The sequence below is a fragment of the Rhinolophus sinicus genome, linkage group LG03 (assembly GCF_036562045.2).
Source record: "Rhinolophus sinicus isolate RSC01 linkage group LG03, ASM3656204v1, whole genome shotgun sequence".
NCBI classification, from domain to species: Eukaryota; Metazoa; Chordata; class Mammalia; order Chiroptera; family Rhinolophidae; genus Rhinolophus; species Rhinolophus sinicus.
The window spans coordinates 29,186,960-29,247,907 of NC_133753.1; the positions used below are offsets into that span (position 1 = coordinate 29,186,960).

Consider the following 60,948-nt stretch of genomic DNA (forward strand, 5'->3'; position numbering starts at 1 on the left):
GAAAAATAAAGTGGGGTCGGGGGAAGGGGTGGCTTGTGCACTTTTAAATAGGAGACCCAGGGAAGATGACATCGGAGTAAAGGCCTGAAGGAGGCAGTAGTGACCCCGGAAACTGGACAAAGCACAGGCCAGGCAGAGAGAGGAGCGAGTGCAAAAGTTCAGGGTGGCGAGAGCCAAGTGAGCTGGGGACAGGGAGTAGCAGATGAGGTCAGAGAGGTAACGGGCCAGATCATACAGGGACGGCCTGGTAAGCATTGTGAGGCCTTGGGCTTTGTGCTGAGTGAGGGGGAGAACCATGGGAGGATTCTGAGCAGAGGAGTAATGTGACGTTTTACAGAATTACTCGGTTGAATTGGTGACATTAGGAAAAAAGAGGCAGGAATGGAAAAACGGGAGACATGAGAGGAAGCTACTGCCAGTATCCAAGCAAATGGTGATGATGGCTTGGGCCAGGGTGGTACAGTGAAGGCGGTGAGAAGCGGTCAGACATACAGGTGCTGTATGTGTTTTGATAGCAGAGCCAGTAGAATTTGCTGATGAACGTGATGTTGGGGTGTGAAGGAGAAAGAGGTGACTGCGGTTTTTGACCTGAACAGCTAGAAGAATGAAATTGCCGTCTGAGAATGGGAAGACTGCAGAAAGAGCATATTTAGTAGGAACAATCATGAGCACAGTTTTAGATGTAGCAGGTTTACTAGGTACCCGAGAGGACATGTTGGATAGGCAGTTGGATATACAGTTCTGGAGTTGGAAGGAATGATCAGTCTAGAAATCGGGATTTAGGCATAGTCAACAAATAGATACTATTTAAAGCAATGAGTCTATAGGAAATCACCAAGAGAGTGATTATAGATAGAAGAGAGAACAGGTTCCTCCTAAGGCCTGGAGAGACTAGGAGAATCAGCAAAGGGGATTGCAAAGCAATAGCTAGAGAAGTACAAGAAAACCTGCAGAGGGTGGCGTCCTGGAGCCAAATAAAATATTTCAAGGAGGAGGAAGCCATTGGCTGTATCAAAAGCTATTGATAAATCAGGTGGAAAACAAGAACCAAGAATTAACTTTTAGATTTAATGCTGTAGAGATCATTGGTGACCTAAGGGACAGTTTCAATGGGGTTGTGGGTGTGAAAGCTAGATAAGAGTGGGTTCAAGAGAAAAATCAATAGGAAACAATGAGCGTAGATAACTGCCAACGATCTTTCTGTAAAGGGAAGGAGAGAGTGGAACAGTCACGAGAATGGGATTTTCAAAGGCACCTGTGACACACAAAAGGTTAAGAAGCACCTCTCTAGGAGGATGCTGAAGGAAATTCAGACTGGATCCCAGACAGTGTGAGACCCAGGCTCAAGACTTCTGACTTTCTGCTTTATCCTGCTCTAGGAGAGTCCTCCAGAAGTCTTCATAGAAGGCATTTTCCAGCCAAGCTATAAAAGTGGAAAGCTACACGTTTTGGAAAACTTGCTAGAATCCATCGATCCAAGCTTGGAGAGCTGGGGAGAGTACCTGCTTGCTGCCTGCCAACATTTACAGAAGAAGAACTACTACCACATTCTGTATGAGCTGCAGCAGTTTATGAAGGTAAGAGCAGCCCCAGCCTGCCTTCTGTCTCTGTCGCTGACGCCCTACCATGTATAAGATGAGGAGACAAAGACTTGTCATTCTTCCCCTGGCCTTGCTATGTGGCTAATGCTAGAGCAAATCCGTGATGCTATCTAGCATTGTTAAGGAATATTAGGATCTCCAGCCTCATCCTAAAGAGGCAGACAGTAATCTTGTCCATAATGGCATTCTTCAGAATTCAAGACATGTAAAGGTAAAGGGGTAGGTGGTAGTTTCAAGATAAACATGAGTCATGAATGCAAAATTCATAAGGAATGATGGAGAAATAGGCGTTTTTAGAAAAGATGCGTGAAGGGAGAGGGAACAAATTTCTTCCAGTCTGTCTGAGGGTTGCCAGTACTAAATCACAGAGAAATGGAATTAACGTATTCAGTGCCAAATAAGAGGGAAGGCAGGTGGAACAGAGAATAACAAGTATCCTTTCTAAGATCTCTTCTGTGGTAGAATAATGTCCTACCCAGGAGCTCAGCCTGTCAGTTCACTGTAGGATCTATTGGGCCTGGGGGTGTCTGATACAAAGTAGCACTAAAGCTGGTGATGTGAATGGGTGCTGGCAACCCTGCTCGTGGGTGGGAATCAGATCAGAATTCCCCTCACACACCCACCCTCCGATATCCCTGACCTCCTTTGACCTAAACTGGTTTTTCTCTTCTAGGACCAAGTCCGGGCTGCCATGACCTGTATTCGGTTCTTCAGTCACAAAGCAAAAACATATACGGAACTGGGAGAGAAGCTCTCATGGCTGCTTAAGGCCAAAGACCACCTGAAGACCTACCTCCAGGAAACGTCCCGCAGCTCTAAAAGGAAGAAAACTGCCTTCTTCCGAAAAAAGATGACTGCAGCTGATGTGTCAAGGTAGCTCGGGGTTCAGGGAAGAAGTAGGGTGGTGCAGAAAGGCTAGAACTAAGTGTCTGTTGGTGATGAAGCTGCCCTTGCCCATCCCTAAACCCTTAGGGGACAGGGAAGAGGGGGGCGGAGGGGGCAGGGAACCACACATCTGAAAGGAATTTTTCCTTATTACTCGGCCATAAAAAAGAATGAAACCTTATCATTTGTGACAACATGGATGGACCTAGAGGATATTATGCTGAGCGAAATAAGTCAGAAATAAGACGAAGAAAGACAAATGCTATATGATCTCATTTACATGTGGAATCTAAAGAACAGAATAAACGAACAAACAAAACAGAAACAGACTCATACAGAGAACAAACTGATGGCTGCCAGATGGGAAGGGGGTTGGGAGACTGGGTGAAAATAAAGGTGAAGGGATTAAGAAGTACAAATTGGCAGTTACAACTTAGTCACAGAGATGTAAAAGTACAGCATAGGGAATATAGTCAATATATTGTAAACACTGTATAGTGCCAGATGGGTAGTAGACTAGTCAGGTGGATCATTTCATGAATTATATAAATGTCTAACCACTAGGCTATACACCTAAAACTACTACAAAATAATGTTGATTGTCAAGTGTAATTGAAAAATGAAAAAGTTTTTTTGAACACTCAATAAATACATAAATAAGGGATTATTCCACAACAGTGTCTAGTGCAAGGTTGGAAAGCCTACAGAGGAGCTAGTAGGAGAAGAGCAGAGTGGGGGGAGATTGGAATCACATGTTACAATTACACTAAACTCCGAATCCCTTACAGAAGAGGTCCTGTGTGATGTGGCCCCTGCCGGTGTCTCCACCTTATCTCCCAGCTACTCTCCTCTTCCTTGCTGAGCGCCGGTCACAGTCTTTCACCAAGTCTTTCCCTTCTCCCGGCCTTTATGCTCACTGCTCCCTCTGCTTAGCGCACAACATCTAAAGTAAATGCCCCACCACTAACATTTTATTGCCGTCAGAGACCCCGTGGCTAGATATGTATGTGTTTGTTCATTACTCACCTCTCCTCCGCCTATGAACTCTGAGGGCAGGGTGCATGTCTCTCTTGACCTCTCCTGTTCGCAGCACATAGGTGCTCTGTAAAAAGTGATCCAAGGCCTGGATCTCAACCGGTTCCACAAAGCCCTGAACTAGTATGAGTCTATACAGGGCACTAAACCACCCGTTTTTGCCTTGTCATAACTGCTCAGTAGGTATTTTGATCTCTTTTCTTTCCACATCATTTCTTCTGCCTTTTCCATTGCCATCTTATTATGATTCCTCAGTCACCCGGCCCTAGTCCTGTCATTCCTGAAGCCCCTCATGAGGTTAGACCGTGCGTCTCCTGTCACCATAGGCACATGAATACACTTCAGCTGCAGATGGAAGTGACTAGATTCTTACATCGGTGTGAAAGTGCTGGGACCTCGCAGATCACCACCTTGCCTCTGCCAACCCTGTTTGGAAACAACCACATGAAAATGGATGTTGCCTGCAAGGTATGTATGATGTTTCAGACCTCCGGCAGGCTGCTCTTCTCTTTCAGAACCCTTACCACAGTTGTAATCATCTAGTTATTATTTCAGTTGTTTGTTTGATGGCTGCCCGCCCACTAGAATGTCAGCCACAGAAGGCTGGAGAGCAAGTCCATTTTGATAACCCTTCTATCCCTAGTGCCTGGCACTTAAAGTTTCAACAAATATTTGTTGAATAGATGGGGACCCTCATTTTTAGTTAAGGGGCTACTCCATTAATTATTGCTTCACTACGCACTTTTCCCTCTCCTTTTCAGGTCATGCTTGGAGGGAAAAATGTAGAAGATGGTTTTGGAATTGCGTTCCGTGTTCTGCAGGTACAACTTGAATTGCTCTAGATTGTGCTGAGGGCCTTAGCACCTGACCACAGTCCCGTGAGAGATTATTATTCAGAACATTATTTTTTAAAAAGATTTTATTGGGGAAGGGGAACAGGACTTTATTGGGGAACAGTGTGTACTTCCAGGACTTTTTTCCAAGTCAAGTTGTTGTCCTTTCAAGATTAGTTGTGGAGGGTGCCATTCAGCTTCAAGTTGTTGTCCTTTCAGTCTTAGTTGTGGAGGGTGCAGCTCAGCTCCAGGTCCAGTTGCCGTTGCTAGTTGCAGGGAGCACACCATCCCTTGGGGGAGTCGAACCGGCAACCTTGTGGTTGAGAGGACACGCTCCAACCAACTGAGCCATCTGGGAGCTCAGCGGCAGCTCAGCTCAAGGTGCCCTGTTCAATCTTAATTGCAGGGGGCGGAGCCCACCATCCCTTGCAGGATTCCAGGAATTGAACTGGCAACCTTGTAGTTGAGAGCCCACTAGCCCATGTGGGAATCAAAATGGCAGCCTTCAGGGTTAGGAGCATGGAGCTCTAACTGCCTGAGCCACTGGGCCTGCCCCTTCAGAACATTTTTATCCTAAGAAAAGCAGACTTACATGTACCTCAAGGATGAAATCAAAGAGGTGGCTGTTACACAACTGTGTGAAATTCAAGACTCCAGGCCACTTTGCCAAAAGCCAAGTAACCGATGACAATTCATCAAAAGCTATCACGTAAATACCTGAAACCAGGTTTAGGACAGTTGCTCACAACTGTTTCCCTGCAGAGCCTCTGCGTACCCTCACAGGAGAGCGTGACTAGGGGAGGCGGCCAACTGGGGGGAGGCGGTTTCTGTTGGGCAGGAGGGGCCCCTGGCAGCAAGGCCCACCCCTCCACCCTCCATCTGCCCTGAGCTGGCTCGAGGAGTACATTTTCTGTTGCTTTGATAAGAGGATGCAGGTGTGGCTATGGCACTGGAGCAGAGGCTGGAGAAGGGTGCTGAAACCACGAGGAGCAGTCTCTCCAGACCACCCCCCACCACACAGTTACACACACACCCTTTGAAGACCGTCACTCCGGGCAGGCAGGGTCTTACACTTAAGCATTATGGTGTCTCAAGGATCAGTGGCTTCACGAACAATCCATCAGATGTATGTCTTCCACCCATTTTCAGTGGTGGACAAAGCTCTCCACACACAGATACCTCTGATGGTCAAGCAGAGCAGCAGCTCCTTCCAGACCCTGTGGCAAAGGTTGTCCAAGACCAGACTTAAAGTGTTTACATGGTAGTTGCCAGCAAATCAGTATTTGGTGAATTGGTCTATTTCTAAAAACTAAGGTACCTCTTAGCAGAGCACCAAGTATCCAGGGCAGGAAATACCAGCCCCAACATCCACTTCTCAAGAAAAAGTTTGACTTGTTAGAGAATGAATTAGTCTTGGGAATTTGATTAGAAAATTTTCAGAAAGTGACACAGCAGCCAAGTGAGATGCACCAGTTTAGATATTCAGGTTACGATTCTTATGGTTGCTTCCTAAGTGTCTGCCTAACTCCACAAGAGGAACTTTTTGCTTGCTTTTTTGTTTATTTGTTACATGTGCGTTTTCTATTGTGACTACAATAAATGTGGCTTATCTACACCAAGCACAGTGGGAGCTTTTTGAATGTTGCCTCCCTCCCCGCCGTGAATGCCCCCGCCACCCTAAGCCCATCATTCCATGTTCTGTTCTAGGATTTCCAGCTGGATGCTGCCGCAACCTACTGTAGAGCTGCTCGGCAGTTGGTGGAAAGGGAGAAATACAGTGAGGTCCGGCAGCTGCTCAAATGTGTCAGTGAGTCAGGCATGGCAGCCAAAAGTGACGGGGACACCATCCTCCTCAACTGCTTGGAAGCATTTAAGAGAATTCCACCCCAGGTGCGCTCACTCGTTACCTCTTGGCTCTTCCCTCTGTTTCGGTGTCTTCACATCCCCATCTTTATTTTTCTGTTCACCGTAATGTACCTGAAACTCTGTCTGATCCCTTTATCTTTCTGACCCCTTTGTAATAATGGCCTCACTCTGATCAAATCTTCTCTGGAAAGAAGCTTCACGATGACCACCTCTACACCCAGAACGTGGCCCTCACTCTGTTTCTAATGTTCTTTGCACCTGGAAGGCCTATGACCAAGAGAGATGAGCTTCTCCCTGTGACTGGAGAGAAGGTCAAGGTGGGACTGCAGATGGCCTTTGAAGCACGTGGCCCATGAAATTGTCCCCCAGTGGCATCTTTGGGGGTGACAGAGCCACATCCATTTGTGAGGGCCAAGGACAGGCCTCATGGGAGCAGTTCTTTCTCCAGTCCCTAAGCTTAGTGTTACCATTGGGTTCCCTTTGGTGCTCTTATAGCAGGAGTTGAGTTTAAAAAGCAGGGTTGGGCAGGCATCCCTGCTGGAGTCAGAACAGACTGAAACTGGATCGGGCCCAGCTCCCAGGCAGGGACTCTTCTCCCTCTCACGACTGCTGTGTCTCTGTCTGCACAGGAGCTGGAGAGCCTGATCCAGGCGATACACAGTGATGACAACAAGGTAAGCAGAATTGTCTCCGGAGCCTGGTGACCTCCAGGTTGCCTTCTCATCTTTATCCCTTGCTCCCCACGACGGTACCCTTCCACGGTATCTGAGCCTCTTTGCTATCCACTGGTGGAGCTGGGACCGGATAGGGGTACAGAAGGGAGGGAATAGATGGGGCGCACGTAACTATTGCCCACAGGAGCCTTTACCTTCCCATTTCTTTATCCCCAAGTCAAACATGTCCTAGGCTGATCTTAACTCTCCATTCTCTAGGGAAGTCTTCTCGCAGAGTCCTAGGAAATCCCTCACTTCTGTCTGCAGGTGACTGAATGGGGTTCTCAGAGTGGGCAGGCATTTCTTTATTCTAGAGGGAGAAAAGTACCCTCTATAGTAAGAAAAAACCCCACCCAACCCTTGGGCAACAAATGCCTACGGTGCTCATTCTCTAGAACAGGCTTTTTTCCTGCAGCCTGTGAGCTCTTCCTGTTTAGTAAGAAATTGGTGAACCTTCGCTTCACGTTGCCTTTGCACAGACTGCCAGCCAGAATGAAAGTATTCCTGGTTGCTCCTCTTTCTGGCTAACCACAAGACTGGCCCACCTGCCATCCAGAAGAAGGCCCATAGGACAGGCCTGGAGAAACCCAGCCATGCTGCGCTGGCCATTCGCCGTGCCATGACCCAGAAGCTGAGTCGCTCCATAACAAAACGAGTGTCAGGCAAACGGATTCTTACACAACCACAGAGCTGCTCCCATGCCAATATTGCTAATCCATGAAGTAGATTTTCAGGGCATTTTTTTTATTTGAGGTTAGAGAGAACATGTTCTTAACGTTGCTTCATTTATTTCTGCAACATCCTGATGAGATCCTATGGAAAGGATGGAATTCTGACGTCCTGAAATGTGGAGAATTACTTTTCTAGAATCAAAGTGAGAACCTGACAGCCAGGCCAGACACCCAGGTTCCCTGATTCCTGGACTATGGTCCTTTTCCAAGCCTTCAGTGAGCCTCCCACTCAACGGGACAGAGGCTTTGTCCCTGGAAAAGACGTGCACTAAAATCTAAACAGTTGTTATTACTTTTATGGGTTTTCTTTTTTCTTGCAGCAGCTGTAGTTAAGTGATCTCAGGCCACAAAATCTTGCCAAAAACCAGCTTCATTCAGCATCCATTCCAGCCTTTCTGGCAAAATGCCCTCCTTCTCTTGGTAGGAATGCTACCTGCCAGCTTGTGTTATGTATTTAACACACATAGGTGCTAAGTGGAGCTGAAGCGCGGGGTGAGAGCTAATACCCAAACAGGAGGACTTGATCACTTTAATGAGCTCAGAAGATGCCAGGCATCTTCCAGCTGTCCGAGATTATCTGTAATTGAGCTAAGGAAACAAAGACCATAGGGACCAAAACAAAAAAGAATATGGAGCATTGAAACATAAAGAGAGGAGTCCCCTCCAACCACGAGGAGGGACTGTCACAGCAGAAAGGCAGCTGCTAGAGGAAGCTCTGAGGCAGCTTATAAGGGCCTTCCTGTTGGCTGGCCTGGAACCCTGGCCAATCAGGGTTCCCAACCAGGGAAGGATGGGGTTCTCGTCTCCATCAAGCTGGGGATTCTTGAGATGAAGGGTGTCCAGAGGGTAGGAGAGACACCCCCATACACAAAACTGAGCCACCTCAACTAAACAACAGAACTTAGACCTTTTCTAATTATGTGTATATGTTTTCTTCCCCAAAGTTCCTGTTAAAAGATTTTAAATTCAGCAGGTTGAAAACAGGAAAATCAAGAAGTGGCATCTGTGCGCCCATTGTAGGGGACAGGGGTAATGGCTCATTCATGCATGCATTCATTCATTCACTGGATGCATACTTACTGAACAGGCCCTGTGCGAGGCACCAGGAATACAAGGGTAATAGAAAAAGCAGACACTATTCCTGCCTTCGTGGAGCTTAAAGTCTAGTCAAGGAGACAGACATCAATCCAATCATCACCCAAATAACTAAAATCACAACTTGCGGACAGTGAAGCCAGGAGGAAGCTGGAGAAAGAGGAGGAGGGCCTCCAGGGGAATGGAGGGAGGCCAGACTGCTCTCCTGCTTGCCTTATTCTCTGTGAAATTCTTATCTTCTTTGTGGTAACTTCTTACCCTATAGAATAACCCAGTGTAATAGCCTAGCGTCCAGAATATTTAAAGAGTTGCTATAATGTAATAACAGGCAAGAACCCAGTGATTGATTTGGTGGTGAGAAGTGATAGCCCCCTGAGCTCTGACGCAGCGCTGCGAGTTTGCTGGTGGTTCATCGGTGATGTTTCCCCTCCGCTGTGTCTCATACCCATTCCAGGTTCAGGCCTACCTGACATGTTGCAAACTACGGTCTGCCTACCTGATTGCCGTGAAGCAAGAACACTCACGGGCCACGGCCCTCGTCCAGCAGGTGCAGCAGGCCGCCGAGAGCAGCGGGGACGCTGTAGTGCAAGACATCTGCACCCAGTGGCTTCTGACAAGCCACACCCGGGGTGCCCACAGCTCGGGCTCCAGGAAGTAACCAGGGACAGCCGGGCCTGCGAACTGTGAGCCAGGCGTGATGGAGATGCCCTCCACCTCTTTCCGCCTGTGCAGTGAGACTTCCCCGGCTCTGCCCAGGTCGGAAAGAGCTCGATTGGAGCCTACTTACCATCTTGGGCAAGGAATGGGACCTTTCACACAAGTGCCAGGTTTCTGTAAAGTTGTGGAATCTGTGTGTATCTGGAGCTGGCCGGTTCTTTCTACCTCAGAGTGAGTGAGTGTGAGTGCACGTGCCTGTGCGCTCATGTTTACACACAAGCATTTCTGAACAAATGAAACTCTTCTCCCACTGAAAAGAGGCACTGTATTTTAGACTTCTGCCAGTCTAAAAAACCTTCCCTGCGTTTTGGTTCTTAACCCGCGTCAAACCTGTTTGTACACAGTCCCCTCTGTGGGGAGACGTTCCAGTAGCTCATCGTGACTACACGGGTTTTACAGAGAATTACAGAGCAGCACCAAAAGGATTGCCTCTTTTCCCTTTCTTCCCTTCCAAAATTCAGAGATGGCTTTGGGGCAAGGGCTACCTGTCAAATAAAACTGCTCCCAGCGTCTCCTCTCACAAGCACAGGACTTACCGTGAGTCTTTGGATGGTAGTCTGAGCAGAAGGTCCTGTGGTGCTGGCCTCTGAAAGCTGCAGCTGCACATACAAGTGATTGGGTCTGGAACCCCAGCCACAGGCTGGAGGGGCACCATTGAATTCATCCAGTGGAGAGACAAAGGCAAGTGTCTCCAAACAGGAATGCAAGAGGGTTGCTTACAAGTGCAGAGGACAGCGCTGGCTTTTATGAATATCCCTGCTGCAAAGTGACAGAATGTGGCTCTCTCTTTGAGAGTCTAGGGAGAGAAATGGTAGCCAGGATCCTAGAATGAGTGGCTAGACAGTGCCTATTTGTATTACAGTCCTATTCATGCCCTTTAAGTTGGTTAGGAAACCACTTCCTCTTCTCTCCTGCTTCTCTTCAGGACCAATGGATGGATATAGAGACCCAGGGTCAGGGAGAAGGCAGTGCACTTCTTGTCTTAGCAGAGGTAGCCAAGGGTCCGCTTTGGAAGTAGACCTGCAGACAAGAGTGAGACAAGGGGACAATGACTAGGTCCCATCCAGTTGATGAAACTAGATGAAGTGCTCCTTTAATATGCACTGGCTTGTCTTCCCACCAGAGATGTGACAATGTTTAGAGAAGGTCTGTCATGCTCAGCCACTTGGATTTCCAAATGAGGGGCCTAAGCAAAGCTCTGCGGCTCTGAGCCTCCCAACAGCCAGAGCTCAGTCTGTTGATCTTACATTTGCTGCTGAAACAAACAGGAACTACAAGCCGAAGTCGGTATCTCTGGTGCTTAGAACCCTGTGGATTTCCTTCTGAGCCAGGTTTTTTGATAGTAAAATAAACAAGTCTTACAGGCATCTGTAAGATTCAAAGTGTTGGTCCTCTTAGAGAGTGGAAAGACTGCAAAGAAAATACTAGATCTCTTTTGGGGGAAGTTTGACAAGTGGCTTTTCCTTCTTTAAGTCATAAAATATATCTGTTTCCAAGGAAATGTCATTCTGCTGGCATCTGCTTGCCTTTCTGAATCTGCCCTTTTTGCACTGAACATAAGCACTTTATAAGAATGGTTTGCAAATCTTGCAGCCCTTAATTTGGGATGTCAAACTAGATTTTCCTGACTTTTTAACTAGTTGAGCTATAAAATAGGCAACCATTGACTAGACTGACATACGATGAGGCTAAAGGCTTTTGAGCATCATGCTGTGGTCTCCACCAAAAAAAAGAAGAAAAAGAAAAACTAATAAACATGTTGAAGGGTTGAATGTTTTACTATAAGTGGCCACAATAAAGTCTCTGCCCTACTAGTTTCTTGCCTTCTTGAGTCCTTTGTGCTGTCTTGCTCTTACCCTTCCCTTCCTTTTTGCCTCGTGTTCTGTATGGAGAGAAAAAGAAAGATCCGGTGGCCTTCTCTGAATGAGTCCCATCATAACTAATGACTTTATCTCAAGTTTCCTATATGTTACAAACTGTTAGTGTCTTTGCTACCACCAGAAGACTTCTTTTGCTTCAGTTGGGGTAGTAGGTGGAGACCAGTGATACAAGCATCAGATACAAAAGGTAAGAGAAAAGTCCCTCCCATCCCTCTCCCCTCTGCCCAGCCCCCTCCCAGAGACCACCAGTGTCACCAGTTTCTAATGTGTAGTTCCAGAGCTATGTTATGCATAAACAGCAGTAATGACTAAAGTATTTCCTGGTGAAGAGATGCCATATTTATTTAACCAGTCTCTGTTGATGGACATGTTAGGTTGTTGCCCATCATTTGCCACTACAAATTATGTTACAATGCATTATGTTGTCCAGAATACCCTGGGTCAGAGGAGATGTGCATTTGGTAAATATTGCCAGTTGCCTTCCAAGGTCACAGCAAGTAGATGTCCCACCAGCAGTGTAGGACAGTGCCTGCTTGCTCGTACCCTTATCTCAATGGTTATCAAACTTCGTAAGTCTTTGCCAATCCAAAGAATGAGAAATGGTACTCTGAAATTTTTTTTAAAGCTGTTTGTCATTTTTTAAATTCTGTATGTCTTTTTAATATCAACCAAATTGTGAATCTTTGAAACCAAGTGTAGGGTCTTTGGGGAAGGTAGGACTCAGACTTAGCTTAAGTTGTTTTCTTGCCAGCATGTGTTGTGACAGCATGTGTTTGCAGTATGATACTTGAGCTGTGGAGAATAACATTGCTGCAATCATCTCCTTTCCCCAGAAACATGATCTCATTCAATTTCTCATTTTAAAAACACACAACACACACACACACAAAAGCTAAAATGTAATGGCTCTGTGCGATGTCAGAGGGATAGTGGATGGGGGCCGGGGGGTTCACATAGTGTGAGGGATATAAATGATAGATGTCTAAGTATTGCTTTGTCTTGTGCACCTGAAACTAATAAAAAAAATAAAAGCTAGTGATGAAAGTATACCAGAAAACCACTTAGTGTAGACATGGCACAAAGATGTATCACAACAAAGAAAATGGGAACACCCAGTCTAAATCTAGGATAAAAGACCTGACTGTTCAGAAGCCTGAGACACTCCAAAGTTACCAGGTATCTTTGGCTGGAGCTTAAGCAAAGCATATCAAATGGTATTAAACTCTTCATACCCGAGCAACCAAATCTCAATAGTCACAGTAACCCCAAGGGAATTGACATTTTCTTGGTAATGATCCTCTGTTCCACAGTAATAATGTTGACTAACCCATCCTTGAAATGCCTAATTCTAGAACAAATTCAACATCTTGTTACTGAGTGACTTCTTTGGTGGCGTGCTTCCCTGCCTCCCTGTTTCTTCATGTTACTTCTGCTTGAACCCTTCCTTCAGCACCTCTACTACCCCACCCTCCTGTCTGCTGTTATCAAAACCTTTTCTTCAAGTGCGTTTCAAATGCCGTCTCTACAAATTACTTGCTTCTCTGGGTATGCTTTCTCTTCATCCCACTTAAAGGCTGGAATTCTTCAAGCTTCTATCCATTCTCTCTTGAAACTTTTATACTCCCTCAAACAGCCCCATCGTTTCAGCAATCATCTTGTTTGGCTGAGTTCTAAACCAGATTTCTTTGCCCAAACTTTTCTCCACATCAGACCTGTCTTTTGATGGCTTTTTGGAACTCACATACGTTACCCACCTGCGCCTAAAAATACTAGCCCGTCCAAAATGTAACATATCCACATCCATAAACTTGATCTTCGTCCTTCAGTGAATATTAGTATTAATTAATAGTATTATTACTATTGTGCATGCTGCTCAGGTTAGAAACTTCAGGGGTTGTCTGTACTGATTATTCCCCCTCCTCATTCAACAAACGTTCAAGTGCCTACCAAGCCTCAAGCACATATCCAGTGGAAAGCCAAGTGCTATCATTCTACCCTCCCAGCCAGAAGAACCTGGTCCTTCCACTTCCTCCCCTGACTTTTGCAGAAGCCTCTTCACCTCAAATGCCAATCCAAAAGTTGCACCTCCTAGCAACTCCATATTAACAAGTAACACTTTTAGAAAAATGAACAGACTTCTCTCTCATGTTGTGGTATGGAAAGTATTTCTAAGCAGACGCAAACCCCAGAATCCTCAGAACATTTCATTGTTTTCATTATGGTTAAAATATACATCACATAAAATTTACTCCTTTAACCCTTCTGTGTCACTGAAAGCTCTTCAATTCTGCCCACTTGACAGTCAATTTGTACTGGTCATTTGTTTATCTCATAGAGCATAAGCTCCTTCAGGGCAAGGACCATCTCTTGCTCACCTTTGCAACACCTACAAATTATCTGTGCATTATTTACCAGTAATTAAAGATTTTGTTGAATTAAATTATATAGAATGTAGCATATCCTGAACCAGAAATAGTGAGAAAGTGAAACATTTTGAAGTTACCTGTTCAAGAATCTTTTTACAGACTGTAAGCGTCTCAAGGTCAAATGACTGATTTCTCACCTTCTGCCCCACCCTCTTCCTCAGTTTCCCAGATGTGACATGTTCTTTGCCCCTTCTGAGCGTGCTATCTGGACCACTTTTTCCCTCCTCTTTATCTGGTGACTTATCCTTCAGGTCTTGCTTAAGCGCAGGCCATTTGGTTGAGGAAGTCTCTGATCTCTTCCCCCCATCCCAGACTAAGATGGGCATCTCGGTCAAGTGTCCCTATAATGAGAGCCTGAACAGGAAAGAGCCAAGGAAGGCAACAAACTGAAACATAAACTCTCTTTAATGACACTAAGAAACAACTGTAAGAGAAAGTCATAATATGAAGATTGAAAAATGGATAGAGTGACACGTCTTCTGCAATGGAAGTTGGAAAGAGAGAAAATATGAGTGGGATACAGGTAAGTTTGCTGGTTTGGCAGCAGAAAGTTGAGGGAGTTGATGACTGATGGCTTCTCTGTTTTCTGTGAAGTCAGAGGAGAAATCCCCTGTTAACAGTTCAAGGGAGCTGGTGGGTTGAGTGGCTTGAGCATGTGGAGAGGGCATGAACTAGCTGTTGTAAACTCAGAGGCAGTTTCACTGTGAAGCTTTTGAAGCTTTACCTGGGCCCCTGTGAGGACAGGGAATTGCTAGGAATTGTATTCTAGTTGGGAAGGGCAAGCCAGGTTGCTAGGAGAACGCATTTTTTTATGCAAGCATTGCTGGTCAATTGCCTAAAATATCTCAGCAGACCTTAAATTCCCAAGGCTTCAGGTACTCTTTTTTTTTTCTCGTTCTAGATCAACATTCACTTTTGTACCTAATTTTGTATTGTAATTTTGTATTGTCTTCTTAAAGATGGCCCTACAAGTCATATCAGCTTCCTTGGATCCATCCCTGGCTGAGAGGAAAGGCCGGGTGACGGTGATGACCAGTGACTGACACGTAGTGGCTCCAGCCCGCCAGGTTGAGTGAATGTCTCCAGCAGCACTCTTGGCACATAGAAATGAGAGCGTCGGAGGCTCGGCCTTTGCGAGACAGGGGTGGTCATGGGAGACCGCTGGAGAGTGGGAGGTTGTGGTTGGAGTGGGAGGTTGGAAATTCAGATCTCCGAGGAGCAGCAAGTTCATGTGAAAACAAGGTGTCTAGGTGTGGTCCTTGTTATGGGAATGGGAGACTGAAAAGGAGTGGAGAAGTTCAGTACTGAGGAGATCAGGGAATTGAGTCTGAGTGGACATGTGGCACCCTTTCAAATACTAGTGCTTTGGGCAACGCATATATACCCACAGGTATCACAATATTCACTTAGTCTTCCTATAGTACTATGTTGTTATTTGAGTTATTTGCTGTCTAATCATACTCTCTCAGATACTTTATGAGGCAAAATTCTCATATGTTCAGCAAAGACTCGATCTTTCTTTCATGTCAGATCAACGCTAAACCTCTGTGGTAGACATCGGCCTCATTTCTGGGAATTCCCGGGGCTGGGTCCTCAGTTCCCATGTCAGGACTATATGAACTGCAGTGCCCTCAGACCCAGGCAAGAGGGGCCCCTTCCCTTGGCTGTGAACCTTTGAAAAAGCCCTACGTTTCACAAAAATGCAAAAGAATATCGTATATTTATTTTAAGAATACGTGGACACCTCAGTTCTTACGTGACACAACCTGATAGTCTGAGCATCTCGCATGACTAATGCTATTTAAGACCCAGGAAAACACATCTTGACCGCATCCAAATGCTTTGAAGGTATGTAGCTTGTGCTGCTGCTTCTGAGTGCAGAGAGCATTTCAACAGAGGGACAATTGGGGAGGAGAAAAGACAAATTAACTTGTCAAATTCTTTCTCAGCCTGAGTATAATAGATACTTGCATTAAAGCAGGTATTGTTTTCAGTAGTATTGAATGTCTATTTTCTTGTCTCTTCATATACTAATGTGTGTGTGTTTGCAACACTTGTGTATGGAGGATAAATAATAATTCATATTACTTTTAAATTGATAGACATGTAGGTGTAGAGGAAACATGCATGAAGTATGATATCCATTATTTACATTGGCAACTAACGGGACATTGAACATTAGAAAATAGTTCTATTTTTATAAAGGTTCATAGAATTAATTAAATTTTCAAAAGCCAAAAAAATTTAGCTTTATTGAAATAACTTTGATTTAAAATGTTGATATTCATAGCAATAATGCATTTTGCCTTTTAATTTTTGATGGATAATTTAAATATTTTAGAAGAAAAATAACCTAAGACATTTAAAAATAATTTTTATTTTTGCCTTTCTTCAATTTACATTTTTATGAAAATATATTTAAATCACATATACTTTGAATACAATTGCATTTTGTATTTTTTAATCCTTTAGTTAACTAACTACTGCCATTAGAACACAAAATATTGGAGGATTGTAACAACTTAATGATTTTATTGAGATGAAAGCCTGGAGCTGAGCCACTCCCCTCCCTACATTCGACAAGAAATAAATGATGAGAAAGAAATAAATTTTGATTGTATTAAGCCATTAAAAGTTAGCATTATTTGTTACAGTAGTTACCCACTTTTGTCAGAACAAAATGCACTTCATGTCCACCTGATTGTCTTGGCCAAGAGATATCATATATCTATATGTAGAACATATAGATTGTACACATAGATTGAAATTTGGATGAACACCTGTGAAAGTATACCGTATCTATTTAGACTGTACTGGGATGTTAGGTTAGTTATCCCCGTGGATGCTGAAATGAACAGATAATGACAGATCTTTGCAGTGGAAAAAAATATAATGAAACAGATGTCAAAATTTCACTTTACAGATGAGGAATTTGAAGGTGAAATAGGTCTTAGATCAGCAGTAATGGTAGGGGGAAAGTAGGTAAAAAATGGTAGAATGTTAGCAGTCTTACACGGTTCAACATACTGCTATTGTATCAGGACACAGACTCAACAGTGAGGACAATTTATTGTGTCATGTAACAGAAGTCTCCAGGGAGGACAGCTCCAGTCTTGGTTAATTCAGTGATTCACTGCTTTGTTATCATCAGCAACCCAGGTTCTTTTCATCTTTCCCTCTACTGTTCTCAGCATGCCTGCTCAGTTCCACTCCTGACTCAAGATAATTGTGGTAGATTGAGCCATGACAACATCCAACAGAAGACAGAAAATTTCTCCCTCTGTCTCACTTTTTCAGGAAGTCAATGAGGAAACCTCTCCCAGAAGCTACCACAGAGACCCCTTCCACATCCTATGGGCCATGATTGAGGCACATGCCTTTTCCATAATCTATCACTTGCAAGGGAACCATGTTCACTATGACAGTCTTAGGCCAGCGGTTCACAGCTGGAGCTGCACATCAGAATTACCCAGGACTTTCAAAAACATTTGCCCAAGAATAGAACGAGGAAATATGAATCTCTGAGGTAAGACCTATGGAATAGACATTTTATATGTTTTAAAATACAGTGAGGGCTGAGAATACTGCAGTAGTTTAATCAGTCACAGACAGTAACAGGCAACAATGTCTGCTGAATTTATTAATTTTTAATTTCCAAGTAAAATGTGAAAATATTCTGCCTTTTAAAAAATTGAAATATTATTTCCCATCAATCCTTCCCAGGGGCAATCTCTCTTATGTGGTCATTATATGCAGTTTTAAATCTTTTTCTGTGCTTTTTTTTATTTATTTATTTTTTAAATTTATTGGGGTGACAATTGTTAGTAAAATTACATAGATTTCATGTGTACAATTCTGTATTACATCATCTGTAAATCCCATTGTGTGTTCACCACCCAGAGTCAGTTCTCCTTCCATCACCATTTATTTGATCCCCCTTACCCTCATCTCCCACCCCCCACCCCCCTTACCCTCTGGTAACCACTAAACTATTGTCTGTGTCTTTGAGTTTTTGTTTCTCATTTGTTTGTCTTGTTCTTCTGTTGTTTTTGGTTTATATACCACATATCAGTGAAATCACATGGTTCTCTGCTTTTTCTGTCTGACTTATTTTGCTCAGCATTACACTCTCAAGATCCATCCATGTTGTCACAAATGTTCCTATATCATCTTTTCTTACCGCCGAATAGTATTCCATTGTGTATCTATACCACAACTTCTTTATCCATTCATCTATCGAAGGACATTTTGGTTGTTTCCATGTCTTGGCCACCGTAAACAAAGCTGCAATGAACATTGGAGCACACGTGTCTTTATCTCTAAATGTTTTCAGATTTTTTGGGTAGATACCCAGGAGAGGGATTGCTGGGTCATATGGCAATTCTATTCTTAATTTTTTGAGGAACCTCCACACTGCCTTCCATAACGGCTGTACCAGTCTGCATTCCCACCAACAGTGTATGAGGGTTCCTTTTTCTCCACAGCCTCTCCAACACTTGTTACTATTTGTCTTGTTGATGATAGCCATTCTGACTGGGGTCAGGTGATATCTCATTGTGGTTTTTATTTGCATTTCTCTGATGATTAGTGATGTTGAGCATTTTTTCATATGTCTATTTGCCATTTGTATGTCCTCTTTGGAGAAATGTCTCTTCAAGTCCTCTGCCCATTTTTCAATTGGGTTGTTTGTTTTTTTGTTGTTGAGTTGCATGAGTTCTTTGTATATTCTGGATATTAGGCCCTTATCGGAGGCACTGTTTGCAAAACTCTTCTCCCATTCAGTTGGTGGCCTCTTTATTTTGTCGATGGTTTCTTTTACTGTGCAGAAACTTTTAAGTTTCATATAGTCCCATTTGTTTATTTCAGCTTTTACTTCCATTGCCTTTGGAGTCAAATTCATAAAATGCTCTTTGAACCCAAGGTCCATAAGTTTAGTACCTATGTTTTCTTCTGTGCAGTTTATTGTGTCAGGTCTTATGCTTAAGTCTTTGATCCATTTTGAATTAACTTTGGTACATGGTGACAAATAGCAGTCCAGTTTCATTCTTTTGCACGTGGCTATCCAATTCTCCCAGCACCATTTATTGAAGAGGCTGTCTTTGCTCCATTGGCTGTTTTTTGCTTCTTTGTCAAAAATTATCTGTCCATATTTATGTGGTTTTATTTCTGGGTTCTCAATTCTATTCCATTGGTCTATGTGTCTGTTTTTCTGCCAATACCATGCTGTTTTGATTATTGTAGCCCTGTAGTACAAGCCAAAGTCAGGAAGTGTGATACCTCCATTATTGTTCTTTTCTGCGCTTTTATATACTGTATTTTGCCGTGTATAATGTGCTCCCGAGTGTAATGCACAGCCACGTTTTTGGCACAAACTTTCAGGGAAAAAATCTTTTGTTTCAATTTTGTAGTTCAAATTTTTATTTGTTTACATTTAGTTACTTGTTTTTTGTATTATAAAGGAATTTTAGCATTTATTTTTTAATATATTATGGTACAAGAAATTTTATGTAACAAATAATTACAAAACACAAGAACAGATATGAGGTACAAGAAATTTTATGTACAGGTAACAAATTTATTATATGGGCAAGAAATCTTTGTCGTTGCAAGTTTGTCATAAATTCAACAAAACCAATTATCATATTCCAGGGTACTATTTTGCATACGGATATCGTTATTGATTTCTAGAGTTACACTTTTAACTCATAAGCATAAAAAAAAGAATTTAAAATATTTATATGGATACAGAATTAATACTACCCATGTATAATACTCATCCTTATTTTTCCCTCACAAATTTGGGCAAAAAAATTGCACATTATTCACGGCAAAATACAGTATGTACAGATACAGAGGGTGCCAAAAAAATGTATATACATTTTAAGAAAGGAAAAATACTGTATTAAAATTATGCTGGTGGTAACCACTTTGAGCACCTCCTGTAATTGCAAAACTCAAATGTGACTTGTATTCATCTTTTGTTATCAGTATATATATATATTGAGTATTGCAATTTTAATAGTTTTTTCCTTGCTTAAAATGTGTATACTTTTTTTTGGCACCCTCTGTATTTTACATATGTACCCATACGAAATATATGGTATCATTTGTATGTGTATAATTTTTAAACATAAATCTTATCACCTGCACACATTCATCATTTTGCAAGTCATCAATTTATCCAACAGTATATATGTATGTGTGTATATATATGTGTGTATAATTATTTATTAAAATATAATTATTTGGGGGCAATTACTCAAAAAGCAAGTGTACTTCTCCATTGTATGATTGTATCAAAATTATTTAGTTTTCGCTGATGGATGGAATTTTAGGTTGTTTCCAATTTATTGCTAGTACAAACAGTGCCTCCTTACACACATATACTAATGTTATTGCAGATAATAAAAAGCAGAATTACTGGGTAGAATTGACTTCACCATTTATTCTACTCATACCAGCAGTATATAAAAATAGCTATTTCCTAGACTTTTGCCAACATTTGCTAAGTGCTCTAATTTTTGACAATCTGATCATTGAAAAATGATATCATGGCATCTTGTTTTAATTTGCAGTTTCCTGATCACTGGTAAGGTGTATTGGCCATTTATATTTCTTCTCCTAATTTCCTCTTTATATCTTTTGCTAGGTACTCTGTTGGGTACTATGTCTTGTTCTTACTGAGAAGTAAAAGTTCTTTACATAGTATGGGTACCATTCCTTTGTCTGGTACATGTATCACCGCAGCAGATGCTGTGGGATGCCAACCAGATTCCCTGCTTCAGAGCTGAAGCACGCATTCCCCCAGATGCTGGGAGAATAGGTTTCTGACAGTTCCCAACTGAGTCTCTCTAGAGCTTGCCCCTACCCAAAAGAGCTGCTTCACCCAGATCACGCCCTCTCTCTGGAAGCTGCCCACATCCAGTGATTTGTCAGTGTGGGCGTATAAAAACCAGCCTCCTTTCCCCATTTCAGGACAACTCAGTTCCAGTGCTCTCCGTGAGAGCAGGGTCATCTAAGGCTTTGTTGTGAGCGCACCACAGTTCCACTCCCCCTTTGCCCAATCCTACTTCCATTACTCCCCCATAGGTATTTATCCCAGGAGCACTGCCAACAAACTTCCGGTGCAAACGTCCATCTCAAAGCCTATTTCCCAGGACACCTGACCTGAATTACAAGTATGTTCACCAACATTGCTTAAGTTTTAACTTTATTTTTTAATTATTATTTGTTTTATGTAGCCCTCTTTTCTCATATACCTTCCTCTTCTAAGAGCTTAAAGATATTCTCCTATATTTTCTTCTAATACTTTGACAATTTTTTTTTTTTTTTTGCTTTTTAATCCATCTACTATTTGTTTTTATGGATAGCAGGAGACAGGGACTCTAACCTATGTTTTCATTTGGATAGCTATTTTCCTAACACCATTTATTGAATACTTTATGTTATTTTCACTGATTTGAAATGCCACCTCTACAGCTGTTACGTTCTTACATGACTCTTCCTCCCTTACCATAGCTGAATCCTTCATAGTGAGCTTCTGACCCAAGCCAAACCTGAGATTCTTTAAATACTACAAATAAAAAATAGATGCAGTGCCTCTTCAATAGTAGAAAACATGAGGTGTGAAGCTTGAGAGTTTTCAACAGTCAAGTTTCTTACCACTTACTCGGAAGCGAAATCCACAACCAGAGAAAAACAAATATTATAGAGAGGCGAGCATGGTGGTGCTTGAGTTATAGTTGTTTCTGAGCTGCATCCCTCCCCTTTCCCACTTTAAATTACAGCCCTTCTTGAAATCATGAGCAAAATATTTCGTGGTTTTGGGCCTAAACTTACTCAAAGTGAGTGTCTGTCTATTAACTAAAAGGGGCCAAAGACACAAGGTAGATGCCTGGAGGCACTGAATACAGAGTTGAGTTGGACAAGGGCCAGGTGCCAGCCAAGGTTATTTGTGGCAGAAAGTCATCTCTTAGGTAATCTGTACTCTGGAACTGTTTGCTTCTTGACTTTCATATGCCTTTTTGGTTTCCTTTTATTTTGCTTACCCAGACAAGTTTTATTTTTTTTAAATGTAGGCCAACAGATCAAAATTACAACTAAACTACAGAACAACCATCATTGAGACTTGCTTCAAGTCTAGCTGAACAGATGTCCTATAACTAAGGACATACAGAAGAAGCCACATCCAGTCTGGTAGGAGGGAAAGAAACACAGAACAGGCTGGTCCCCATACACATGTGTGGCAGTTAAAAATTGGGAGAGATATCTCAGCTATGGAGGTCCCCCAAGGAGTGAGGGGTTCCAGTCCCACACCAGGCTACTAGGTCAGGGTTCCAGTACTAGGAAGAGAAGTCCCCACAACTTCTCGCTGTGAAAACCAAAAGAGATTGTGGCTGAGTGAGATGGAGGGTGACTGGAATCCCAGGCATTCCTCTTAAAGGACCTGCACATGGATTTACTTGCTGACAGATTCACTCATTCTGAGCTCCATCACTGAGGCAGCAGCTTGAAAGTCACCAGGGACATACAGAGAGGAACTGAATTGTCTGGCCTTAGGGTGAGGGCAGGAAGGACAGCTTTCTCCCAGAAAAGTGCTGGCAGAAGCTATTATTTCTCTGTTGAGCCTTACCCTACACAGTGTGCCATATCGGAGTCTCCATCACCCTGGCTAACACCATTTGCCCCATGCTGGTGATTCCCTGAGACTCTGCCACACCCAGCTTTCAAGCCCACCCAAGCCTTTTCCAGTGGCTTTTCCATACAAACAGCCTGTCTTGGCTCATGCTTCAGCCTTTCCTAAAATCTCTTAAAGGTTCCCAAGTCCCAAGCAAGCATCACCTGGCCTCAGCATGCCTCATACTTCTTGCTGAGCAGCCCCAAGGCTGGCACTAGCAGAAACTGACCTCGGTTTTCATCTCAGCCTCTCCTAGGCACCCCCAAGCCCATTGTGGTTGGAAGACATCTGCGGATTGCTTTGTGGCTCATGCCAGGTGGCCCCAGGCAGGGAACACACTGTGGCTAAACTTGGCCTGTGACAAGGTCCCTCCCAAGAGGCCCTGGTGCCAGCACACCTACTGACTGACTTTGGACTGCATCAGAGCACCACCTGACTGTCTCTGGAGATGACACACCCAAAGGGCAGGCTGGGCAGGCATCAGAGCACTGCTAAAGCAAATCCTGCTCCACAGGCTCAGCTCCTGCACAACAGCTTTTATCCTGTAGTTACAGCCAGTCCTCACTACCAATCAACCTAAGGGTAAGTCCCTCCCATTGATGTGCAAATAGCAACCAAGGCTCAACTACAACAGGAGGCCACACACAACCCTCACAAGGGACAGACCTGGAGCACCTGGCTCAGGTCAGTGAGACTGCACCACTGGGCTCCACAGGACACCTACTACAGAAGGCCACTCTACGAAGACCAGGAGACATAGCAGTTCTACCTAATACTCAGAAACAAACACAGGGAGGCAGCCAAAATGGGGAGACAAAGAAACATGTCCCAAATGAAAACAGAACAAAGCTCCAGAAAAAGAACTAAACAAAATGGAGACAAGAAATCTACCAGATGCAGAGTTCAAAACACTGGTTATAAGGATGTTCAATAGTCTCAGTGAGAATTTACACAAAGAGATAGGAAACATAAAAATGGTGATAGAAAACATAAAAAAGAACCAGTCAGAATACAATAACTGAAATAAAGAATACATTAGAGGGAATCAATAGTAGATTAGATGAAGCAGAATCAGCAATTTGGAAGATAAGATATCAGAAAACATCCAATCAGAATAGCCAAAAGAAAAAAGAATCCAAAAAATGAAGATAGTTTAGGGGCCTCTGGGATAACATCAAGTCTACCAACATTCACATCATAAGGGTACCAGAAGGAGAAGAGAGAGAGAAAGGAATTGAAAACCTATTTGAAAAAATAATGACAGAAAACTTCCCTAACCTGGCAAAGGAAATAGACATAAAAGTCCAGGAAGCACAGAGAGTCCCAAACAAGATGAATCAAAAGAGGCCCACATCAAGTCACATCATAATTAAAATGCCAAAGGTTAAAGACAAGAGAGAATCTTAAAGCAGCAAGAAAAAAGCAGTTAGTTACTTATGAGGGAGCTCCCCTAAGGCTGTCAGCTGATTTCTCAACAGAAACTTTGCAGGCCAGAAGGAATTGGCACGAAATATTTAAAGTGATGAAAAGCAAGGACCTATGACCAAAATTACTCTACCAGCAAAGTTATCATTCAGAATCAAAGAACAGATAAAGAACTTCCCAGACAAGAAAAAGGTAATGGAGTTCATCACCACCAAACCAGTATTACAAGAAGTTAAAGAAACTACTTTAAGAAGAAGAAGCAAATAAGATAAAAAATACGAATAATAAAATGGCAATAACTACATACCTATCAATAATTACTTTAAGTATAAATGTATTAAATGTCCCAATCAAAAGACATACGGTGGCCCAATGGATAAGAAAACAAGACATTTACATGCGCGTATGCTGCCTACAAGAGACATACTTCAGATTGAAAGACACACTAACTGAAAATAAAAGGATGGAAAAAAATATTTCATGCAAATAGAAACGAACAAACGAAAAAATCTGGGGTAGCAATATTTATACCACACAAAATAGACTTTAAAACAAAGATTACAACAAGAGACAAAGAAGTACCCAGCAATCCCACTCTGGGTATTTATCCAAAGAAACCCAAAACACTAATTCAAAAAGACATATGCATCCCTATGTTCACTGCAGCATTATTTACAATAGCCAAGATATGGAAGCTACCTAAGTGTCCATCAATGGTCCAATGGAGAAAGAAGAGGTGATACACATATACAATGGGCTATTCCTCAGCCATAAAAAGGAATGAAAATTTGCCATCTGCAACTATATGGATGGACCTAGGGGGTATTATCCTAAGTGAAATAAATCAGACAGAGAAAGGTAAATACCATATCATTTTACTTATATATAGAATCTAAAAAAAAGAAACACAAAATAAATGAACAAACAAAACAGAAGCAAACTTAGAGATACAGACAAAATTTTGGTGGTTGCCAGGTGGGAGGGTGTTGGGAGGGAAGGTTGGCAAAGGGGAAGGGATTAAGAAGTACAAATTGCCAGTTATAAAAACAGTCATGGGGATGTAAAGTACAGCATAAGGAATATAGTCAATAATATTGTTATAATTATGTATGGTGTCAGATGGGTGCTAGACTTATTGGGATGATCTCTTCATAAGTTATGTAAATATCTAATCACTATGTTGTACACCTGAAACTAATATATTGAATGTCAACTGAAATTGAAAAATAATTATACAAAACAAAAATTTAGATAGTCTCAGTCAAGCCAAAGGGAAAGATTTTCCTCATCTGTGCTAGGCTAGCTAAGGGTCTCAGAGCCTAACAGAAGCCAGGAATAGTGAAGGCAGTGGGAACTGGAGCAGCTACAGAAGCACCTAGGAGCAGAGAAGTCTAGAATGACTGTAATTCCCTGATCCCTTCTCATCCAAGCTCTTGCCTCCTAAGGGGCAGTCTGCCAGGCAGGAAGCCATGTCATAGCACCAATAGACTGGGGTCATGGGAAAATCCAAGGATCAGAGATGGGAAGGTTGAATAGTGACTCAGCCAGTCAATTCCCATGGTCACTTATGCTGGGCAAAGGCCTTTCTTTCCTGTGCTGGGTTGTGAACTTGGGGCAAGTCTCTTCTGGAAACATGACCAGAACAAGTGCCAAGGCTGGCATTTGTTCCTTGCCCAGGCTGAGCCGATTAGACAACAGACGCAAGATGAAGCCTGAGCCACGAGATGATTCTGAAGGAGTAGTGCTGAAGGAGGCTGTCTCGTGAGGGCACCTGAAGGCCACCAGAAATGACAGAGTCCGGAATCTGAACAACGAGAACCACTGTTGTTCAATATTCTGAAAATGCCAAAAACGTGTAAAGTCAATACCCACAATTTATTTATTTATTTGCATTCTTTGCCACTCAGCTCTCACTCATTTAGTGTCATTACTGTTAGGTATAAATGTGTCCAACAATTAAAGATAACAGAAAATTTCAGACTTTCCCTGACCAAATAATATTGCACACACTTCTTTAAATGAGGTTAGGAGTTGTGGTTACAAGGAAGCATTCCCAACCCTGAGCTACTTTGATCTGGCTGAGCTGTGCCATTTGCCAAGGGAGGCAAGAAATGACACGTGCTTCAAGTAGGAAGGAAGGGGATCAACAGTATGGAAGTTATGATTAGGGAAGTAGAATTGGGTCAATTTTCCAGGAACCAGGATTAAGTGATAATTCAGGGAATGCCCCCCCCCCCCCGGAAAAAAAAAAAAAAACCCTCAAAGGGAAGAATTTCTCCACCAAACACCCTGACCTTAATGTCAGCCCTCAGCACCAAAAGTTCCTAATGCCATTAGTCTTTCAGGGAGCAAAGCCCTTCCCTCTTGGGTGTCAGATTCTCACTCACATTGCTTTCTTTCCTCCGAGCATTTACAGACCCTCAGGACCCTACAGCTCCTGTCTTGGCCGGGACTCCAGGCCCTGCTCCCGTGCTGCTCCCCAGCCCCTACAGACTGAGGCTATCACCCCCCTGTCCCCAGCAATGAGCCCCCAAGGTCTGTGAATCTTAGAGAATATACAAAGAGATTTTTTTCAGATTTCAGATATTTGACCCAAATCAAGACTAGGATGACCTTTTTAGTAAGCCAATTGTACTAGCAAGTAGTCTGGCCAACATGAAAAGTGATAAAATGTAACAGCCCAAAGGGTTCCAAGCACACATAATATAAGGATTCCATATATTTTAAAGAACAATCTTTTGAATGTGTTAGCATTCTGTTCTCTCTGGGGGGAAAAATGTTCTATAGAGAGAAGATTCCAATTCGATAAAAATGACTATTTGAATGTGTGGAAGAGGAGGAACCCAGCCTTGTGAGCAGGTTTACTCAAGAACCCTGTACCACCAACACCAATACCAATACCAGTACCAATACCAGTACCAGTGTGCTGCTTGGATATGGCAGCTGGAGCCACTCCTTGCAGCCCATGCATGGCTTTGTTTCTTCTACCTCCAACCAGCCATCTCCGACAGGCATAAAGGCCCTCACCTCAAGCCCACCCCTCTTGCCTCAGTGTTTACAGTGCTTATCTCTTAAACTCCCACACTCATGGTCTGCTTGCTCTCCTTGATGCACAGACAGCAACCCTGCATGCTTGCCTTACACATTTCACGCTCCTGGGTTTTGATTTATGCTTGTTCCTCCAGCCCAGAGGAGACATCCAGGATCATCAATGCCGTACATGCTCTTCACTCTTGCATGGCCTTTTCCTGGTTTTCTGTTGTTGTTCCCCATCCCCTCTTTTTTGCCCTTCATTCTTCACCAGGCTTTACACTGGACCCAACAACCTGTGAGGCACTGGGTCCCAAGAGTGAACATATGCGTATATTGGTTGCTTCCCTAGTATTACTCGCCTCAACCCTTCGCTCATTCATGTTCCCAAATTTTTCCTTGAGAGAATTTGTTGCTCCCTCCACCGTGAGAAGCAGTAGAGCATGGCTGTTAAGAATGCAGGTTCTAGAGTCTGCCAGGGTCCGCTCTACCACATATCAGCTGTGTGAACTTAGGCAAACTACTTAACTTCTCTGTGCTTCATCAGTAAAATGGAAATAACAATAGTACCTACCCCAGAGGGTTCTTGTGAGGACAGCTAATCCTAACTAACATAAGTGCTTTATGTTAGCTATAATAGTAGGTAACACTGGGGGTAGGTGGGTGGGATGAACGCCAGTATTCATTCAGGCCAATGAGACACAAGGAGATTTGCTGGGGTTCCTGCAAAGAAAAGCTTCCACTCTTTTTAGAAGGACTATTTCTCTTTCCCTGATTTAAACAAACCAGCAGTAAAAAGACATGAGACAACCATGGAAACTTGAATTCCATGTATTAAGGAATAAGCAGGAATTATTAATGTCAGTAGGAGTTATATGTCAACATAAGAAATGTCCAAACCTGTAGAGAATTTTTATGAGTTTATTTGAGACAAACTGATGACAATTTCCAGCAAGCAAAATATCAACGGATTGAGACAATGCTCCAGAGAATGGCAGTTTTGCAGCTTATTTTGTACATTAGAATCAAAGGAGGAGGCATAAGGAGGGTTGCATGAAATCTATTGGTGGTAGGTTAAGGAGGGAGAAAGCAAAACAGAGAAATCTCTAAGACTGGATAAAAAGTAAAATGGAACGACATATCTTTTATATTAGTGGGCACAGAATAGTTAATAATTAACATTTACAGCACATAGAGATGGTATGCGGGGAACAAGATAACAATGAGGGGTTCTATGGTCTCCTGCTCTGGTGGTCTTGGGCTCTCGGGCTGGGGGTTGTGCCTACGAGGGGTCTAGAAAAGAAAATTACTCAGATATTTCAAAAGTATGTTATCCTAGATGCACAAGAACAATGGACGGAGCTCACTTAAGGTAAAGATTGACCTTTGCTAAGGAAGCTATAAGCCTGCGATGTGACTGTCCACCATCACCTGCCCAGTTAGGACTTTGTGATCAGACCGTCCTGTGTTGTGGGTACTTTCGGCCTCTGAGTTTATCAGGCCTGCCATGTGCCCCCCGAGCTTGTCAGGTTTATTGCATAGTCCCCTTTTTGTTCATATGTGGTATTGTGGTTCTGTAAAACACATATGTTCTTCTTTAGATATGCACATTAAAGCATTTAGGGTTGAATGTGTGATGTCTGGAATGTGCTTTCAAATATCTCACTCCACCCCCCAAAAAATATCATGGGGGACATATAGATGAAATAAGGTTGACAGAATATTAATGTTGAAGCTGGATGACAGGCAGGTTCATGGGGATTCATGATACTATTTGCTCTACTTTTGTCTGTTTGAAATTTTCCATCATAAAAAAATTTTTGGTTTTTTTTTTAAGTCTACTTGATATGAAAGGAAAGGGCAAAAAGATGCCCTTTGGCTGCTTTAGAACTGGAACCAATAACATGACTTCTTGGGTCTCCTGGCTGACAGATTAGGCACATCGCCCTGTCTCTTCTTGGTGACCTTCAGCACTTGAGGCAAGAAGCAGGTCACCTGGGGCCATAGCACATGAGAACAGAGAGGGCAGAAAAGAGAAGAGCTATGGTTTCAGGAAGAGAGTTTATCGAGGCTTAGTTTTTCTGGGTCTATGTATCAAATCAAGTCCCATACGACCTCTGGCCTTAATCTACAGTGGAGCTCAGCATCAATGCAACTGAAGTCATTCCTATTACTTCTTAGATAATAAAATGTGAAAGCTGGAAGAAAAGAAAATACACAGCTGAAACATCTTATTTTGCACCTCTTAATGCATTATAAGATGTGACATAAATTGTAAAAAGGTTATGGGTGGTAGGTAGGGTGAGATACTACTCACTAACTGGAAGGCGGACTTCCCTCTTTGTTCCATTTCTCTCTTGTTATCCTGAGAAAATAAATAAGGCAATGAGATGTATGTGCAGTCCTTTATATTCTCTAAAAATTGAGGTAAAGGGAACTCTTTAGAAAAATAAACTATCTACATGATTGAAAATGGGCAGGTCCAAACATACACATTGTTATATGTCAAATATATCTCAATAAAGCTAAAAAAAAGTTTTAATTTTTAAAAAAGAACTGGAAAAAGAAAATGGGAAGGTCCAGCTTCATGTAATGGCTCCAGGGTACTCAGAGGAAGGAACCTAAGTTGGCCAAGGTTAAGCCAAAATTTTCCTGAGATGGTCCAGACTCCAGAGTTGTGAATAGTATTTTAAACAGGAAAGTGATCAGTCAAGAGTTTGAGTCTACAGTCCCTAGAAATATGTAATACTGATGGTCCTGTCACCTGAACTGAGCATGTAGTTGGCATTTCTGATACTGGTGAGGAAATTGACCCAATTTCCCAGCCTCTTTTGCAATCCCCGTGCCCAGCCTGGCATCTGCCTACTCCTCTTGCCCCGAGAGGGTGGCCAACTCTTCAAGTCTCACAGAAGAATGCTCTGAGGGTATGAACATCTCACGCCATGAACCAGCCTCACAAGAGTGATTGGTTATGCAAAGGTTTCCAGAAAGGTCAGGAGAATCAGAGGAGGGCAGGATTCACAACAGCAGCCAGCCAGTAGCACAGTCCATCAAGGTTGGCCTTCTCCTTGGTCCCCTTTCATTATGGTGTGGATTGGGCCTGATACAGCTGTGGCTCTTCTACCAGCTCTACTTCCATTGGATTCCTAGAAGCTCACAGCTGACATTCCACAGGCGCTCAGATGTTTTGTTATTTCGGGCCCTTGGAGACACCCAGGTCCTCGTGCAGTCACTAGAGGGCAGAGAAAGAGCGTGAACATCCAGGAGTGGAAATGGACAGTCTGGAAAAGTTTATGGCCTCTTTCTCAGATTCTGTTTCTCAATGTATAAAATCTAATACTGGATGAAAAGAAACTAATTGTATTGAAATGCAGTTCTTAAACATTGTCAAACCAAAATCTGTGATATATTCATATAATAGATAGGCTTCTTTATTAACGTATTCTATAACAAGAGCTAGCTTGTTATAAGATTCTATAACAAGACTGGGTCTAATAACCACCAATTTCAAAGTAGTGGCGAGCAGAAGTGACAATCTGAGAAATCTGCAACAACTGTAATGTGACATGAAAATATAGTTTTATTGGTGACAAAGTCACAGGTATCACTACTAACCCTGTGGTTCATAGCCTATATTTATAAGTAAAGGAAAGGCCAGATTTCAGAGGTTAGTGAAATTAAAGATGAAATTATCTTCCCATCCAACTTTACACCGACAGACCCACTTGTGCCCCATGAACCCTAAACTAAGTACCCCAGTTTTTTTGGGGGGGAGTAGGAGATGGGGGACTAGAAGGATGAGGGGATAGGGGCAGAACACAATGCTCATGATGTTTTTCTTTAAATAATATTGTTTCTAATTATAAATGTCCTGTATAACACCTGGAAAACACACTAATGATAAAGAAGAAAAGGTTATTATTTAATTATTTTTCCTTATACTCTCATTTGCTTTGTGTACTATAAATAGATATATAGTCTTTCTCTCTTCCTTTTATATAAAACTAGGATCATTCTGTATCTAGTTTGGGGAGGATAGCTCTCTTGTTAAAATTGTATATTTTAATTGTATAGTAATAAATAAATATACAATCTTTCAAGTTTTTTTTAAATAATAAATATCTGGAATAAAAGGTTACAATCCTTTACACTCCCTTTCACTCTTCCTCAAACTCTCTGGAAGTAACCATTACTACTGTTCGCTGTACATCGTTCCAAACTGTTTTCTAGCTATTTACAATGAATAATTATATAGATCTGCATTGTCGTTTTTTCTCACAATATTAGATCACCAACATTTTCCTGTTAAATATTATTTGAAAATATTTTATTTAGTGACTGTACAGTATTTTATCACATATTTAATACTGTGATGTGAAACACCCAGACTCTAGGGTCGCATTATCTGATAGAAATAGGGTGTAAAACACAAATGTGAGCCAAAGATGTATTTTTAAATTTCTAGTAAAATTTTTAAAGTGTATTTTAAAAGTAAAAAGAAATGGATGAAATTAATTTTAGTAATATATTTTATTTAACACAATGTAGCCAAATCATTTCAGCATGTAATCACTATAAAAAATTATTGATATATTTTACATTGCTGTTTTCATATTATGTCTTCAAAATCTGGTACACATTTTACACTTGAAGCACACCTTAATTTGGAGTAGCCATATTTCAGGTGCTCAATAGCCACATGTGGCTAGTGGCAACCATACTGAACAACACAGCGCTAGAGACAGACTGCCTGGGTTTAAAACCCAGGTCTACCACTTTCAAGCTACATGACCTTGAGCAAGTTAATTATTCTGTGCCTCAGTTTACTCACCTGTAAAATGGGGATAATATTATCTACCTCTTAGAGCTGTGATGATTATATGAATTTATACATGTACAACACTTAGAAGAGTGCCCAAACACTTTGTAAGAGCTCAAACAGCATTAGCTGTTACCATTTATCAATTCCCCTATTGTTGGACAGTGAGGTTATTTCCAACACTTCACTTAATAAATGGTGCACCAATGAACAGCCTTGATTGAACAAAGTAAAACAGAAGAGCAGACTAGGCTGAATCAAGTCATGGAATAGGAAAGAGATTTAATCCTGGGCTTCCTTTTATTCCCAAACTCTGTTTGTATATTGAGTTTGTGATAAGACTCAACACTGAAATGTCTGTTTCTATATTCCAACAGATAGTGCCAATTTTGGCAGCATTGGGAGACAGAGTCCGCACTGGGGAGAGGTGACCTTGCCCTGGGGCTTTGTGCTAAGCGGTGTTAAAGAATTCATGAAGAAAAAAAAAAGTCAGCCAATAGCCTCACAGAGGAGAAAAAGGATCCAAAGGGCCTGCTAATGTTCTTTCCAAGGCATAACCAACAGGTACAGTCTTCGAACAGCTCTCAGAAAGCTATAAAGTTTTCCTGGAAACAGGTACAAAAACAGAGCCATAAAAGCAACTCTTGCCAAGTTTCTAATGTAAGTTCCCTAGGAAAAGGAACAGCATTTGGTTTGCAGGCCCAACCCAAACTTGGATTGTACTATCAGGCACAAACTCCGCCACCTGGGGTGCACTCAGGTGGTGGAGAGAACCTGCACCGCCTCCACAAACCTGAAGTACTTGCCGCTCAGGGGCTCCAGGCCCTCAGCCAGGGCGCAGTGCAGGCTGGTCTGAGCCCCCTCCCACGCCGACTTGAGGAAAGGGGAGAAGAGCCGCCAGAGCAGGCACAGCAGGAACGAGTGCCGGACCAGCTGGGAGCTGACGATGCCTGGGTGCACCGCGTAGGTGGTGACCCCCGTGCCTAGGGCAAAGAAAGCACAGTTAGACCAGGGACACACTCTGAGCCCACTGACACAGCTCACCACCTGCCACAAGTGAGAAGGGACTCAGGAACCCAGGGTTCAGAAGGTGCGTCTCCTAGCGAGGTGAACTCTGATTAGTAATTAATTGATCTTTTCCCGGAAGACCTATAGCCTTCTCAGCCTTCTGTGTTCCACAAGGAGTGCTTTCTTCATGGACGGTCCTTTTATTTCAAAGTCACTTTTCTCTGTAGCTTAAGTATTAATAATAGAAACAATAGTTGTACAGCTAGTACTATTACTAATAGCAGTGGTAGTATCAATTACTGACAGTGGTGTCTTTGGAATTTCTATAGGAGGGGCTTACAGGAAGCAATCTGGTTGAAAGGTAGGAAGCCAGTGTTTTGTGCTGTGTTTGCCAGGCAAGCACATTTTATGAGGTATAGGGTGAGGGTGCTGATGAGATGATGGGGGTTAACATGCCCCGAAGACACCATGGGGTGCCTCCACTATTTTTAGTATTTATTATACATACATTGTCTCATTTCATTCTCAAAGAGGCTTGTGAGGTAAGTACCGTGTTTCCCCGAAAATAAGACCTAGTCAGACCATCAACCCTAATGCGTCTTTTGGATCAAAAATTAATTTAAGACCCGGTCTTATATTTATAAGACCCAGTATTATATTTATATTATATCATATCATATATCATATCATATTATATAAGACCCGGTCTTATATTATATTAAAATAAGACTGGGTCTTATATTAATAAGACTGGGTCTTATATTAATTTTTGCTCCAAAAGATGCATTAGAGTGATGGTCTGGCTAGGTCTTATTTTTAGGGAAACACGGTAATGTTAAGTTGCCCATTTACAGCTGAGGAGACTGAGTTCTCATTACAGAGGGGTTAAGTAAATTGCCCAAGGTCATACGCTAGCAGGCCGCAGGGCCGAGGTCTGAACTCTGATGTAAAGAGCATCAACTCTGGAGATAGACTGTCTGGATTTGAATTCCAGCCTAGCTAGGAAACTTACTTGGTCAACTTTCTTAATATATCGATGCCTATCTCTTCATTTGTAGCACAGGGAAAAACAGTAGCACCTCCCTCATAGGAATTGTATTAAATGAGTCAAGACACATATAGTAAATGGCACCCATAAAACTCTTAATTATTATTGTCATTATTATTATTTCTTTTAGTGATTACCTTATTCTTCTACCTTCTGTGTTCTGATAGTAAATACTATCGTTCCCAAACTCGGGCTTACTCAGTGTAGCAAATGGTCCCCACAATTTGTAGATGTCAAAGCCAGCAGCTCATCAAAAATTCCGGCAAAGCACAGAATTATAGAACTAAGAGCAGCCTCACTTTTTTTAAAGCTGAGGGGTTGCTGTCAGAGGAGGGTAAAGGTACATGCCCATATACAGACATGGCTAGAGTATGGTAGAGCAAGGACTCAGACCCGGGCTGACATCCAGCCCTAGCTCCCTGACTCCAGGCCGTGGCAACTCGGTCGCTCAGCTAACCACGTGCCCCTCAGCAAATGGCACGCAGAAGGAAGTACCCTGGATTTAAAGCAGAGTACCCACATTTCAATCCCGACTCCTTCACTTGCCATATAACTTTGGACTGGCCACTTCTTTGGACCTCAGTTTAGACCCATATAACAGTAATAATAATACCTTCTCCGCCTGTTGCAAGAAGTTGTGAAAAATCAAATCAGATAATAAATATAAGATGTGACATTAAAAACAAAGTAACTATAGATTCCTAACTGCTATTCAATTTTAAGCTTCCTGAAAGCAAGCACTCATTATTCTGCTTATAACCTCATTCTCCTAGTGCACAGAGATACCACTGGAATATACATGTTTGACATTCTGACTTCAGAAGTTTCTGTGGAGTTCTAATTTGGACTGAAGACCCTGCTTTTCCTACCTTAACCCTGGCCCTGTCTCCACGCTTACCTTGGAGCCTCTTGGCCAGCTCACGAGTAAAGAGCACATTGGCCAACTTGCTGTGGCAATAAGCAAAACCCCGGCTGTAGCGCTTCTCACCCTGGAGGTCGTGGAAGCGAATCTTGCCAACGTAGTGGGCCACTGATGACAAGTTCACCACCCGTGCAGGGGCAGATTCCTTCAGCCGCTCCAGGAGCAAGTGGGTGAGAAGGAAGTGGCCTGCAAGGAGAGCCAGCAGGGAAGATTAAAGAGCGGAGTGGCTGCCCAGGTTCAGGGTGTGGGAGCTGATGACAGGACTTCGGCCTTAGCTCCCGATCTTTCGGGTGTGAACAAATTTTGATGTAACTCAGTGCTAATGGTCAGTCTGAGTAAGTGGATTCCTTAAGACAAGAGCTAGAATATAGGGAAGGTAATATAGACTTGATTTGTACTTGTTTGCTCCTCTGTCCTTGCCCCCGTCAGGAGAAATGCCACCTGCTGGCTTCCAGCCCTGCTGTGGCCAGTGCCACACAGCTGTGGGTCCAGGTACGCTCAAATATAGAAGGAAGGATGGAATAGTTAGGGAAAGAACATTTTCCTAGGATCAGAAGACATGTTCTACGATCTCCTCACTAGAGCCATCACCTTAAACTCTGAACCCCAGCCTCTTGCATAACTCAAGTCCTCAAGGTTTGCCTCCTCCATGGTCCAACCTTTGGCGTGCTTGGCCCTCAGTTATAGATGTGACCCTCCTGCACCCCCCACAAACCTTGCTTGGCAAACCTTGTGCTACCCCAACCACATCCAAGAATGGCATTATTCCTCCTGGTATCTCCAAAGTTTGGGGGGTTCTTAATGGTATGAGTAGAAGGATCTCACTTTTGTGGAGTGGTCAGGAAAGGGAAAGTGAGCAAAAAACCAATATGTCCAATCCATTGGAAACCTGGGTTCTACTGAAGATCACTGGGGATTCTCAGCACTAGTGTAAGGTCATCTGTCTACAGAGAGCAAGGTGGGGTCAGCCTCATTGTTCAGTCACTCAAAGATACGTACCCAGGTGGTTGACTCCCAGGTGGGTTTCAAAGCCATCAGCCGTCTTAGAATATGGACACATCATCACTCCTGCATTGTTGATCAGAATGTGGAGCTGCTTTTCCTCTATAGCACAACCAAGGAGACCGTGTAGTTAGCAAGGAGTCTGCTAGCTGCCTGTCACAGTCCTGAGTATTTGTTCCTTGCCTTTGGACCTGTCTTAGTGATGTTCAGTAACTGCTGTCACTTGGGTTTCTAACTCCAGTTACTGATATCTTCCTGGACACCACTCATTCATTCATTCATTCATTCAGCAAATATGTACTGACTACTGACTCTCGGGCAGGCCCACTCTGCCGGGCACTGGGCATACAATAGTGCAACAAGACAGACACAATCCCTTTCCCTCACGGATTTCATTGTCATTGGAAAAAGCTAGTCATTTTCCAAGATACAGAACAATTTTGGCAGCAGCACAACCTCATTGGGTGCCTGTGGCCACAGGTTGCTTCTCTGGATGAAAGAAGAGAGTGGCATCAGGACCACACCTTGATGCCAAGGTGCAAGCCCAGACAGGGAGCTCACACCTCCAACATTCCCATTGCTGAGGCAAAAAGATGATAAAGATCCTGCCTGCCCAGCTTGTCCACCTACCATCCCTTTGCCAATTCCCTGCCCTGCTGGTTCATGTGGCAGAACCTGTCCAGTGGAATGAATGTTCTGATATAAGGGTTAGAGGTGATCACAGGTGGAACAGGCCTGCCCACACCCAGCTTCCTGCTTTTCTAGCCACTCACCGGGGTCTTACCTGCCAGAAAGCCCTCAGCAAAGGCTCGGATGGATTTGGTATCAGATAGATCCAGTTTCCGCACCAGCACCTGGGAGTTCTTTGTATCGGCTCGAATTTCACTGGCAGCAGACTCCCCCTTCAGTACATCTCGGCAGGCAATGTATACTCGTGCTCCTGGGGCCAAAATAGTGAGCTTGGGGCTGGTGGACAGAGCATTCTAGAGCCATCTCAAAAACCATGAGAGGCTATATTGCCACGTCAGCATTCTCACTGCAGTACTGCTCAGGCTCTTTGCTATCAGCTTAACTCCAGGCTGGGAACCCTGTTTTTTACACTCTGATATTTAATGTTGTTTAGCATGTCCTTCTAGAACAATGGACTTGACCAATACTATATGAGCAGCCTTGTTGTCCTTACTTTATAAAATGGGAAGGGAGCAGGGAGGGAGGAAGGCTTGTTTAAGGGCACAAAGTTAGTTGGTGTCACAGCTGAACTTGAATCTCAGGCTCCTTGAATTCCTGGCCAGAGCCTCCAAGCCCAGGAGGAAAGACAAGGAAATGTGGGCAGAGCCCCAGTAAGGAAGGCAGGAGATGCTGCCCTGTGGACACAGAAGTGGAAGGACTTGCCTCTGCGAGCGAGCTCTCTGGCCGTCTCCTTGCCAATGCCTGTGTTGGCTCCGGTGATCACCACTACCTTCCCAGGAAGCTGCACAGTTGTTCTACAGACCCCACCAGCAAAGAACTTCCTATAGGCGAGGGAAACAAAAGCATTCATGCACTATCCTTCCCCATCCCAGACTGAGACACATAAAATCCATCCAGCCTCAAAAGAGGGATTTCTTTCCGTTCTCATCAGGTGACCTAAAGAAGCTAGTCTTCTGGATGTTTTGCCACTGGGCAAAGGAGTCTCCTGCTTATCAGCTCAGGTTGGAAGGTCTTGTGCAGAAGCTACAAATGGTCATCTGGACAAACAGAATAAGTGCTCTTGAGCCAGGGCCAATGGAGACCTTCCTTATTAGATAACAAAGCTCTTATCTCTAGAGGTTCCCAGAGGTCAGCTTCCTCCTCTAACCTGCATTAAAAACAGTGGAGTCAGTGGCCCTGAGACCTAGGTCTTCAAGAAGCATCAACGGTGAGTAACTGATGAATAGCATCTTGAGGGGGCCCCACATGTAAATATGGCTCTTGACTGTCTCTCCAGTTTTAGGGAGGCAGCACCTTTAGAGACTTTTTACCGTCCTACTAGAGATTCCATTCTAGCCATCAGCACACACACACACACACACACACACACACACACACAGAGCGAGAGCGAGAGCGAGAGCGAGAGAGAGAGAGAGAGAGAGAGAGAGAGAGAGAACCATCCTTGTTCAGACCTCTGTGCACGGAGCATCCTTTTACATCAAGTTGACTTGGCAAGTTCCAAAAAGAGGATGAAAGTGGGGACAGATGATTTCCTGAGCATCGTTCAACGGCCAGACAGTAGGCTAGGCACTTTCCATAGGGAATTTATTTTAATCCTCTCAACCACTCTCTTATTATCCCCATATTACAGTGGAGAAAACTGAGGCACAAATAAGATCGAGTCACTTGCTAATGGTGGCAAAACTGAAGTTTGAACCCAGGTTTCTATGCCAGGACGTAGAGCAACACTCTGTCCCTGATACATCCACATAACCTTTATCATCAGCAATTTTAAATTCTCTACTCAGAACATACATTTCTTTGACACCTCCAGAAATCTCACAGCCATCCCAAAACTTTAGTTGAGAAAAGAGAGGTTGTTTCCTTCCTCCAATGCTTGGTCCTTAACAATGAGTCCCTCAGCAGTGACCACCCATGGACACTCAGCAGGGCCACCTTGACTAGAAACAGTGAACCCAAGGGAACACAGTGAAAGAGCAAAGACTCAATCTAAGTTGTCTGTCAAGCTAATTAATAGAGTCATCCGCTCAGCCTTCCACTAACATCCTCTCCCGGCTTCAGGTGCTTCCTTCTCATTTTCTACCATGATATCGTAATCACCTCCTCCCTTCCTGCTTCTTCTGCCCTGACTTTCTCTCCCTTGGCCCCTATCCCTTTCTCTTTTTTCAGCAGCTGAGAATTCACCTACTTACAAGCTCCCTAGTTCCCAATTCAGAGTTTTGTAAAATATTGTATGAGTCACTGAATTAAGACAAACCTGATGGAAGGAGCTATCATGTACAGGGAAGAAAAGAAGGAGGCGAGCAGTCCCAAGATAACCAGCATCTTTTCAGCTTCTTTAGTTGCTGCTGCTTTAGCAAAAGCAACTTCGACTCCGACTCCGCTCGGGCTCCTGGTCTGGCTCCAACTCTTGGCTGCTTCTTGCTGCTTCTCCCTCCTCTAGCTCCTCTTGAGCTCTCAGCAACAGCCTGGCTCTAAGCATAGCCCACAATTCTGTTTAAATCCGAGAGCTGTCAGAGCACAGCCTGCTGGGAGATGTAGTCCTGGGGGAGGATGACGGAGGAAGTAGAACCTCACACTAGCAAAGAAAATGAGGGGAAGTGGAGCAACTGCCCTCTACAGCCCCCACCCTCAGTTATTTCTCTTATCTAGGGAATGTGTTCTCCCCAACAACCTCCACCTCTACTGCTGCAAGATAGAAAATTTTTAACTTTAGCAACCGACCCCATGATACTTGAAATCCAAATGTGATTGAGATAGGAAGACAAGAAACCCCCAGAAGAATGGTGAGAGAAGTCAGGATAGTGGTTTCCCCTGGTGGCGAAAGAGTAGAGATTGAGAGGATGCGTGGTGGGGACTCCTGGTTTGGGGCTGGTAGTGGACCGTTCTTTAAGGTGAGTGCTGGTTACACAGGTGTGCTCACTTTGTGAAAATTCATTGTCATACACTTGATTTGTGCACTTTTCTGTAATTTATGTTATACTTCGGTGAAATTAACACACTCATCAACAGGCCAAGGAAAAGGTAGAGTGTTTCATTGCATGGGCTTTAGAATGGACTTCCTGGTTCAAATCCGAACTGATCTACTGGCAAGCTCTATGACCCTGGGCAACTTACTAAACTTCTGTGTTAACTCAGTTTCCTCCCTTGTACAATTAGCATGCTAAAAATATATATACCTACTTGTTTTAAGTATTTAACTGGTAAATAAATAGGTAGAAAATTTGAAACAGAGACTAGCACATAGTAAACACTGTGTAAGAGTTGGCTGTCATAATTAACTATATTGATTCTCGTCTTCCTTGCTATCCCACTTACTTTACTCAAGGGTTTCATGTAGAAAGGGGAGAGGTAGTGAACGAGGGTGACATTTCAGTTGAATGCTATTAAAGAAGGGAAACACAACAAAAAATGTTAGCAGAAACTCTCAGAGGTGGATAAATAGGTTTCACAGCCCCTGCTCACTCAGCATTCCTCTTCTGGACAGGACCCCCAGGAGTCATGCCCCACTTCTGTTCCTTCCTGTGGAGTTAGAGGAGGTGCCAGGAAGACATGTGTGATGAAAGAAGACTCCTGTGGCAGGCAGGTACTCACTCCCTCGCTCATCAATTTATTCATCTATTTAATGTATACTTACTGAGTCCATCTTGGCCCCAGGCATTGTGGCAAGTACTCCAAAGGCACAGTCGCTGCCCCTTGGGAATTCTATGGACCCATAAACAGAACAAGGAGTAAATCAGAACAAGGAGTAATCAGATAATTCCAGGAGGACTCTCTCTTGACTTTCAGGTTGCCCCTCCCCTCTCTTCTCATTTCTCCCACTCTAGCCCAGTTCCCTGCTGTAATGTCATCTGCAGAGGCCTGGGTGTCCTGGAAGCCCCTGACATCTTGTTACTGGAACTCTCCAGTGCCTGCCTCCTAGAAGCTGATGTCCCCTGGGCCAACACGGTTCTACCGATTGGACAGAGTCCTTTCCCCGAACACGTGTGACCCTGGGTTTGCAACACCTCAGAGATTATATGTAAAAACAAGCTCATATAATCAGGGCTGTGGTCAAAAAGAGGGACAGACACAATACTATAGCATGCAAGGAACAGGACATCTACTAACCTCAAATAACAGTAACTTTGTACTAACGTCTTCTGGCCTCCACATTTCTGCTGAATCAAATCCAAGATCCCCTGCATTTGTGGAGATTATACTCAATTTATGCTGAGTTTGTCTGTGAGGCAGAGAACCCTAAGGAACAGCATGTAGTGCTCTAGAGCAACATAGAAAAGATATTAGAAGGCATATAAGGCATCTAGAATTATGTGTACCACTTTGTAGCCATGATGCATAGCAAGAAGCAGCAGAGCATTAGAGTTAAGCCTACAGGTTGTGGGGCCAGACTTCCTGGGTTCAAAATCCTGACTTTACTCAACAATAAAATAAATAACCAAATTAAAAATGGGCAAAGGATCAGAATAGATGTATCGTCAAGGAAATGTTTCCAAAATAAAATGGCCAATGAATACACAAAAAGATGCTCAGCATCCTTAGTCATCAAGGAAATGCAGATCAAAACTACAGTGAATTATCACTCACACTCATTAAGATGACTAACATCAATAGACAAACAAAAACAAATGTTGAGAAGGATGTAGAGGAATTGGAGCCCCATACACTGCTGGTAGGAATATAAAATGGTGTAGCTTCTTTGGAAAACAGTCTGATAGTTCCTCAAACAAACATAGTGTTAAATATATGATCTAGCAATTATATTCCTAGGTATACCTTCAAAATAAATGAAAATATATATCTACACAGAGACTTGTACATGAATGTTTATAGGTGACTTCATTATCTTTACAGATGAGACAGCAACTCCCTGGTCCCTCAAACCCTTGACAGCCTCATCTCCAGGAGCTTTCTCCCCTACCTCATCCCTGCCCACCTTTCAGTCTGTCAGCACCTGGAACCATGCACTTCTAATGTCCTACCTTCAGACCTCCCACCTTCCTACTCATCTAGCTCTCGTGTGGCATGAATTCCAACAAAGCAGTTGTTTAACCCCAGGAGAATCTCCAGACAACTGTAAGCCCCTCCATCATCACTTCCTTGAATTATCTGAGATTTCATACTCATCAATTCAGTCATTCTCTTGCCAATATCCTCAGCCTCCTGGCCCTCTTGTCTTTCTGCCCCAAGACCCTGATAAACCCCAACTCTGAAAGAACGCTTCCATCTTCTTTGTATAGCTGGTTGATGAGAGCTGCTAGAGAAACATCACATCACCCTGCGTGTTGAGGCCATTATAAATACAGAGCCACCAACATCACCCAGGGCCTCCAATAAAACTCTCCATCTTTTTGTTTTATTTCTTTAATCTCCACAATGATTATTTCAAACATTCATTACCCTTCTTTAAGCTTCTTGCCTTCTCCCCTCAATTTCACCATGTTTCCTGGCCTCTTAATACACACACACACACACACACACACACACACACACACACACGCACACAAATAGGGACCATCAGAAGGAAAATTCTTCAATATCCTGGTACCAAGTTTATAAGTCTATTTGAATTTATGCTCATCATATCTTCCTTTCCTCCTAAGATGACTTTCTCTCTAGCCCATCCTCTTCTGCTTTCTCAGGGACCTTATTCTATCACTTATTTCCTATCTCCCCTTTATCTTCAACTTTTTCCTCTATGCTCTTTAAAAATGCTCCTACCATCTGCCCCTTCTCCTGATACTAACCTCCTCTCTCCTTCCTAGCTCGAAAGAGTTGGCTACACTCTCTAGCTTTCCACTCACTCCTCAGCCTACACCCCACCACTTCTCTGAATCTGTACCCCACAATGTCACCAATGACTTACATGGCGCTAAATCTAGGGGATGCATTTCAGTTGTTGTGTTTCTTGACGTCTCAGTAGCATGGCACACTTGATCAGTACCTACTTCTCCAATTTTTAACAGCTTTATTGAGGTAAAATTGGCATGTAGTACTCTGTACATTAAAAGTATACAATTTCATAAGTCTTGTCATTTGTATACACTCATGAAACTATCACCAGAGTCAAGACAACGAACATGTCCATCACCCCAGGTTTCCTCATTCCTCTGGTAAAACCCTCCCATCCCTTTTCACTTTCTCCTGTCCCCGGGAAGCCAGTGATCTGCTTTCTAGCACCTCAATCTATAATCTACAGTTTGCATTTTCTGAAATTTTATATAAATGGAATCACAGTATGCACTCTTTTTTGTTGTTGTTGTTGTTTTTTGTCTGACTTCTTTCACTCATAACTACTTGGAGATTCACTCAGGCTGTTGAGGGCATCAGAACTCATTCCTTCTTATTGCTGAGTTGTACTTCATTGTGTGGACATATCACAATTTGTTTATTCATTCACCTGTTAATGGATATTTGACTGTTTCCTATTTTTCATTATAACAAATAAAGCTTCTATGATCACTCACATACAAGTCTTCATATGAATAAACTTTCATTTCTCTGGAAAATTACCTAGGAATCATATGATAGGTGTATGTTTAACATATTTAATTTTTTTAGGAGTTGCCAAACTGTTTTCCAAAGTGATTATACCATGTTAAATTGCCAAAAGCAGTGTATGAGAGTTCCACTTCCTCTACATTCTCATCAACACTTGCTATGGTTAGTCTTTTTCGTATTAGCCATTATTGTAGGTGTATAGTGGTATTTTACTATGGATTTAATTTGCATTTTCCTAATGACTAATGATAGTGAGCATTTTTTTTAAAGATTTTATTGGGAAAGGGGAACAGGACTTTATTGAAGAACAGTGTGTACTTCCAGGCCTTTTTTCCAAGTCAAGTTGTTGTCCCTTCAATCTTAGTTGTGGAGGGCGCAGCTCAGCTCCAGGTCCAGTTGCCATTGCTAGTTGCAGGGGGCACAGCCCACCATCCCTCGCAGGATTCCAGGAATTGAACTGGCAACCTTGTGGTTAAGAGCCCACTGGCCTATGTGGGAATCGAACTGGCGGCCTTTGGAGTTAGGGGCATGGAGCTCTAACCGCCTGAGTCACGGATCCAGCCCTTGAGCATTTTTTTATGTGCTTATTTGCCATCTGTATATCTTCTTTGGTGAAGTATCTGTGTACATTACTTGACCATTTTACACTTGATCTTAGCCAAAAGGCCGAGAAGCGATCACTTGACCATTTTAAAAACTGGGTTGTTGTCTTAATCCTGAGTTCTGAGAGTTTTTAAAAATATATATTCTAACTACAAATCCTTTATCAGATACATGATTTGCAAATATTTTCTCCCAGTCTGTGGTTTCTTTTTATTATCTTTCAAAGAGTAGAAGTCCTCAATTTTGGTGTAACTTATCAACATTCTTCTATGGATCATGCTTTGGGTGTTGTAAATACCTCCTTCTTGAAATACCTTTTTCATACATCTTTTACACCACATTCCCTGGATTACCTCTGGCACCGGTTTTTAGTTTATTGCCTCTCAGCTTTAATTCATCCTTTTTGCCTGTTCTGCAAAAGTGGAAATGGGCCGTTTAAATATTTTCTCTTTGCTATTTTTTCTTTGGTACAATGTTAAACTTTGTCAATAGATGTCACTGGGCAAGCAGTGCAGAAGGAAAAGGTTTTGCTTCCTGGTTCTGTTGGGCTACTTCTGCAGGTTTCTGCAGCATGCTTGGTTCGGGCAGCACTAGGTTCCTGCGGTGTACACAGCTTCTCCAGGGCCTTCCTCCGTCAGCACCTAGTGGCCTTCAGCTTCCCCCAGCAGCCTTCACCTCAGGTAGTTCTGTAGCAGAGTGCCTCCAGTGAGACTCCTCCCTGGCACCCTAAGCAGTGGATTTCCAGCAAATTCCACTGGTGCAGCACCACAGCAACTTCTGTGCTCATCAGGGCTCTAGACCTGTTCCTCTCCGGCAAGGTCTAGGCCTCAACCCAGGAGTGGAAGGGGGCCTCTTTCTTGGGAGCTCTATCTTAGCCCCAGGTAGTGGCTATATTACATTACATTACATTACATTACATTATATATACTATATTATGTTATTATATCATATCATATCAATATATTTGTTATATATCTGTTATTATATTTTCAAATTATATCTGCTATTATATTTTAATTATATCTGCTTGTTTTGTCATCTTTTGAATTCTTTTTACTTCTTACTAGCCCACAGGTTGACGAACCATGGCCCACAGGTCAAATTCAGCCCACTGCCTATTTTTGTAAATAAAGTTTTATTGGAAAACACCAATGCTGATTCATGTATGTATTGGCTATGGCTGCTTTCAAGCTGCAACAGCCGAGTTTCCAATAGAGACCATACGCCCTGCCCCCCGCTAAACCTAAAGTATTTATTTTCTTTATAGAAAAAGTTCAATAAGCCCTGTAATAACTCATTTCTAATGACTCCAGTCCCCTTTATGTTTTTTTTGTGGTTAATAATTCTTGGAATGTTCCCTGTTCAAAGTACTGTATGTTTTCTCTAATCTGATTGGACCCAGTCTAAAATACCTCCAATCTCTCTGTCCCCTTTTTCTCAGCCCATTTTCAGGCTCACCTTCCTCTTTCTATCCTGTGATGTTAGCATTCATCAAAGTCCTCCTCTCTGTTTGCTGTCATAGCCTCTCTAAGCAACTCCTCTGTTTACCCATTTTTACTGATCAGGTTTAACCAGTGGGTTTTAAACTGGATTCTACGGATGAAATTGCATACATATTTCATTTGGATGTACAAACATGTCAATGTATGGGGAAACGCTCTCAAACCTCATCTTTTGACAACATTACTCAATAGTTATGGGCACAGACCCTGGATACAACCTACTTAAGTTTGAATCTCCGCTTTGCTGCTATGACCTGGACTAACAACTTAACCTTGCTGTTGCCTCAGTTTCCTTTCTATAAAATAGGGAAAATTATATTAATAGTACCTAGCTCAGAATTATTATGGGAATAAAGGGTATATATATATATATATATATATATATATATATATATATATATGTCAAGGGTATATATATACATATATATGTACATATATATATATGTACATACATATACCCTGTTTCCCCGAAAATAAGACCTAGCGGCACCATCAGCTCTAATGAGTCTTTTGGAGCAAAAATTAATATAAGACCCAGTATTATATCATATCATATTATATTATATTATAATTAAAGATTCAGTCTTATATTATATTAAAATAAGACTGGGTCTTATATTATATAAGACCTTATGTTAATTTTTGCTCCAAAAGACGCATTAGAGCTGATGGTCCGGCTAGGTCTTATTTTTGGGGAAACATGGTAGCATTTGGACAGGGCCCGGCACATAATAAACACCATATAAGTTTTGGCTACTATTGTCATTTCCGGCACCCCCCCACCCCCACCCCCACCCCCGGCCCCATGTCCCAGCTAGACCAATGTTTCCCATTGTTCTAGTACCATCTGCTCTATCTGAATCCTCAAGTGGCCTGTTTCCTCTGCTCAGAGCTCTTGCCTGTCAGGTTGCTTTCCCATTAATTCCTCAGCTCAAATGGTATTTCCTCAAAGAGGCCTTTCCTGATCTCAAGACCAGGAGGGTCCTTCTGCTATACACTCTCAAAACTTTCTCTTTTTTCCTTCATAACCTTCATCATGATTTACTTACTCGTTTAATGTCTTCCCCAACAGACCATAAGCTCTGAGTGGACAGAGGTCATTTTCTGCCTGGACCTCAGCACAGTGCCTAGTTCACTGTAGGAGTACCATAAATATTTGTCAAATGAATGAGTGACTAAGAAACAAAACATGTGAAAGGCTTTCAATTAAAGGTGTAAACCCTGTACAAAATATTAGGTAACAAAATAATGAGCATGTGACGAAATTAGATAACCTAATATTAAATAAGTAGAAACTTGTACTATGTGAAGGAAACCCTCTCCTCCCCAACTGATGTAAAATACTGGTTCAAATTGATCTTGAAACATGTGTCTTTCAATCAAATGGAAATGAATTATCCAGAAGAAAGAATCAGAGTACATTAGAGTGTGCTGTCAGGAATCACAGATAGATAAATACTCATATTAACTAGTTAAACATCCCTCACTTTCCCTCCCTGGAAACCAGATAGTCCTCAGATAGCAGAGCTGAAAGGAATGACTGACATGGAACCTGCTTATTCCCAGAGAATTTTCATGGTCTTAATTCAAGACAGGATTAAACACTTTAATAAATTGGCAAAAACAACTGTGCTGCTAAATCTGAGAAATTCATTGCTACCCTGGGAGCTAATATAACTCACCCCAGTCATCAAGGAAATTATATTCTATTATGAATTAACAAACACAGGAAAATTATGATAGTTACCATTATAATTCACACAATAAAGTGATTCTCCTGGTAATGGTTTCAGGGACCAAATGCTTCCACTCCATTGGTGAAGGAATCCCTAAGGAGGAAGGATTCTCACTCACCTCCCCCGCCTTACCAACTGTCAGACCCCAATCGCTCCTATCTTGTGTCATTGGCCTTAAAGCATTTCCCAGATGCCAATATTTGATCTCCAGGTGAAACAATGTGGTAACTGCCTAACCACGATTGGGGAAAACTAAAAAGGGGTCTGGTTTTGGCACCGAGAGACAGAGGTGTAAGGATATTTCCCGAGAACTTCGGGTAGTCAGAAGGGCTGTGGCAGAGCTGTTGGACGATCCCAAAGGCCCTAGAGCCTAGATGGTCTGAGCTCTGTTGTGCGTCTGGTGCGCGGTTCAACTTCTCCAAGCGTCTGAGAACAGAACGCGCGCTCACTGCCGGTTAGCGGGCGTCAAGTTTTGGACTACATTTCCCAGATGGTTTTGCTTCCCGGCTGCGCTGTAGTACTTTACTAGGGCGTGTCTGGGAAGGGAAGCCACAGTTAGTGAGCGCTTCTGGGGCTATTCCATCCGCTGCTGCCAACCCTCCGCTGCTGCCAACCCTCCGCTGCTGCCGCCGCAGCTGCCGCCCCGCCAGATGATTGGAATCCTGCTCCTCCTTGTCCCCGTTCTCCTGTACCTTGCTGCACCGCAAATCAGGTCTGTGCAAATGTAATGCCTTCTCTTGAGAAGTTTCGGGGGGTGGCCATTAATCCTTACCGAAGCTCTGTTCTTCAAAAGAAGGAAAAGGAAAATTCCCTGGGGAGGCGGGGGTGGGGGGGATAGGACTGCAAGTAGGCCGAGGCCGGGTTTGGTAGGTCGGAGGAGGCCAGGCTGACCTGGATGCGGGCAGGGTGGCACCAGGAAACCACAGGCCTGTAGGAAGGGGTTGCAGACCGGAGCACCCTGTCTTGTTTCTCCTGTCCCATTTTTTTCATCTAAGCATTCCTTGTTTCCGGCTCCAGCGAACCCCGAGTGCAAGGCTACCTCAAACACTTAATTTTACAGCTTTGGGAGTTTCAGACCCTAAAATGCGGTGTGGACCTCCAGACTATTTCTTCCTTAGCTCTCACGTCTTCATCCTGCCCTATCTAGCCTCTTGCTTCCAGTCTTTAAAGTACAATGGAACGATTCAACTTTTTGCTTTTAAGAAACTGCCCCTTAATGAGAGTCGTGACATCTGCAACCCTATGCTTGCTTTCTTGTTATTGTTAGATTCTTGCTTTCTCTTGGGTGATGTTGTGAAGGAGAGAAACGAAAGGGTCATGAGCCCTATCCTGCCTTCTTAGCAGAATTATCGGGATAGGAGTCATGCCCTGGGGTCTCAAGGTGAGGCTGAGAGAATGAAGTGAGTGGGCTCTTAACCAGGTGACATGTGGGGCGATGACTGGCTGCGTGCCTCTGGAGAATCAGCAGCGAGCTGCGAAACAGGCAGCCTGCTGATTGGTTCTGAGGAAATCACCAGTAGTGACGGTGGACCAGTGACTGAAGAGACATACTTCCTCCTGAGGGGCAGGGTGTATTATTTGAGATGGAGTGGCGGTATGGTCTTAATTGCGTGTGTGTGTGTGTGTGTGTGTGTGTGTGTGTGTGTGTGTGTGTGGTTTTTGCTTTTTGCCCCAGTTTTACAAACTTTCATAATGTTAACATTTTATGTTGAATTACCTGTTTATCAACGTTGTAAAGTACCAGTTATAGACAGATGACATACCAGATCTGACAATTAAGTTTGCGAACTTGTTGCAACAATGTTGCTAACGTTTTTTGATATCAGAGGGATTAGTCATTATGAATTTGCACCAACTGGACAAACAGTTAACCAAGTGTACTATTTGGAAGTGTTGTAAAGGCTGTATGAAAAAGTTAGACGACCTGAAATTTTTACCAACAATTCATGTCTCTTGCATCACGACAATGCACCAGCTCACACGGCACTATCTGTGAGGGAGTTTTTAGCCAGTTAACAAATAACTGTATTGGAACACCCTCCCTACTCACCTGATCTGGCCTCCAGTGACGTCTTTCTTTACCCAAAGATAAAGGAAATATTGAAAGGAAGGCATTTGGATGACATTCAGGACATCAAGGGTAATACAACAACAGCTCTGATGGCCATTCCAGAAAAAGAGTTCCAAAATTGCTGTGAAGGGTGGACTAGGCGCTGGCATCGGTGCATAGCTTCCCAAGGGGAGTACTTTAAAGGTGACTGCAGTGATATTCAGCAACAAGGCATGGAGCACTTTTTCTAGGATGAGTTCGTGAACTTAATTTTCCAACCTCCTAAGAGCTCAAACTGAAGCCACGTGCCTGCTAATCAAATATTTATCCAGTCTTTGTACTGCAGTAAGTAGCTCTAAGCAATTATTATCACCCTTGTAATAAACTCACTTTTGTTCTTAAGTGAGCACAGAAAACACTTGTTTCCTTTCCTCCAACCTTCCTTAAACCTATAAAAGAACAGCAGTAAAAGGAACCAAAGCAAACTTCATGCTTGGGAGCTGAAGACAGGGAGGTTGCAGGAACCTCTGGCCGAGACAGGCAGAATGAAGCACTGATGAGCTCTCTTTCTCTGTCTGCAGGAAAATGCTATCCAGTGGGGTGTGTACATCCACCATCCAGCTTCCTGGGAAGGTAGCTGTGGTCACTGGTGCCAACACAGGCATCGGGAAAGAGACAGCCAAAGAACTGGCTCAAAGAGGCAAGTGTATCTGCTTGGAATTCCCTCCTGCTGCTGCCGTTTTATCTCTCACATTGATGATCATTCTTATTATTGCCTCCCCATTTTGGAATTCAGGAACATTGCAAGTGCCCCACTAATTTGCTCACCTAAACCTAGCACAATGCTCTACATATAATGGGCACTTAATGAATATTATTGATTTCTTTCCTGATTTGTTCATCAGATCCCTGTGTTGTGAAATAGGGGTAAAATCAATAAAACAGTAGAAAATAGCAATCCACGTTAGTATTAGGTCTCTAAGGCCCACTCAAAAACAGAGCTGACAATTTGTCTCTTGTACATTGTTTGACAGGAGCCCGCGTATATATAGCTTGCCGGGATGTACATAAGGGGGAGTTGGTGGCCAGAGAGATCCAGAATGTGACAGGGAACCAACAGGTGCTGGTGCGGAAACTGGACTTGTCTGATACTAAATCTATTCGAGCCTTTGCTAAGGGCTTCTTAGCAGGTAAGTGTAGAACCTGAGACCGTATTGTGGGTCTTGTGATCAACATGGCAGACTTAGCTAAAAAGAAAAGATCCCTCTCCCTCTCGAATATATAGAAACACTAGATAACATATAACCAAAAACTATTGATTTGTAGCTGAACTCATTAGTAACAAAGGGACATCCTTAAAAGGCAGACATAAAATGTGAATGCAAAACCTTGTACTATCACATGAAAAGCAAATCCAAGAGCACTTTGTAGGCACATCCCCTCATAACCCAGGGACCTAGATCTCCCAAGAAAAGCAGCATCCACTGAAATAAGCTTATAGTCAGAAATTACTAACCACATGAGAAAATGAACCATGAGAGAAAGCTGCAGACGCAACAAAGAGGTAAAACCAGTATTTCTTTTGGGCCCTGAATCCCAGTGGTGGGGGAGCATTCTTTTTTTTCTTGCTTTGGAATATTCCCCTTCAGCTTGGGAAGTCTCTCTGTTGGGAGAGGTGGCTGAAACACTTCCCAGAAGCAGTAAGTAAGTATCTCCTGAACTGGAAAGATTGGAAAGGCCATTTGGTAGTATAAGATGGAATTTTGCCCTATAGTTAAAGTATGCAGGATTCAACAAAAGTCTTACAATGAAAACAATACAAAATAAGTATGAAGGGAAAATGGAGGATAGATTGAAGTCCTGCATCCCCACGCACAAAGCCTGGGTTTGAGGCAGATTTCTAAGATGTAACAGCTATGACTGGCCACTTGCACACTCCATGTCCTCCTCCCTGCAGAGGAAAAGCATCTCCACATTTTGATCAACAACGCAGGAGTGATGATGTGTCCCTACTCTAAGACAGCAGATGGCTTTGAGATGCACATAGGAGTCAACCACTTGGGTAAGAAATCTGGTTTCATCACAAAGCTAGAGGGAATCTAAGCTTTTTGGAAAAATTAGGGGTCAGACTGAGCTTTCTCTGGGGTATGATTGGACCTCAGCCATAACAGACTGTAAATAAATAATAAATAGCATGGTCCTGCGAAAAAGCTCAGGGATAAACCTGAGGCCCACTTGAGGTTCTGCCCACTTTTTTTTAAGTGTGTTTTTCCAGGACCCATGAGCTCCAAGTCAAGTAGTTGTTTCAATGTTGTTGTGGAGGGCGCTGCTCACAGTGGCCCATGTGGGGATTGAACCGGCAACCTTGGTGTTAAGAGCACCATGCTCGGCCACCCAGTGGCTCAGGTGATTGGAGCACTGTGCCCCTAATGCCAAGGTCACTGGTACGATTCCCACATGGGCCAGTAAGCTGCGTCCTCTACAGCTAAGATTGTGAATAACAGCTCTCCCTGGAGCTGGGCTGCCGTGAGCAGTTGGAGGTTGGTGTGAGCTGCTGTGTGCTTTGGTGGGCTGCTGAGTGCCACCACAGGCTGCTGAGTGCTGCCACAAGCTACCGTGTGCCGCCATGAGCGGCTGGCAGCCTGCGTGAGTGGCTGGCAGCTGGCGAGAGCTGCCGTGAGTAGCCGACCTACAACCGGTGACCGGCTGCCTCAGCCAGGGGGAGCACAAGGCTCAAGGCCCCTAAAAAAAAATAAATAGCACGGTGCTCTAACCAACTGAGCTCACTGGCCACCCCCTCCTCCTATTGTAATCTGTGATCAGATTCCGTTTACTTTGGAGCACTTTTGAACAGCCTGATTGTATAGGGGGTTATATAGCTTTATTCATAGTGATCCCTGTGGCCAGCATCAGGCAGAGACTGCCTGCTCTTAAAGACTGATATTAATCCAAATTGGAATGAGAAGGGATTTCATGTTCGTATTTAGATAATCCAGACCTACCTCATAGAAAGCTGTGTCATGTCTTTGACTGTTCCTATTTCCCTATACCCTCACTGAACTTGTTCTGTAGTTGATCATGAATTAATGAGGCAGAAAGCCTTATTCCTGAGTTCCCGGCTTCCCAGAGCTGAGCCCTGCTCACCACCACTCCCTTTACCTCTGCATTGGCCCTGAACTCTGTTAATTCTGGTTTTTCGTATAGGTCACTTCCTCCTGACCCATCTGCTGCTGGAGAAGCTGAAAGAATCAGCCCCGTCAAGGGTAGTGAATGTGTCTTCCTTAGCACATCACCTGGGAAGGATTAATTTCCATAACCTTCAGGGCGAGAAATTCTACTCTGCAGGTCTGGCCTACTGTCATAGCAAGTTAGCCAACATCCTCTTTACCCAGGAACTAGCCCGGAGGCTAAAAGGTAGGCTTAAAAGAAATGAGTGTGGAAACATGAGTTGGGAAGTAGCTAAAAGCAACAGGAATCGAAACTGTTTTCTGGAGTCTATTCCCTGGATAGGACCTGCTTCCATGACTATAACTGGGTATAGTTTTGGTAAACAGCCCACTACTGAATATTGGAGATGGCTGGTAGGGAAAGGGCAATTCTGATTTTGATTCTGAAGGCGTGGCTTTACCACTTACTAGCTGTGTGACCTGCAGCAAGTTACTTAACTTTTCAAGACTTATTTCTTCATATGTAAAATGTGATTATTTCACGGGAATCGTCATAATTCAGGCCTCATGAGCAAGTCAAGGTTTTTTGCTCGCAGTGATACTTAACTAGAAGGGAGGCACCTGAGCTGGCACTAGATCCAACTGTTAAGATAAAACAAGTGCTGGGACTACAGGATGAGGGAGGGTCCTCCCTAACAGCCAAGGGTCAAATAAGAGCGAAATACATGCTTGAGGAGAGGGATCTCAAATAGAGTTCTTTAACATCATCTACTCTGGATTTCCAGTCAAGACAAAGGATATCCAGGGTGGACAATTGGAGTTGCTTAGGGGTTGAGGCAGGTAGAATTCAGGCTCAGGGAATCAGACACAGGAGCCCCACTGTTGGAACAGGATCATCAAGCCATGTGGACAGCTGTGAGATGGGGAGGAAGGAAGCTGGTGGTCAGCTCGGTTCCTATGCCCAGGGCATGACATCATTTGTCAGCTCAGGATGGATCAGGATCAGGATGATGAAAACTATCCAAAGCTTTGGTTAGGGAGCTAGGGCGGTCTGGAGGTGTAAAGATGGGCCCCTCTATGAGGATCAGAATAAAGCAGAGGATATACGAGTGAGGAAGCCTGATAGATGTGAGGATTTGGTGGTAAATCATCGTGGTGCGATGAAAGAAATCTGGGCATGACAGAAGAGTGATTCATTCAACCATTCAACAGACATGTATTCAGTGCTCGTGCTACTCTATGCACTGGATTAGGGGCTTGGGGATGGACTGGTGCATAAGACAAGGTCCCCTTCTTGATTTGGTTTACATCCAATGGGGGAGAGAGATAATTATCAAGTATTTATACAACTGTTGCATGTAAAATCAGTCTAGTAATGAATCATTTTCATTGTAAAATTTTCAAATAATATGGAAGTATATAGAGTTAAAGGTAGAAACGCCCTTCACTTGTTCCCCTCTCTCCCCCTCGTACTTTTCTCCTCTCAAGAATCTACTGTCAACAACTTGATGTGCACCTTCCCAATCATCTTCTTATGCATTTACATATGTATATATCATACACAACGAACTGAAATTCCAACACAGTATCTTGGAGATCTTTCCACGTAGTAGAGATTTACCCCATTCCTTTTGTTGGTTGCATTGTATTTCATAGTATAGATGTTAGTTTATTTATCCATTTCCTTAACAACATCTAGATTGTTTCCTTTTTGTTGTTGTTTCATTATCATTGTTGTAAATGCTATAAAGGGGAACCACGAGGACTTTAAATGGATTTGGAAGGGACCTTATCCAGTCTGAGGGATCAGGGAAGACTTCTCTGGGGAAGTGAGTTGCAAGCTGAGCCCTTAGAGAATGATTAGAAGTTAAATGGGTTACAATGTGAGTGGGGTGAGATGTCTGAGGAACATTCCAGGTAGAAGGAAGGGCTACACGAAGGTCTGGGCTTAGTTTGAGAAACTGAGAGAAGGCCATCATGGTTAGAACATAGAATATAGAATATGGGTCATCTAGAGTAGACATTGAGTTGAAAATTATACAAGTCCTCAGTTCTTTATCTGCAATTTGTGAAATCCACAAAAGCCTGACAATTCAGTCTTTTCAGAATCTTGACACCAAAACTCATTGGGCAACAAAACCTCACCACTAGGAGGAAGAATAGGTAACGGACAGTAGATGTATATGCACCATATTACCTTTATAAAATCAGAAAAAAATCTGGAAGCATTTCTGGCCCCAAGGTTTCCAGTGAAGAATTGGGGACCTGAAATAGCATATGTGTAGGTGTTATTTAATACTTGCCACGCACCAGACACTATTCTAAGCTCTTTTACATATGAACTCATTTAATCCTTAGAACAATCCTGTGAAGTGCAAGTCTTGGGAGTATCCCCATTGTGCAAATGAAGAAACTGAGTCAACATCAGGATCTTGCCCAAGGTCACACAGCCAATGAGTGTTAGAACTGGGATTCGAAGCTGGGCAGTTTTTGTTCATGTACTCTGCTGTCTTCGGCCATTCAGCAACATCAAATTCTGTCTTCCCCTCTCTCTATGGCACCCTCATCAGGCTCTGGCGTTACGACATATTCCGTACACCCTGGCACAGTACACTCGGAATTGGTTCGGCACTCCTTTTTCATGAGATGCATATGGCGGCTTTTCTCCTTCTTCATCAAGACCCCTCAGCAGGGAGCCCAGACCAGCCTGTACTGTGCCATAACGGAAGGGCTGGAGACTCGAAGTGGGAATCACTTCAGGTATGAATAGATCTGTTTTTGAAGATACAATTTTAAAAGTACATTCTTTAACAAAGCTTTTGTCTCCAGGGTTTTTACCATTTAATAGGGAAATTGGACTCATTCACATTTTTATGTGGTAACTGCTAGGTTTGATTTTATTCATGCCAGACTGTTGATTATACTGATGCTTATGCTTTCTGGTTGTTTCTTTTCTTCCTACTTTTTGTTACGTCAGTCCAGGTTTTTGTTGTTGTTGTTGTTCCCTTTTGGACTCCTAGTTCTATTTTTTTACATTAAAAAGAATTTGAATCTGTATTTCTCCGTTGGCTTCAGGATGAAAATAGTATCAGTGGACTCCCTCTTGAATAAGTGAAGACATTTAAAACTTTATTGTAGAGAATTTTGAATATACACAGCACACAGAACAGTATGTTGATTCCCATATACCCATAATCCAGCCTCAACAACCATTAACCCATGGCCAGTCCTGCCCCATCCCCATTTACTAATCCTTCCCATATTTTCCTCACCCCATACTATTTTGAAGAAAATCCCAGATATCACATAAGATCACAGTCTTAACATGTTTTTAAATCTGCCTTCAAGATTTTGTGGCAATAACGCAAAGTTTTAGAGCAAAGGCTATAAATAAATCAAGATTTGAAGGAAAGGTAGACAGTCATCATGAAAGGCTATAATGTCAGATTTAGAGAGGAGCCACAGAAATTATTTCAGTGGAGGGAGATATAATCTGGTCTGTGCTTTAGAAAACATCCCTGGTTACTTTGTTTCATGAATGAGTAAGTACCCCAAGTGAGAGAATGAGTGCCTGACTTAGGGTAATGACAACTAGAATGAAAAGAATGGTAAAGTGAGAGAGGCCCCGAAGAGGTAGAATTTTTACCACTTGATGAGCAATTGAGTGAGGAGATAGGGGAGGTTTGGTGATCTCGGTTCAAGCCTGAGTTATTAGGAGATTGACGGTAACATTAACTGAGACATCAGACATGGGAAAATAATGTGTATAACTTAGGTTTCTTTGATCCCAAGGCAGCAGAAATGGACTCTGGTTAATGTCAGCAAGAAGGGAATTTATTAAAATATGAGGTACTCCTAAGTTCCAAGGGTAGACAGAAAAGCCAGGCTTAGAATAGAGTGGCCAGTCAGCTGGACTCTCTGATTGCTCTAAGCCTGCCTCTTGAGCTACTCTTTGGAGCTCCACTCTCTCGGGAAGCAGCATTGGATCTCCTTCCCCCTGGCCCCCACCTGCCATCCCTTCACCCCCATTGCCTTGGCCAGGGGGCGACAGGCAGGTACTTGATTAATGGGCTCTTCAAAACACATCCGAGGGGAAGAGGTAATTCCACAGAAAGAAATCAAGCTGCTATTGCCAAAAGAATGTGGAATAAATGTTCAACCAAAGCGTAACAATTGCCCACTATGTAATAAACCTGACTCTGTACAGGTTGAGTGTGTTTTCCATAAGACATGTGACTAGAAATGTGTAGCAGATAGTTGGAAATGTGGTCTGAAGTACAAGAACATAGATTATTTCGTTTTGTACGCTGGAATGATTTTCCAAGAGTGACTGGATTCTTCTTCCCTGGAGATTTTAAGAAAAGAAATAATCCTTTATCTTAGTTTTGACTGAGTGGTTTAAAGAAAGCCAGCCTTGAAGCCATGATTACTGAATTGACTTTTGAAGAGCCTTTTCATTGCCGTAGATTTTTAATTTTAAGTACTTTGAAGATCAAACAGCAGCCACGTAGGCCGCTATCAAGAAACGACCAACATAAAAGTATCTTGAATGAAGCCTTAGGACCTTTGCACTGGTTGTTCTTTCTGCCTGAAATCACTAATCTACTTTTTTGTCTCTATGGATTTGCCTATACTGGACATTTCATATAAATGGATTGATAGCATATGTGGCCTTTTGTGACTGTTTTTTTTTACTTAGCATTAAGTGTTGAAGGTATATCCATGCCAAAGTATGTATCGGTACTTCGTTTCTTTTTATTGCCAAATATCTCATTTTATTGATACACCACATTTATTTATCCATTCATCAGTTGATGGGCATTTGGATTGTTTCCACTTTTTGGCAATTTGAATAATACTGCTATGAACATTCGAGTACAATTTTGCATGGACATTTCTCTTGGGTATATACCTAGAAGTGGAATTCCACTAGAATATGAGTCCTATGTTAGTTCTGTGTTTAGCTGTTGAGGAATACTAGACTGTTTTTAAAAGTGGTTGCACCATTTTACGTTGCCACAAGCATTTTATGAGGGTTCCAGTTTCTCCACATGCTTGCAGACTCTTGTTATTGTCTGTCCTTTTGATTTTAGCCATCATAGTAAGAATGAAGTAGCAGCTCATTGTGGTTTTCATTTATTTTCCTGCTAATGATGTTGAGCAAATTTTCATGTGCTTAATGTACATTTATATATCTTTGTTGGAGAAATGTTTGTTTAAATGCTTTGCCTATTTTTAAACTGGATTATTGTCTTTTTATTGGTTAGTTGTAACAGTTCTTTATATAGTCTAGATACAAATCCCTTATCAGATATATGATTTGCAAATATTTTCTTCCATTATGTTGGTTTATCTTCACTTTCTTCATGGTGTCCTTAGAAGCACAAAAGTTTCTGATTTTGATGAAGTCTAATGTATCTGTTTTTTCTCTTGTCACGTGCTTTTGGTGTCATATCTTAGAAACCATTGCCTAACCCAAGGTCACACAGATTTATTACTGTTTTCTTCTAATAGTTTTACAGTTTTAGCATTACATTTAGGTCTATGAACCATTTTTGTTAATTTTTCTATATGGTAGAGGTAGGGGTCCAACTTCATCCTTTTGCATGTGGATTTCCAATGGTCCCAGAACCATTTGTTAAACAGATTATTCTTGGAGGGTGGCCGGTTAGCTCTGTTGGTTAGAACCTGGTGCTAATAATGCCAAGGTTGCCGGCTCAATCCCTGCGTGGGCCACTGTGAGCTACACCTTCCTTAAAAAAAATAAAATAAAATAAAAAGATTATTCCTTCCCCATTAGCTTGGGAGCTGTATTAGCCCACCTTGGGATGCCACAACGGAAGTTTATTTTCTCAGCTCTAGAGGCTGGAAGTCTAAGATGAATGTGCCGGCAGGGTTGGTGTGTGGTTCTCTTCCTGGCTTGCAGACGGCAGCCTTCTTGTAGTGTCTTCACATGGTCTTTGCTCTGTGTGAGCACACTCCTGGTGTCTCCTCCTCTTCTTATAAGGACACCAGTCCTATTGGATTAGCACCCCACCTTTATGACCTCATTTAACCTTAAATACCCCCTTAAAGGCCTTATCTCTAAAGATTGCGGTTAGAGCTTCAACATATGGATTCTGGGCAACACGAATCAGTCCATAATAGTAGCCCAATCAAAAAACAATTGATGTGAATGCAAGGATTTGCTTCTGCACTTTTAATTCTGTTCCGTTCATTTCTCCCAGCCTTACCAGCTTGATGTCCTTATGCGAATACCTCGCTGTCTTGATTATTGTGGATTTGTAGTAAGTTTAGAAATTGGTCAGACGATCTTTTACCTATACTGATTAATACTTACCAAAATCCCACTGGAGATGTCAGCCGATGCCTTAACCACACTGAAGTCGCTCTTACTGTAGTATTTGAATAGGTTTTACAGTATTTCGTAGCTGACAAGGCATTTTCCTGTTCATTGCATCATTTGCTCGTCACCATAAACTTGAGAGGAGTGTAAGGCATCGTGCAGTGCAGGCTGCAGAGGCTTACAGAGGCCAAGCCATTTCCAGAGGCATACAGAGCCTTTGGTTCTCAGTGATGAGCTTTTCACTCAGAAATGGCAAGTTGTGCTGGTAAGTTCCCTTAAACAGACGTACAATACATATAAGGCTGGTTTATTAAATGGAAAGGTATCTTTAAGTGGTATGTCTCAATTTTCCATACATTTAAGAACCATCTAGAGAACTGGTTGTAAACAGATTCCTGGGCCTCAACCCCAGAGATTCTGATTCAGTAGATCTGGGGTGGGGCCCCGAGAATTGGCATTTCTAACAAATTCCCAGATAGCACTCCTGCTGCTAGGCCATAGCCCACACTTTGACTGGCACTGTCTGAATGGACCTAGTGTTAGGTGTTTGCCTCATGTGGTTATTTCAGACTTGTCAACTCACCTTTTCACCTTCAGAATTTGCTTCAAATGTCCAGGAAGCAGTTTTCTTGAAATAGTATAGTTTTTAAAAGTACCTTTCACATGATTTCAAATGTTTTGATCTGTTTACTCAATAATTTTTTTAAACCATTCATTGAATACCTGCTGTGTACTAGATACAGAAAATATAAAAATGAGTAAAAGAATTATCCTTGAGAAAATTTTCTGGGCGGTGCAGAGTTGAGATCCCCCTTCTGTATTTAATAGGGACTTGAAACAATTAGAATGACGGCAATGAAGAGAAGGCATATGAATCATTGGGTACCTTGTTACCATTTCTTTTCTGCTTTCATCTTTTCCTTCTTTCGTTATTTATGAAGCTGATTTTGTTTTTCGAGTTTAAGGACAGTTATCGAGTTTTCGAGTTTAAGGACTGCAGGAAGACCAGAAATAAGTGTGTTGGGTTTTTTTGTTTGTTTTTTTCCACTCCAAACATTTGTGACCAATGTAAATAGCAGGATCTCAGTTCCATGACACGGTACAAAGCCTGAAGAAAGGACCTCAGAGATTTATTTGAACAAGATGGACATATACAGGTGTTAGACAGGCACTGATACTATAGTTAAATACTGTATACATACAAAGGGGGATATAAAGACTAAATGATATGCATTTATATCAAACAAAGCATTCTGATCAGAGGTGGTCTAGTGAGATCTAAAATGTAATTACATTTTCTCTGGGGTAAAGATTGGAGAATGAAGAGATTAACACTGGATTTGTGAAGAGCCTAGAGGACATGTTATCCCTAGGTCATTTTTGTGTCACATTCCTTATCCCAGATGGAGAGTGGACTCCATTCTTAACCCAGTTCCTTAAACCCCTCTCTTTCCCTTCCAGTGACTGCGATGTGGCGTGGGTCTCTGCCCAGGCTCGTAATGAGACGATAGCAAGGCGGCTGTGGGATGTCAGCTGTGACCTGCTGGGCATCCCAATGGATTGATGGGTGGTGGCGGTTGGACCACTCAGTGCACCCTGCCAAAATGATTCTCCTTCAGGATGGCCAAAACCTTGAGCACAAAGAGAACAAACCTTCCAGCCTTACCAGTTCAATGTCCAGTAAAATCCAGGGTACACTGCCAGATTCATCGAGACACCTTGCACTTGTCCAGAATCACTTTGGTTCTATTACCAGAGTTACTAGAGATACCATAGGATAAGTAGACCTTCATATGACCTGCAAACTCGTATTTTCCTTCTGAAACCTACTACCTAGGAGAACCAAAACTTTAGCAGGGTTGATTTGAGGCAGTCTGGACTAGTTTCTACCCTCTATGTTCACAATGAAGTGCCAACCAACCAACCGACCAACCAACCTTCACTTGAAGAAGGCCACAGCCTCCGCTGAACTCCAGGAGTCACAGTGGCTTTGCTCAAGAGCAGGGCTTGTCCCTCATCTCTTAAGAAAACCATCATGGCACCAACATCTGAAATCTTTCAGGAAATTTAGCTGAATGTGGACTGGCACAGCTTTCTCTCTGACAACCTAAAGCCACTGCTAAGACATTTTCCCATGCCTTGACCATGAAAGAACTTCCTTTTCTAAGCAGTTTGTGGAGTTTGTAGGATGGCAGAAATTCGGAGGAAGGCAGAAATAAAAATCAAGTTTAAACTGTCATTTTCCTGCTGTTTCTCTGACCAGCAAGGGGATAGTGAAAGGGGCAGTTTGAGAAAGGAGGCTTCCTGACTTCAGTTACTGACCCCAGATCCATGGAGGCCTCCCTTTTTGCCTGAGATTCTCTTAAACCAGAAAAAGGGGAAAGCCTATTTGGTCGTTGTTACCGAGTATATGTATTCTTGTGTATTTATGCAGTTGGGAGTATTTTCACAAAATTCAAAATAGCCACAAAGGAGCAGTCTTAAACTGAACCCTGGTGCAGGTAAATGATCAGAGTTGGAGCAAACCAGTGTCATCCAGTCTCTGATACAAATGGGTAGAGCTGCAAGCGGAAGCAGACTCTATATGTTGATACCTACCCACTAAGAAGCACATGGGTAGCAGAAAAGAGAATAAGCCTG

At 42.7% G+C, this 60,948-nt stretch overlaps 3 protein-coding genes across 6 annotated transcripts in view; 2 read left to right on the forward strand and 1 right to left on the reverse strand.

Moving 5' to 3' along the window:
- ZFYVE26 (zinc finger FYVE-type containing 26) overlaps positions 1-11,290 on the forward strand; it is a 60,792-nt gene extending 49,502 nt beyond the window's left edge. The window contains exons 36-42 of one of the 2 annotated variants that reach the window (XM_019733560.2): positions 1,380-1,577; positions 2,275-2,474; positions 3,848-3,989; positions 4,283-4,342; positions 6,062-6,244; positions 6,850-6,894; positions 9,214-11,290. In XM_019733560.2, the coding sequence (XP_019589119.2) occupies positions 1,380-1,577; positions 2,275-2,474; positions 3,848-3,989; positions 4,283-4,342; positions 6,062-6,244; positions 6,850-6,894; positions 9,214-9,417 (1,032 nt within the window). In that variant the 3' untranslated portion in view covers positions 9,418-11,290. Of the gene's footprint in view, positions 1-1,379; positions 1,578-2,274; positions 2,475-3,776; positions 3,990-4,282; positions 4,343-6,061; positions 6,245-6,849; positions 6,895-9,213 lie in introns of those variants that run through there. The other variant, XM_074327310.1, reaches the window with a different exon arrangement.
- Positions 11,291-27,821: 16,531 nt separating this feature from the next.
- RDH12 (retinol dehydrogenase 12) lies at positions 27,822-46,126 on the reverse strand. 3 transcript variants are annotated; one of them, XM_074327311.1, is made up of 9 exons: positions 46,059-46,126; positions 40,514-40,664; positions 40,041-40,108; positions 37,106-37,224; positions 36,498-36,653; positions 35,711-35,815; positions 34,778-34,897; positions 32,527-32,716; positions 27,822-30,146 (listed from the first exon to the last, which is right to left on the reverse strand). In XM_074327311.1, the coding sequence occupies exons 2-9, from the start codon at positions 40,556-40,558 to the stop codon at positions 30,044-30,046; spliced, it is 906 nt and encodes a 301-aa protein (XP_074183412.1). In that variant the 5' UTR covers positions 40,559-40,664; positions 46,059-46,126; the 3' UTR covers positions 27,822-30,043. The 3 variants fall into 3 exon arrangements, with proteins under 3 accessions (XP_074183412.1, XP_019588836.1, XP_019588837.1); XM_019733277.2 differs by having other exon boundaries at positions 34,688-34,897; XM_019733278.2 differs by lacking the exons at positions 40,041-40,108; positions 40,514-40,664; positions 46,059-46,126 and adding an exon at positions 38,661-38,925 and having other exon boundaries at positions 34,688-34,897.
- Positions 46,127-47,278: 1,152 nt separating this feature from the next.
- On the forward strand, positions 47,279-60,547 carry RDH11 (retinol dehydrogenase 11). The gene is made up of 7 exons (XM_019733663.2): positions 47,279-47,457; positions 49,377-49,495; positions 49,830-49,985; positions 50,753-50,857; positions 52,000-52,209; positions 54,533-54,722; positions 59,770-60,547. Exons 1-7 carry the CDS (start codon positions 47,396-47,398, stop codon positions 59,870-59,872), a joined length of 945 nt encoding a protein of 314 aa, XP_019589222.2. The 5' UTR covers positions 47,279-47,395; the 3' UTR covers positions 59,873-60,547.
- The last annotated feature ends 401 nt before the right edge of the window (positions 60,548-60,948 follow it).

What these genes read in the sequence shown, in the direction of transcription:
- RDH12 (XM_019733277.2), bottom strand. Translation starts at nt 40,558, where the DNA reads ATGTGGAGGCCAGAAGACGTTAGTACAAAGTTACTGTTATTTGAG. An exon ending in GCTGGCCAAGAGGCTCCAAG is followed by an intron (nt 32,717 to 34,687) that starts GTAAGCGTGGAG and finishes TCTTTGCCCTAG; the next exon opens with GCACGGGGGTCACCACCTAC. An exon ending in CTGAGCGGCAAGTACTTCAG is followed by an intron (nt 30,147 to 32,526) that starts GTTTGTGGAGGC and finishes TCTGCCCTCTAG; the next exon opens with TGACTGCACGAGGACCTGGG.
- RDH11 (XM_019733663.2), top strand. Translation starts at nt 47,396, where the DNA reads ATGATTGGAATCCTGCTCCTCCTTGTCCCCGTTCTCCTGTACCTTGCT. An exon ending in CAAAGAACTGGCTCAAAGAG is followed by an intron (nt 49,496 to 49,829) that starts GCAAGTGTATCT and finishes ATTGTTTGACAG; the next exon opens with GAGCCCGCGTATATATAGCT. An exon ending in CGAAGTGGGAATCACTTCAG is followed by an intron (nt 54,723 to 59,769) that starts GTATGAATAGAT and finishes TTTCCCTTCCAG; the next exon opens with TGACTGCGATGTGGCGTGGG.